This window comes from Dermacentor silvarum, chromosome 9 (genome assembly GCF_013339745.2).
Source record: "Dermacentor silvarum isolate Dsil-2018 chromosome 9, BIME_Dsil_1.4, whole genome shotgun sequence".
In the NCBI taxonomy this organism is placed as follows: domain Eukaryota; kingdom Metazoa; phylum Arthropoda; class Arachnida; order Ixodida; family Ixodidae; genus Dermacentor; species Dermacentor silvarum.
The window spans coordinates 87,686,483-87,758,571 of NC_051162.1; the positions used below are offsets into that span (position 1 = coordinate 87,686,483).

The 72,089-nt window shown below is 48.1% G+C and overlaps 2 protein-coding genes and 1 long non-coding RNA gene across 3 annotated transcripts; 2 read left to right on the top strand and 1 right to left on the bottom strand.

Moving 5' to 3' along the window:
• Positions 1-16,123: 16,123 nt before the first annotated feature.
• On the bottom strand, positions 16,124-20,017 carry LOC125940007 (uncharacterized). Its single transcript, XR_007463235.1, has 3 exons — positions 19,256-20,017; positions 18,519-18,617; positions 16,124-17,752 (listed from the first exon to the last, which is right to left on the bottom strand). It is a non-coding gene; the product is annotated as an uncharacterized LOC125940007 (long non-coding RNA).
• Positions 20,018-25,881: 5,864 nt separating this feature from the next.
• Positions 25,882-51,846, top strand: LOC119463721 (uncharacterized). Its single transcript, XM_037724546.1, has 2 exons — positions 25,882-26,280; positions 51,157-51,846. The coding sequence occupies exons 1-2, from the start codon at positions 25,882-25,884 to the stop codon at positions 51,844-51,846; spliced, it is 1,089 nt and encodes a 362-aa protein (XP_037580474.1).
• Positions 51,847-52,721: 875 nt separating this feature from the next.
• Positions 52,722-53,723, top strand: LOC119463722 (endothelin-converting enzyme homolog). Its single transcript, XM_037724547.1, has one exon. It carries the CDS (start codon positions 52,722-52,724, stop codon positions 53,721-53,723), a length of 1,002 nt encoding a protein of 333 aa, XP_037580475.1.
• The last annotated feature ends 18,366 nt before the right edge of the window (positions 53,724-72,089 follow it).

Consider the following 72,089-nt stretch of genomic DNA (forward strand, 5'->3'; position numbering starts at 1 on the left):
CCTCCTGTTAGTCTGGAGATACAGACCTAGGATCCTAATCGCTTGGGCCTCAGCGACCGGCATATCCCCCACCTTCACCTCTAGCGGGGGTTGCGGAACATAGTGCCTTGCATATAGTCAGCTTGGTTTGTCCCTAACTACAAAAAGCTCGGACTTGGGCTGAGAGCACGTGAGTCCCGCCTCCCCCGCTAGCTCTTCCACAATATCCACTGCTCGTTGCAGTGTATCCTCCAGTTGTCTGTCACTACCCATGGTAACCCATAGAGTAATATCGTCCGCATAGAATGTGTGTTTCAGTCCCGATATCTCTTCCAGCCTCGGCGGTATCTTAATTAAGGCGAGGTTAAAGAGGAACGGCGAAAGAACTGACCCCTGCGGTGTCCCTCTGGCCCCCAACGTGAAGGAATCCGATTTCACTTCTCCAACCACAATCTCTGCAGTCCTGCCCTCCAAAAATGATCTGATGTAGCGGCAGGTTCTGTCACCTGGTCCTATGTCCGATAGGTTCCTCAATATTGCCTCATGGGCAACATTGTCAAAAGCCTTTTTAGGTCGAGCCCCAAGGTAGCCTTGGTGCCCGTACCGTACCCAGGATCAATCACGTCCGTTTTCAGCTGTATCATGAGGTCCTGCGTAGACAAATTAGCCCTCAAGCCAAACATCGTTGCAGGCAGAAACTCCTTGTCCTCCGCATACCCCTGAAGCCTGTTGAGGACACGGGCGCCATCAATTTGCCCACGCAGGATGTGAGCGAGATGGGGCGCAGATTCTCAATACAGAGCTTCTTCCCTGGCTTAGGAATAAATATAATCCTAGCATGCTTCCACTGTGCCGGGATCTCCCCGGCCGCCCAATACTTGTTCATCATAGGGTGCCTCGATACCAGCGCCGCTGTTCAGGGTGGTGCCGTCCTTTGACCGCCCCCGCGCCGCCGCTTTCTCGCTGCGACGCCATCTTGAATCACAGCGAGCGGTTGCGATTGCTTGGTGCCAGTGCTTAGTTCGAGCCACAGTGCACGCGGATGCTTCACTGACGCTTCTACTTGCTGGACAGTGTTCAGCCGCTTGACTGATGAGCTTGTCAAGCGCATCGAGTCGACATGAGGGGTTGTTGTGTTCCGAAGTGCGCCAGATCGACGCATAAATGCTTCGTTGTTTTCGCTTCCCCCGGGACCCAGAGCGGAGAGATGGGAAGCCGAAGTAAAGCGGGATCACTGGAAGGCAACGGATTGCTCCTACATTTGCAAGGTAAGTGTCAAGACTACCGCACCGTGTTTTTCATTTAAATAAGAAAGTATTCTCTGATCCTCGCTCACGTGCCTACGTTCGCTCACGAACTAAGCACTGCACCGATGCTGTCTGAGTAGCGTGTGGTTTGCGTGCGCGCGTCGCATAGGCTTGTTTTGTTTTGATCGGCGTAGTCTATGCGAGTAGTACCTTGATTTTAAGGACTGACGAAGATGCTTAGCCGCGAAATAGTCTTACATTAGCTACGAATCGTCACGTAAACCACCTATTTTTACTTTTTCACGGGAAGTACACACCGTGCGTGTCTCTTGCTTTTTTTTCCTTTCTTTTTTAGGTACTGGTAATTTGGGACTAAAGAACGCAGTGCCTCGTCTGGGAAGAGCGGCTGTTGTGTACGTCGCAAGCGAAGCATTGTGATTTTCTGATTTTTCAGCAGATATCTTGCAGATCTCAGGGTGTTACGTTACATAGCTGATTTTTTAGACTTGTATACATTTGTAACGTGATGCTCGTAAGCCGATGGTCATTCGTGCTCATTCCCGATCGTAGTGGGTACTGTGACAGTCTTTAAATGTCCGTGCGCGGTATGCCCAGGCGTAGTAGAGGGTCATCATGGAACAAAAATGTTTCGGTGCTTTCTGACATGGTGTCTGTTGTAGCTTATGTATTTATTCGAAACGTGTGAAGCGAGGTAAAAAAGCATTACTTCTGCGAAAATTTATTTTTAAGCACTCTATTGGGTTCTCTTTATTTACAAGGCAACTTGTCATACCAATTTGAAGGTCAATAATCACTTTTGTTGTTTTACTTGTACTTAGAAACACTTTGAAGAGGACCAGTACGAGGGAAATCGACAGGATGGGCGCTGTCTGTTAAAGTCAACAGCCCTACACCATCATGGACTATTTTCGAAGTGAAAAACATTGCTAATCTGTATTTGACTGTCTTAGTTTCATTTACGGTTTTTGTACGCGATATGTATGCAGTGTTGTTTATTTGTTCAATGTAGTTATCAGTGTTCTAATGGTTATTTATAAAATGTTCTGTACTCGCCATCGATGTGTTTGGCTGATGCGACGTATTCGATGGTAGCTGATGTATTCTGGCTGGATATCTTGATTAATATTACCCGCGGTTGCGTTTTCTTGTTTGCATTCTTGTTTTCGATTTATATTGTGTGTAATAATTTTGATGTACTCACTTGACCCCCCCCCCCTATGTAATGAATAAATTTAAAAAAAAAACTCTCCCTATCCTGAATTGTGTGTCGAGCCTACCTTGCGAACTTTTTTTATCTCGTCTTTCAACATAACCTTCTGGCGCCACACAGTACATATAATTTTTCATGTACATATCTCTTTCATGATTGATTGTACTAGACATTATAAGTAAATGTATTTTGTGCATCGTTTGGTTTCTTGTGTGTACTATGCAAGATTGACACAGACAAGTTACGTTACATGTTTCTCTACAGCACTAACTAAACCTTATTTTCACATAGCAGTTATTTTTACACCAGCTTAATCCTGTCAGCACACAGTTTTGTGGGCAAAAAAAGCAAAATTGCGCGCAGATATCGTCAAATAAGTGCCACGAACGCGAAGAGCACGCGCAACGCAAGGGAAACTAACCGCCGTGCGCGAGTGGCTGCCTACGGTAAAGGAGGCGTGACGTGTAAACCAAAATACAACAGCGAAAAAGAATAACTTTCACACACAGGGGGTCGCAAACCTTATATACCAAGCATGGAAGTGCAAAAAAATAGTGCGTATTTTAAACATACACACGGCATATTAAATGTGATTGAATTAGGCAACTTGGGGCATGTTCCCGGCGCCATACATTTACGTCTTGGACCTTCGACGAGTTAACGGCTATTGGTTATAAAGATGTGCAGATGCGATACCGATAAAAAAATCCTCATCCAGGTAAAGCACTTGGAAGTGCGCCGCGAGTAACACTATTTCTGAACGCAAGCGTAGCTGTCTCTCAGCTCGTGTGATTCAATATGGCGGCGCCAGCGGGGTTGTCTCCACCCTGAACGGCGGCGCTGGGCATCGAGGCACCCTAGTTCATCAAGTCGGTGAGCGCCCCCACCGACTTGAAATCAAGGTTTCTTGGCATTTTATTAGTAACCCCGTCCGGACCCGCGGCCGACGTAGTACGGAGCTGCCCCAGGGCAAACTCCACCTCGGCGACCGTAAAGTCCTCATCTAGTGCCGAATTTTCCTCTCCCGAGTACTGCGGCAAGCAACCGCCTGACCCACCGTTTATGTAACGATCCCGGAGTTCCGGCATAAATTCTCCAATCGTGCCTTGATATTGATGCACTAATCTAACTATTTGTCCCCTTTGCGCCGACTTAGTTAACGCCGGATCTAAAAGGTGCCTCAACAACTGCCATGTCTTTTTGCATCCGAAGTGACCATTCATTCGATCACAAATCTGTTCCCACTGCTTGCACTGCAAGTCCAATGTGCAAGTTTCGATTTCTCGTTCTAGCTTGGCCATCCTCCTACGGAGGACCCCAATTATGTTTTTGTTTCCTCCACCTCCTCAAGAGACTCGCGTGAGCTTCCCACATGTGTAACAATCTAGAGTCCGCCGTAAAGCCCTCCTCCCCCATCGGAACCTCTGCCGTGGTACCCTTTACATCCTCCTTGAGCGCCTCAACCCAGGCTTCCAGGTTTTCGGTTTCCGTATTCGCGGTGTCTGCCCTGGTTTCCGAAATCTGTCCCAATCCGTCACTCTAAGCCCATTTACCTTGTCTTTATGCTTCGCAGCACTAAACACCGTGGACAGGATATAGTGATCACTCCCCAGCGCCTGTCCCGTGTTTACCCACTTTGCAGCCGGGATACCCTTCAGAAATGTGAGGTCTGGAGAGGTATCAATGCTCACGTTGTTGCCTATTCTCGTATTATCTTGCGGGTTGGTCATGAGCGACCACCGCAGGTCCTGAGGCCAGGTGAAGAGGTTTTGCGCGCTATGAGAGCGAGAGAGAGACGCGTTCACGGAGCGGGTTTCCTGAGACGTGGTGTCGGCACTGGAACGCAGTGTCGGTGTTGCAAGCTGCGCTATGCAACGCGCAGTGACGGCCGTAAGTCCGAGACGCGCGAAAAGAAACTATCATCATCATGATTCATAAGATGAAAAGTTTGCGCGCGAACTTCCGGAAAATGCTGGGCTATGATCGCCCAGCTTCACTGTGTGTAGCATTGCGCGGCCGAGTGAAAGGTTAAGCGGTTTTTTTAATGGTTGGATACCCTGTTGGAATGACCATTGTTGAAGGACGAATCTAAGAACGACTAAACTGGCCTGTTAGCTCCTGACGTGACAATGGTTTTTGTTGTTATTCGAATAAACATAGTCGAAACTACCTGCTTCTTGGCCAGTCGACGTAGGGCGTATCGACCGGTATCTGGAGACAAGACAAGAGAAGAAAATGATAACGGAGAAAAATTAAGCTTCAGTTTTGCCTACTCAGTGGGAAACGTACCGAAACAAATTTTTTGGAGGTAGCTGGACTTGTCAGGTTTATTTACGCCACAAAAACTGATAATCCATTGCGCGCGTGAAAAGAAGAAAATATCTAGGTGCTGTGGTAACCAAATTAAGCATGCAGTTGAAAAATGCAAGCAGCCGTCCAGGCTGCATAAAGAAGCCAGAAAATTGGAATTCTGCCAAACAGAAGTGCGGGTGAGATGCAACCATTACTGGAAAAAATGTGGGTGCCGAGTGAAGTACTGCATGTCGAAAAAAAATTTGCTCGCTAGCTTTGGGTGTATGACTTTTGCAAAAGACAGAAAGGGGTGATGAAAAAATTCTACTAACACGGGGGCACAGGCAGTAACCACTGAAGATGTGCAAACTATCATTCGGAATGACGACCGCAGTAGATTTGACACCAGCAACATGATGCTGTATACGTGGAAAAAGTCATTAGCAATAAATTAAAAAAATTTTTGCTCTTGTCCTGACAGTTGAACCATAGTTCACCATAGAATCCAAAACTTTATGAAAAGTTTGTTTTATTATTGCGTTTGGTTATCACGTTGATGTGTAGGAACGCTGAGAATTAGCCGACGCAAAACCTTTACACTGCTTCTTCTCTCCTATAGAAAATTGGGGCCTTGGGGGAATAGCTTTTTTATTAAAACAAAAAATATTTTACATGCTCAGCTCACAAAATAAAAAGTATGGAATAGTTAACTAGGACAAAATGCAGTACACAACGCTCTTAATAAAATGTGCACCAAAATAAATATCCACACTAGCCGGTTAAATTCAGTAATGAGTTTAGCAGTAGCTATGTCCTTTATCTCTACAGTTTTTCACGCATTGCTTTTAGGAAGCACAAATACGCACTGCAAAATGGTATACTAGATTTCGATATGTTTAGCATATGTAACCATCAGCATTACGGATTCTCTGCTCAGGGGCTCCTATTTAAGTGCACAAAAACAAAAATCCTTTTTCCCGGCAACCAAAGCACCAAATTTGATTAGGTTTCTTGCATATAAAAGAGAGTTAGAAAACAGTGACTTTGCTGCAAACATGGTAACAAACTGACTTAAACTACAAATAAATATAATGAATTCGTCAACCTTGAATCTGGTATCAGCTGTTACGTCTCATGACAACAATGGGCATTTCTTGGGTGCTCCGGCACCGGGAAGACGACGGAGCCCCGGTCCCCGGTTGACATAGAAGCTCCCTTCAAGGTGGTAACGACAGCTTGATTCTGTAGACCCGGTAACAACCATTAAGGCCAGGCTTCCCGGATCGCTGCAAGCTGACCGTCACGGAGGTCCCACTATTTGATGCAAGGGGCCAACATCGAGGACTTCCGTGGGAAATGCGTCAGCTTCAGGTTCCCAAATTGTCACGTGCTTTGGTCGTACGTGGTGCTTACCGTGAAACATTGGAGGCGGATTCCGGCGAACGGTTCGACATCGTGGGCGGGTTTTAGCGAACGGTTCGACGATTATGTTTGGCCGAGAAACAGTCGTCAAATTCCCTAGTCTAGTCACCTAGGGAAGACGAGTGTTTTAAAGGCGGGGATCTTTGGTGCAGTTAGGATGTCCTGATGTGCACTCGGACATGCAGCTACTTGACATAGTGCGCTCCGAGAATCATGGTGCCCTTCTTGCAAGCCATCGTGTAAATGTGTGCATAAATCTTCATTTTCTCAGCTCTTGGACGTCGCTCTGGACCTCTCTTTCTCACGACACCTAGCTCGGTACGAGCCGTGGAACATTCGTGGTCGCTTGGACCCACGACTTCACAAGACAGCTGCGATTGACATAACTGGTATATAAGCTCTTGTTCCCGAGTCTACCTATTCTAGAATGTACGTAATCTATACTTTTGAGCTATTGATACACGTGGCAGTGCGTGATACAGACGGGGAATTTACCCTGTGTAAGTGTGCTCCTCCAGCTTGATGAAAACCTCTGCAATGGCTGTACGTGAAAGTAATTACTTCATCGTCGCGTCATTGTCGTCATATAGCTTTTATGCATTCCCATCGAACCACGGAATGAAACATTCATGAATATTCATTTTCAAATAGAAACATCTGCTGTAATGTTTGTTACGCAGAAGTTACATTTGTGACAATTTACATGCATTTCATTTATAAATGAGGTCTGCAATTGTGGAGCATGAAGGAGTGGGAGCATACAATAGCAAAAGGCAGGTTAACTTCAAGGGCGTGGTGTTTTGTAAACGAAGGTCCAGCTGCAGCTATGTGCACGGAAGTGGAAGTGTATGGTATAGTTTACACGTGGAAACAATACATACTTTGTGAAACACCTCGCGAAGAATCAGTCGATTTCAGCCCACATAGCTTACGCGATGCACCATTGTTTTCATCGGCCGCGTTTAGACGGCCACATGTCCACACTCACTAACGCATTACCCTACTGAGGCATCTCCCACGCAAATGGTCGATGAACTTGTACCGCGTTTTTTCGAAACCACAATGAGTGGCACCCTAAATTTCCAGTGGACGTGGAATCAGCACAATTTAATGAATTGTGACTATATATCCACACTTCTACACGTCATTTTACGCGAGAATTACCTCGCAAGCATGTTATGTGAATACGGGCATTCAAATGTGTGAGGCGTGTAACAGGCATAACCTCCAGTTCACTCGAAAGCTAATTTCAAGCCCCTCTCTGCTAGTAAAGTGAGATCATCGAACACGTTAACTCTGCTGTAGACGCCGGTCTCTTAATCAGGGGACAAATACTCAAAGATTTTCTTTCGCAAGTGTTCTCCGTCATCGGTCTGACGCGTTCCCTAACAATGCGTTGAGTGCCAGGAATCGCGGGAATTTAACATGACGAATATTTCTACCGCGACAGATGATTGTGCATACAAGCCAAGTACCTTTACGCGCCTCAGAAAACTAACTACCCACTTGCGCCTTCAGTTTTTTTCTTCGCTTGATCTTGTTCATTGCACCACTCTTAGGGAACACAATTAGCTATGGGCGTTAGGATAGAGCCCTAGACAAGAGCGAATCAGGTTTATTGTCATATTCTGCTTTTATAAATACATATTCTTAAATGTATACTTCCTTATTGCATGTCTTCACACACATCATAATTATGCGGTGCTTCCTGACGTTCGTGCGTTTTCAAGTGGCCCGCATTCCGACTGCATGTAATAAAGTAGCTGTGGCCTCAACACATAGATCAAAAGAATGGATATATTTTTGTCCGTCCGGAGCAGAAAAGACGGAGCACCGCTCGCAGACCATATAGACTAACGAAAACGGCTTTTAGACATTCCTCCTGTTATTTTAGAATGAGTTTATGCACTAGTGTCGTCCTCTTACTTAGATCACGAATGCTAAACTACAGCCATTGAAACGTTTTCGGAATCATCTGTGTCATGTGTGTGTGTTTTGTCACTAGATATATTTTTATTGAAACAAAGTAAACACAGGGAAGGCGGTATTTTTAGAAAAAAAAAGGTGCAGAGCAAAACTGACATGTTTTCAACTAATAACCTGAGCTTCAAAGGGCATAATACCCAAGTTTGATAATTACTTTTTTCCTTATTCCTTGGGGCAGTTCGCGAAATGCCTCATTTGCAAGCTGTCGCAATTTATGGCATCTTATTTTATTGCGATAGCAATTACATGGACACTCAAAAGCAGATTTCTGCCGTCGGCGTCGCCGTCGCCGTGAGGTTCCGTATGACGTCATTTGGAGAAGAAATCGTCGCCACGCGCCGAACGCTGTATGTGCGAGTGAAAGGGCGCGAGGGGCGCGTCTTTCACGGGGAGTGAACGCACGGCGGAGAACAAACGCGCGTTCTGCGCCGTGCTCGCTTAAGGGCTGCAGAAGTAGGCGTCTCTGTTCTCCTTCACAATCACCATGTATGTAGAGCAAACGCGCCTTCTTCCGACGAGCGAGAGGCCGTGGGGGAGGGGGAGGGAAGGGAGGCGACGTTTAGCTGCAGCACGCAGTGCCTATTTATATCAGAGGCTCCGGCAACAGTCACCAACGCCGCACGCATTTTGAGCGAACGCGGGCAAAACGCCGATGGCGTCGACAACAGTTCTGCATGTTGCCGATGCTGCTGCATGTCCAAGTTTATACAGCTGATAAAGATAATATCATTACTCCGTATAGCTCTCTACAAGTTTGCTATCGCAATTGATGCTTCGCCTTTCAGGTGAAACTGCGACAACTTTTTAAGAACACTGAACATCGCACCTAATTCAGCATGTATACCACATCAAATTTCAAAGATCAAGCAGTCAATACTAAAACCGAGCGCGTCCCCATGCTACGTCAGATGGAAGCGCCTTGCGCGGGCAGCAGCCTTTTCATGACGGCATGTCGCTAAAAAATCACCGTATATCCACGAAGGGAATGATGATGAGTGGGCGAAGCACCGGGGGATCACTCGGGCACGGCCGCTAGATAAAAAAAATGACAGCAGATCCACGAGGTGAATGATGATGAGTGGGCGAAGCTCCGGAGGGAATCATCGGATCTCCCGCTTAAGGGGACGCTAGCACAAACGCGTTAGAAACGTGCAGTACTCTCTAGTAAGGGGGAGCGGCCACAGCGTCTTACGCAGCCATTTACACATGCCGGAACGTGCACCGCGTTTGCCGACGCCATCACATGACTGCTGAGAGAGTATACCCCCCGTATTCATAAACGCTCCTCGACTTGAACTTGACTTGCCACCGCTTTGGGCAGCGCGTTCGAAACGCGTTCAAGGTAAGGTGGAGAGGCCACAGCGTCTTACACCAGCTTCTTACACGGGCCGTAACGCGCTAGCACAAACGCGTTAGAAACGCGCTAGAAACGCGGCCTTTCGTTAATGTTGGGTATTTATAGCCATCGTGGTGCGTTTGTCCATGTGCGCTTCGTGGCGTAGTGGGCTAACGCCGCGCGCTCGGAAGCGAGGGGTCCCTAGTTCGATTCCGCGCTACAGACACAACTTCGGAATTTTTTTCTCATTTTTCTCAGACTGGTTACACACTACTACTACTACTACGACGGGGACGGAACGGGTGCCACTATAAGGAGCTTCGCCCCTAAAAGGTGCGGCCGGCCGCGTCGGGCGCGTTGCAATGGGAGCGAATGTGACAGCCGTAGTTGCATTGTCGGCCGCTTGGCTGGGCCGAACGGCGCTATATAATCATCGGCGATGGAACGCGCCGTCGGCTGGCACGCGCGACGGCGTTCCGAGCGCGTTCCTGACGCATTTGCTATGACAGCCCCCGACGTGTAGCGCCGCGGCGGATCACACCGTTTTCGATGCAGGCGGCACGACGCACTTTTTTTTGATCCAGCGACCGTGATTCGGGTAACCGTGAATCACCCGTACATGCGAGAGCGCGGGAAGCGGCGGCTAAACGCCGGAAGCGTTCTCTACCTGAGGTTGGTGGCGCCGATGCTCGGTTCAAGCGCGACGCCGGTAAGCGTAAAACCCCTATATATAAAAAGTAGCGACACTCTCCTCCTCCGCCTTCCCTACTCCTGGTTTCTGCTCTCTTTCGCACTCCTTTTTCGACCGTTGCGCCGCCTACACCGCTTGAAACACGTGCACTTGTTCATCTTTCGCCGCTGATCAGATTCGACGATCGCCGACTGTGTTCGTCGCTATCGTCGTGCTCCTCGCCAGTCGGTAGACGCTTCTCGGGCGAAAATGGCGATGGAGCGTGATCGTAAACAAACGCAGCCAGCGCCCGGGAGCTCGACGGTCCACGTGATGCCATTAGGCCAATACCGACGCGGCGTCGGCCTCGGACAGGGTGTGCGAGGAGGCGGCGGCATTCTTCAAAGCGTGACGCTACTTTTTATATATAGGGGTTTTAGGTAAGCGGACCCAGAGGCGGCGAGAGCGGGGGAAGCGGCAGCAAAACGCCGGAAGCGTTCTGTACCTGAAGTTGGAGGCGCCGATGCTCGGTTCAAGCGCGAGCTTCGCGAGCACTCAGCTCCGGGTCCGCTTGCCTACGTTGCCGTTTTGCTGCAGCTTCCCGCGCCCTAGACTCCGGGTCCGCTTGTTGTCTGCGTCGCCGTGCTGTAGCAGCTTTGCGAGCCCTCGACTCCACTTGCAGTTGAGCCGCCACTCTCGCCTTTTCATCCATAGCAGGCGCGCCGTTATCAGAAGCGACCGTTATCATCCATGGCTGAAGAGAGAAAGAGAGCTATAGAATAAAGACCAACTTTAGGGAAGGGAAACTGTAGCTTCCACAGTGGTACGAAAAACCGGCAACGCGCCGAACTGTTGTCGACGCCGTCGGCATTTTGCCCGCGTTCGCTCAAAATGCGTGCGGCGTTGGTGACTGTTGCCGGAGCCTCTGATATAAATAGGCACTTGGTGCCGCAGCTAAACGTCGCCTCCCTTCCCTCCCCCTTCCCCCCCTCCCCCACGGCCTCTCGCGCATCGGAAGAAGGCGCGTTTGCTCTACATATATGGTGATTGTAAAGGAGGAAAGAGACGCCTACTTCTGCAGCCCTTAAGGAAGCACGGCGCAGAACGCGCGTTTGTTCTCCGCCGTGCGTTCACTCCCCGTGAAAGAGCGCGTCCCTCGCGCCCTTTCACTCGCACATACAGCGTTCGGCGGCGCGCGGCCGCGATTTCATCTCCATTGACGTCATACGGAACCTCACGGCGACGGCGACGGCGACGGCGACGCCGACGGCAGAAATCTGCTTTTGAGTGTCCATATAATTGCTATCGCAATAATAAAAAGCGGCAGCGCACGGAACTCACTGGGGTACCCGACAGATGGCGCTGCTCAAAGAGGAAGCGGAAATCTATTTTTTTTTTGCAAAATCCAATATAGCCGGCGCTCTTTGGCCATACTTGGCCCTTGCGCCACTAAACACTATACATCATCATCATCCAATATAGCCGATTTTTACCGATCGCGTACGCTGGTACGCGCCGCGCTCGCCCGGCTGGCGTTGCGGCATGCCTCAGTGCCTTGGCTGCCGCTTTGCTGGTACGTTCTAATTGCTAGGAGACCAAAGAACCTCTACTGACGCCCATACAAACAAGTCACAAGTGAGTGAACAGGACGTACGACTTTATTAGTCGAAGACAAGCAGTGCACCTTCTCGTCCAAGAGCATCGCTGGAATTATTAACGCGGGCTCGTAAACCTTCGTCCTCGCATGTGGCGGTCTGGTAACGAGCGACAACCAGCAGTGCAAGCAGATTAGACAGTGGAAGAGAAGTTTTGACTGCCTCAGAAATTGAAAAAAAAAAACAATTTCGCAATATGAAATGCAAAAAGCTGTGATATATATTGTAATGGTTCGTGACTGCACAACACATGCAAATGTACACTGTTTGTTCTAGGGAGCTTAAGCAGCATGTCAATAAGCAAATATTGCTACTGTCCATAAAACTGATGTCTGCCTAACTACAAAGCGTTTCAACACCTGAAGTATTATTAGGATCACAAATGAGAAGATTATTGCGCTCGTTTATACACTAGAAGATATCACACTGCTGGTTCCACAAGCAAATGCATGAAAGACATGAATGTCATGTGTTAGAACTGATGCACTCTTTTTGTGCACGAAAACGATGCACCGCTTCACTACTGCAAAAATAAATACCGTAAGGTAAACCAAACTAAACAGCAAGAACACCTGGAACCAACAAGTACTGAAATATGGGTTAATTATTATGCGTGCAATTGTTTCATACATTAAATTCAACACTTTCACTTCAGTTTACCAAAGGGCTATTCGGTTTTGTGGACGAAAGAAGTTGCCGGCAAACTCGAAGAAAAAAAAAACATCGATAAGGCTACTCAGTCGCTAAAGACCACGGCTACAACGAGATGAAAAATGTGACGCGCGTTCCGATACCGTTCTCTCTCTTTCGTGATTGTGTGTATAACGACGGCCTCGCAACAAAAGTTTATTTCAGAAACGGCAACGGAGGGTCCTGACTACCCATATGTAATGCAGGATCTAGTTTGTTAACTTGTCTCCGCCTGTGAATTAACGAGACAAATATTAAATAACGATTCAAGCAGCAATGTTAAACAACACACCGGTATTGCCATCCTCAGTGGCAGCAGAATCCGGCTCCCGCTTCGATGCATACTTGCTCCGCATGGCTCACGACCAAAACCTAGCTTTCGGGCTTACATCTCCGTTCGCAAACCCGTCACTTCACCCCAAGTTAAATAACGCGAGGTGTTGAAGCGCAATAAACTGGTTTTAGCACAAATAAGCAAACAGGATAAGTGTACCGACCAATTAATCCGTGCTTGCCGTGTACCCGAAAATGCAGGTAAAATTTTTAAAACCAGGCGAGAGGTCACGTGGTAAGTCGATGATGATGAACGTTATTTTGTGTTTATAATGGCTAAAGAAATGGTGTTACTACTCAAGAGTAGGATCTACAATTAGGAATAATAATTTTGTACTCTTTGTCATAGAATAAACACTTCGATAAGTGTGGGAGTAAGTTTGTAGGTTGAAATTGCGCTTACTACGGCGCCTCTAGCGGGAGACTTCGGCACCCGCCGGGGCAACCTTTTGGTGACGTACTACGCTTGGTGTATTAGCCGCGCCCGGTGCGGTCGATTTTTTCGCCCTCTGTGGTCATTTGTTGAACTTGAGAGTGTGCGGGCCCTGAGAGAGCGCGCGTCGGGAACGAACGCCCTTGTGCATCGCAGCGCCCCTAGCGGACTACATGCAAACCAGAGGTACGGACGAGAGAGAAAGAGCGCGCGTCGGGAACCATGGAGGTAAAAAATACTAGGAGGGAGCGTCACGTGATTCCGCTAGCCTCGGCAAGCCAACCTCCTCTGAAGCCACCCCTCCCTCTCTCAAGGGCCCCGTGCGCGGTGCCTTATGGGGCGGAAAAGGCCCACAAGGTTGCCGGAACATTCGTGATTGTTTGGTACGTGGTAACTTTTAGTGGCGCCTGCCGTCACTGGCTTGGAGGCCCGTATGCGGGTGGTGGTGTTCTGCTACTGCGCGCGTCGTTCTTCGCTTCAAATGCGATGCCTTGAAACGTGGAGCAAGACTGGGGCGTCTGACTCATGAAGACATACAATTTTCAATGCGTCACTTGCGCTTACCACCGCGGTTAGTGGAGTTGCCAGCGCTCGCGGCTCGAAACCCGTCCAGACGCCCGAGTGTGGTCTATTTTTCCTACGTACTCAAGTTTCGTCAAATCAGCCGTTGTGCACCTTAAACTGTGGTGCGTATTATCTTGCTAATTTTTCGTCCCGCTGTCTTGCACCTAGAAAGAAACGAGATGTTTTGAGGGTCACTTTTTTTTGTCGCATTTTCGCTTAATAAAAGGCTGCAGGTGTGCGTGTTTTATTTTGAGAGAAATAATTTTTGTCACGCTGTCTTGCACCTAGGAAGAAACGAGATGTTTTGAAGGACACTTTTTTGTCGCATTTTCGCTTAATAAAAGGCTCTCGTGGGCGTGTTTCATTTTGAGAGAAATAAATAGCATTAGCCTGCATTCTAAACGCCGAAGTGATCGCCGTTTATTCAGATTTACGTGTACTATTTTGCAAGATTGTGTGGTGCGACGACGCTGTTGAGACGCGCCTCGGGGATCCATTTTCGTTATATAATAAAGCAAATGGACGGGATTTGTGCATTATCTAGAGTTTATTCAGCTGTTTCCGAATGCGAGTATAGCCAATTATGTCCTAGAATTAAACACTGCCAGGGGGACCCTTCTTCCTCTGCTAGTGTGAAACGGCATGAAAAGTGAATACATAGCGGCAAGGGACAAAATGGCAGCATTCATTTGCACTTGTGGATTCATTGTGTTGCTGGTGTACTTGTACTATGGAAAGCACATTTTTATGACAACAGTAATTGTTTCATTCTTTATTCAGTGTTTATTGCACCTATAGAAGCCAGAAGATTTCACACAAATACAGAAGGAAGCCACATTTACAATTTAAATGAAGTACATTGCAAAGATAATACACAAAAGAAAATTATAAACAGCAAGTAGGAAAACTTATTGTGCCCCTGCTCTTCGGTATCAGTATTAGCATACTTGTATGCCACAGGGCATTTGTATAATAATGTTATAAAAAGTAAACTATATCACACGTAGTATTGATACCTTTAATAAAACTGGTCAATGGGATCAGCTGTCCTTGAATGTAGCTGCAGTTTTGCTTACAATGCCTTGTATGCAACGCCTTCAATACAGGGCTATAATTGTATAATATTTACATCTGCGCTGTCCTCACAAATATTGAAAGGCTTCGGTGATTGTGCTTGTCAGAAAAGTAAGCAATACATATGCAGAAATTAAAAAAGAGTGGTAGTTCACAAAGTCAAAGTTGAAACAATTGATGTGAGGTCAGACCCACAAAGTAAGTATGTCAACATTAAAATACAATGCATTTTGCTGCAAGTAGAATTTACAACAAAGCTTATGTTGTATCACATACCTATAAAAAAGTTAGCACCGTCGAAGCTGAGCCAACACACCACAATTAGGACGCGACGGCTCTATTACGTTGTGAACCTCAAATGAATGAATATTTCACGGTATTTAAAACACTCATTGAGTGGTATACACCAAATTTTTGTGGTTACAGTGAATCTGGCATCATAAAAGGCTATTTTAAAGCAAGTGAACAGAGTGAGCACATTAAATTATTTAAATAGTAACACCAACAGTATTCCAGGTGGCAGTGGCAAATTTCCACAAAGGTCAGGTAAAAGACATACAGGATAAACATTAAAAAAACATTGTCATCCTCAAGCGTATACCTAGCTCACACATAATCCATTGAGAGCATTCACAGCATGTCCATGTCATCACACAGTTCGCTCTAGTGAAAGGTAGGCCAACTAACCTACCGTCATTGTCCACACTGTTTAGCTTGGGCTGAACAGAACAATTGTTTAAGCATAATTTGCATGCAGGCGATTCAAGCTACAGCATTCAGCAAGACAACAAACATGCACTTGCAGAATTTACAATAAGGTATCACATTTTCTCTCTATAAAAGTTTGATATCTGCATACAACGCTCTTGAACAATATATGCACTTTACAAAGTCACTCAAAAAACAAATAAATGCCTTAACATAAAACCTGGTGGGACAGCTCAAGTTGATGGATGAAGGAATTAATTGTGTGGGCCATCCATGAACATAATTCACCCACGAGAAAACTTGTGTAGCAAGTCTTCCAGTACTGCGAGCCGCAGGCACCCAAGCTCAGACACATTGCCTGGGTCAGCAGAGTAACCATGATCCTGTAAAATTGCTTCTGTGAGTGGTTCACTGGCTGCAGGGCTTCTCTGAGCTGCAGTGAGGTTAATTACATCGATGGAGTATGGTTTTATTCAAAGGAGCGTACAAAGAGAATTTCGATGTGTTCCAATAGAAAGCAATTTCCGCCATCAATGTCCTTGACCTCATTACGAACTATCAGACGCTTCAATGCTGCTGCAAACTGCTTTGCTGTTGGGTTGTCATTGCAGCCCCCAAATGATTTTATTGCAGCAAAAAAGTAACTCAAGGTGGTCCTGACTGAGCTTGGAAGTCGAAAGATATGCCAATAGGTCATTTTCTGTAACCAAGTGGTTGTATAGACGGTTGTCTAAGCACACCACAAAGCGAATGAAGCCTGTCTTTTGGGTGGTCCCTGTCATTAGTTTACCAGCTGCAGACTCCCTAAGCGAGCAAAAGTAGGCCATAAGTTCTTTGACATACGCAGTGACAGGAGTCACATTTTCAGGACACAGCGGTCCTTTCTATTCTTCTTGCCTTGAATGTCTTGAATTTAAAATGTCAAATGCGTTGTTGACATGTCTGATAAACTCTTCTGTTGGCAAGGAATTTGAAAACTTTGAATTTTTTGAGCTCTGCAGTCACTAAGAGCATCTGCTACCGATTGACTAAACGTTTGAGCCAACAATGAGACTTTCATGGGCTGGTTTTTCCAGGTAATATGTGCTTGTCTAAGTTTGTTTGCCAAATGTAGGCCCTCTGTGTACTGGATTTCATGCAGCTCATCAATGTGTTTCAACAATATGAACTGTTTGTTCGTATCACAATAGCCTTTTTATCAAACAGGGTGTGCCGCAGTAGCTTCAACATGTGACAGGGATCCGACATGGCAAAGAAAAGTTTTTTTTTTGTCACTGGATGTGGAAAAGAAGCATCCAGCTCAGTCAGGTCCATCTTGCAGCCAAGGCTGTGCAGCAATGACAAATTCGCTGCAGCGCCATCGCAGGTCAAACTCAAAATGTGTGCACCTTTTTCGTGAGTGAAGCTAGCAGCTTGCAGCACCAAATTGCGCCTCTGCTCACCACCAAGGCCATGCACTAGAAAGTAGCCAATCGGCAGCTTCCATCTGCCATTGATTGCAACAAGCATTAAAACAAATGCATCTTAGGCAACTGGAAAGCTGTCATCATTGACATCAATGCCCATGTCAACATATCCATGGAAGCTTATCCCATCCCACACTACTTCTTTGAATGGCCATCTCATCCACAACCAGATTGCATAATGTGGAGAGCCGTGCTTTACCTTGATAGCCAATGCAGTCATTGCCTCTTTTGAAAAGTCAGCAGCCCTATCAATGGATTGATATCATTTACACAGTGTCTTTGGATGCAGGAGGCATGTGTTGAAAACAGCTCGTACATATCTGTATGCTCTAGGGGAATAAAAATGCAAAGTCAGTGCAAATGGCCTGAGCTCTGGCGAGTAAGCGGGTGACATTGCTGGCACCAGACTTATGTGGCAGTTGACGCATGAGCAAGTCTTTTTTTGCCCCACCAAGACTCTGCAATATGGCGACATCCTCATTTCCTAGAATGCGATTGTCAGATAAATCTTCTATGACATTTTCGAGATGAGCAACCTTTTGAAAAAGGTGTTGATGGGATTGCCGTAGAGTCTTCATCTTCTTCTTGGTCGCAGTTTGTAATTGTGTAACGCCATACTTCATGCCTCAGAAAGGCCTTTTCAGGTGCGTCTTCTGCTGGCTGTGGCTGCAAAATATCACGCGCTGTAATAGGTGCATGAGCGACCAACATGACACAAAGCACGTACGCAGAACAAAGTACTTCATTATTGTGGCATACACTCTTGTGCAAGTTATGACGAATATGCTAAATTTTAGGTCATTACATTGCTCACGACGGTTTCCGTTTACACTTTTGTGAAGTTAAAAACTGTGGGGGAATAAAACTGCCATCCACACGAGCTTGGTAGTGCCACTTAATTTTGTTTGTTTATTTATTTGCTAAATACTGCGGCCCATCTGGGCCCAGGCAGGAAATGTAGAAGTACAAAACAACTAACACAGAAGAGGCCAATGTAGCATAGTTCAATGAGAGATGTTTTAAAGAAGCCTTTTAGTTTGAGTGGGCAAAATATACTGAGCTCATATATCACGGCTCATTGTGACCGATCGAACATATAAAGAGCATAGAACATTGTGAAAAACCTGTTGGTCTTCTAGTTATTGTGTCATTTGAATGGAAAAGAAAAATTGAAAAAGGATTATTGGCCGATAATTGGTGTTTAATGCAAACCCTGAGGAAACTCATACCGCTGCGAACAAATATGAATATTTCAGTATTTAATTAGATGGTGGCCATGATCATAAATGTTAGTGTCCAAGTGCAGTTCACTGAGTGACATTTATTATGCTTGAGCTATTAAACAGTTGCCACGAAAATATATGCCACTTCACTTGCAGCTACCTAAGGAAACAAGTATGTAAAAATTGTAGTGGTCGAGTATTATACTCACCATAGTATGCCTTGCTGTTCGAGGTGTCGCTGGGTTGTGTGCAGGCAGTGCTGCAGAAGCTTCACCCTTGAGCGTCCTGGAGGGCCTTGGACTGGGAGACTGGACAAAATAGACCAAGTGCAATGAGGAGGGACTGCTTACTGCAACATAACTTCAAATTGCTGACCGTGCAAATGAAACACCAGATGCACAGTTGAAGCTAGAACCCGGGACTAATAGCAACACCATTGGCTTAATTTAAAATTTAGTTTAAATTAGTTTAAATTTAAAGATTAAATTAGTAAAATTTAGTTAAATTAGTTTAAAACGAGCAGAATATTCTCTACAAAATTATTGTTCTTGGCAACTATTGCAAAACTTGGTATGTTATGTGAAGACTAATCGTTCATGGTTTCTTCAATTAATTAGTTTTATTGCAATTTTGATTGTTTTCAGCCACAAGAAATACATACAAAATTCGGTCAATAATAATTTTTATAGCAGGAAATGTAATTCTTCGACAATAAATAGTTTCACATCGTACCTTTTTAGGAGTGTACGCTAGCTGATTTAAGTACTTTAAAGAGAAATAAATGTTTAACACTTAGTGGGAATTATGACAAAGTTGAAAAAAAATAGCTTGAATAGTATTGCACCACTATTTCGTCAGTTATAATTCACACGAGCACGTAGTCACTAACGATCGCGAATATTGCAGTTCCATTTTCATAAATAAAAGAAACGTTCATTGTGCTTACCTATGGAAGGACAGGCCATCGCGCCGATTTTCTGTTCGATTAGGGCATCCTGGCACAAAACACTTCATCACGCAGGTGCGCCTACTGCTGACGGGAGTTCTCGCCGGTCTGCTAAGAGGCCGAAGACTTTGAGCAGATCTCGAGCAACAGTGTCGACTGCGCTACGGGCCGGCACGGCCCTAAATATGTTCGGAGTCTCCGGCTCGCCAGTCCATCCTTGGGCACATGACGGGACGCATTTTTTCCCCGTAGGGACAGTCGCTTCGGATCCTGTACGCTCGCTTAATCGCGTGCACATTTTGCGGGGGCGAAAGGCATCATTGTTTCCCAGAAGACGTCGTCAAACGCAACGAATCGTCGTCGGAAGGGCGGCTTGGTTGCCTTCACACATTTGCAGGGCGAAAGGTTCCCTCGTTTCCCTGAAACCACACCGAAACGCAACCAGTCGTCCTTGAGGTGGTCCTCCCGGCTTGTTCGGCGCAATGCCGGTTAACCGACGCCTTCGTTCGCAACAGCCTTGGCGCCTGTCTGCTAATTAGGCGGCGAGACTCAACTGCTTCACACACTCGAATTCCTTCACTAACCTCGGCGCGCGTTTGCCACGCTGAGTATGTGCGCATATTCCGAAACCCCCGCAGCAGACGAAACCGAAGCCACCGAAGCGAGCCGAGTAAAATCCACCGCTTGCCTATCACGTGAGGGCCTATTTCCCATCATTCCATTCCTCTAAATTTTTTATGACTAGGCTTCAAGATTGTCACGTGACGCTCCCTCCTAGTTTTTTTCCTTCCTCCATGTCGGGAACGAACGCCCTTGTGCACCGCAGCGCCCCTAGCAGACTACATGCAAACCAGAGCTACGGACGAGAGAGAAAGAGAGCGCGCGTCGGGAAAGAACGCCCTTGTGCACCGCAGCGCCCCTAGCGGTCACCATGCAAACCAGAGCTACGGACGACGAGGGACAAGGTTTGACCCTAAAGTGCTTCGCCATTAAAATGTAGCACGCAGTCAAACATGCTCGCCAGGCAAAGCTTGCCATGTCAGTACCTGCGGTAACTGGCCGAGACGTTCAGTTTCAAACTTCCTCGCACTTTTGGCATGTGGTGTTTCCGTCTAATATCATGGCGAGACCGCCTTTCCTGCGCTCACGGCATGCTCAGTTCAAATATCCCTTGGATTTACGGTTGAAAATTGATTATAAATATCTCGATATTGCGTGGTTTAAAAGATTTAATAAAGTGAGATCGCCTTACAATCTGACTGCCTCCAAATTTGCCATTTAAAGAGCGGCTCTTAAGGCATTACTAATAAAGGTAAATATACACGTTTTGTTCATTACTTTTCTGAAGCTCACGAATTTAGCGGAAAAGATAGTTCACCTCAAATAGGAACTTCTCTGCAAGAAAGCCAGGTTCGCTGCGGTTCTTTTTTGTTTTGTTTTTTCAGTTATTAACATTTAGAGAAGGCTATTCTGCATTAGTGCATTTCAGTTATGGTCGGTGTCCGCTGCAGCTTCCTACCCATTTTTCTTTTTATAAGGGCATTTGTTTATCAGCTTGTCCTCAAGAGTGACATTGTGCCTTAGTTAAAAGTATCATTGGGTCTTCATAACTAGGTGTGCACTATACCAGAAGCCTGGGAACCTCATTCTTTGAATAAGCACCAACCCTTAGCTGCTATGACCACCGTATTACATGATAAATTTCACTCAAATGCTGAACTCCATCGTTATATATATGTAAGCAACCTGCTACAAGGTTATATATATATATATACATATAACGCAATGAGGGATCAGGAACGGAATCACAACCGATTTTGTACTTTGTGTGAAGAGAAAGCGTGCACCAAAATTTTCATTGAGCCTCTGTCCGGCTGATACCGATTAGGTATTGCCTACTTTACTGCCATATTACAGCCCGCAGGAAACAATCTATATATTCTTTGACAACTGTTATTACTAGTGATTTTCAGTCTGTGTACGCAGTGCTCGCCTCATACACTGATTATACAATTCTAAGTCCACTAGAATGAAGAAACCTTTTGAACTTGTGTCTTGTGCGCTTGGAGTGGGTAAAATAAAATGGCCGACCAGTATGGTCGTATATCGCTTGATTCACGAGTTATACCACTACAACAAAATATAACAGGTTTTTGTTTCGAAATTCTGAAAAAAACTGAGAATAATAAAAATCAATAATAACCACTTTGTTTTGGGATGGAACAGTCAACGGTATCACTAATGAAAATTCGAATCGGACTCAGTCGTGGTCACTGACTCCCGGGAGACATGTTGCATGTTTCTTAAGGGGCACGTGACTGCGGCTAGCCTCGCGATAATCCCCAAATCGTTCAACCACCGCCATCGCCTACTCTGGTGCCCGGGACATTCGGGGGTACAGGGGAACGAACAGGCTAACGCTTTAGCTCGAGCGTCTACTTACCGAGCGATGGCGTCCTCTTCGAACCCCAACCCCTCACACTATCCCTCACAAAATCCCATCAATTTAAATGCAAAAGACATCCTTGCTCATCAGCGCGGAGTCCGCAGAAAATACCCGCCGCCTCACCCACAACTTAGCGGGGAAGAGGCCGCCGATTGGCGCAAAATACAGACCGGGGTATTCCCCCATCTAAAACTGCTAAATGCCATGTATCCCACCCGCTATAGGGCCACATGCCCTTGGTGCGGTGGCATACCTACACTAATACATGTGACCTGGGAGTGTAGTAAGCACCCTCATAGGCCCACTAATAATATCTCAATGGAGCAGTGGGAGGCACAGCTCGCCCGTTCCGACTTGGCAGGACAAAAGTCCTTAATTAGCCAGGTCAGGCAGGCGGCAGAGGCCAGTGGGGCCCTGGACTGAGGGGCTCCGACCACCGCTATACTTCAAATATTTTCCAGCCAAATAAAGTTTCCCGCGAAAATTGCACTGCCATATGTCAGTGTTAGCCTTCTGACCACAGGCTTCTGTTGCGCCGTTCCCTGTCTGCCATGTCTTAAAGATCATGAAACTGATATTTTGATTACCCTGAAAAAAACGAACGTTTCACTCCTACAATTACAAGCTTTTACAAATGCTCACAATAATGTCTGAGGTCTCTGCATTGTGCTTTAGGCACAGGAATGTAGGAAGAAAAAACGCCATTTTCTGTTTCGGAAGAACGCCTTGGGAATTTATAAGATGAATACATGCATGTCACAGCAGTGCCATGCGAATTTTAATTTATTCTATTACTTCGAAATATGCCATCTATATGTAAATCAGATATTTATTATTACGAAAAGACTACCTAAATACCGCATATTGTGCATTATTATGTAAAGCCACGCAACACATTGTTATACAAAGCATGACAAACAATATTTACCTGAGTGCACTGTGACCAACTGGCCAGCCCAGCTGAGTCTTGCAGTTGCTGTGCACAACAAGGCATGCTAAGGTGAGCCATGAGTCAAAACTGCAGAACTAGCACTTAAATGACCTGTCAGAGCGCGACGACACCGAAAACACCTCTATTATTATCGGGTATTTGTCGCCGCTTCCCCGCCAATCGTTAGTAATAACTCTTTCCATCTATTGTCACTTGTGGCTGCACCCAAGCTTTTATGTTTATACCACTACATCACGGCTGTCGAATAATTTCCTGATTACGTCACCGGCTATGACGGCTGTCTTAGTTTGTACGGAAAGACGCATTTGCGGTTCCATACCATTATCCTCTAGCATTTACGACATCACTGGTTCTGATAGCGGCGGATATCTTCACATTGGGAATTTTACGAACGTTTTTAAATGTAGCAATACGCTTCTTTATATTTTTTACGCACGAACTTCAAAAACTTGGAGTATGCTTAAGCTTCGCCTTCAAGAGTGGAACGCGATAGCGTTATTGGACGCCGTTGACACCGACACCGTATTTTGGGCAACATGGGGCCCGATCAAAATTTGGAAAGGCTCGGTTTTCAACCTTCCCCTCAATGTTGCCTAGAACTAAAGTACAGGGAAACACCATCAGAATTGGAGGACGCTTAAATAAAAAATATAAAAAGGTGCCAGGGCCTAGGCCCTAGCATCTTTTTATATTTTTTTTAAAGCTTCCTCTTTAAGAGTGGAACGCGATAGCATTCAAAGATCCTTGGCTGCTTATCAGTCTTTTTTCTCGTACATTCAAATTACAATCCGATGCTACACGTCTGTAGAATGGGTTTAAGTCGTAGTTCAAGATTTTCCCGACGAATTTTGCTTTGAGAAATTCAATTTTTTCACTAACGCCTTGCGCCACGCGAAGGGCCTGCCCTGTCGGGGTTGTTTGGGATGATGTGGTTCAGCATGATTATTTCCGCCAGACGCCGATATTTACGCCGACGCCGAGACCGACGCCGATACCGGATTTTCTGCGACACGTGGCCCTCAACGCTGTCGCGTTAAAAGTTCTCTTTGTGCATTCTGCCGAAAATCCGCAGCAGTATTGCCTCACATTCGTTCAAGAACACACAGTAAAGCTACCGCTGCGAACATCACCTGTGGCTAAGCAAGCACATTCCCAATATACCGTATTCAATCTCGCTACAGCTGTAAGGCCCTATTTCCACGCCATCGTATTATTGCTTCTAAATTTATACAATACAGGTAATCCTCAGAGGCATCGTTCAAGTTTTTATGTTTAAAGGCCGACCACATGGAAGCGAAACTTAATGACGAATTTCAGTCGGCGGCACGGCAGCGTTCCTTCGTCGTGCTGCACCCACATGCAACGAAAAACAGACGGTCGCCGCCAGGCCGCCGCCGCCATGATTTCAGTGTTGCTAGAAGCGCTGGTAGCGCCATCTAGTTAAGTCGCCTGCAAACGCACACTTTTAGATACCATAAATTTACATCAAAATTTTCTATATAGCCATCCGATCTTTCTGAAGAATATACGGAAAGAACTTCAAACGTTGTCCGTGCCTACGTGCCACGTGTAAGTGCTTGCTTTTTGCATAATACTTTGAATGTAGCAACATGGCGGCGCCTTTGCGGTTCCCGCTTTTTCACCCACCTTTTCCTCTATAATTAGTATACTAACTCTATGCACGATGTATGATGCACCGAAATTCAGGTTGTTGTAGAATACAACGTGAAACATTCGACGTCTAACAATGACGTCTCAAAACAACGCTAAATAACGTTTACATAGCTGTGTAAATTATTCACATTCGCCAAGTGGCTGATATTTGAGCACTGCAAGTATACAGGGAAAACTATATAGCTCTAGTCTGGTAGGTAACACGCGTAATTTTGATCTTGAGACCCCCTGATATATAAATCTTAGGTGAGTTGGATATTTATTAGCCAAGACCACGATGCCGAGGCCTACCTTCAATTATACTCATAAAGCCGTGAAATTTTCTGGCTATACATCTGGAAATACAGGCATACGTAAGTCAATAGAGTTTCACTATATAAATATATAATGTATATAGATATAGGTAGTTTGACGCGGCTGAATCCTGTGCTTGTATGCCGAACTTCAAACTTGCACAAATATCTACCATAGAGAAGGCGAGTTGCGTGCGTCACAGACAAGAATAAATTGCAAATGATTTGTTTGATCAACAGCTTTCTTGAGATACCATCACAGAACCATAAATATATGTAAGCTCAACATTTTTTTTTTACAATATTGCATTCGTTAAAGGTGTAGTCTCTTATCTTGCCCCGCTTCTAAACCCAAACAACGTAACTAACATTGTCCGCTTTTTGGCCGTAATCCTCTTCTTCTTTTCTGGGGTTTTACGTGCCAAAACCACTTCTGATTATAAGGCATGCCCTAGTGGAGAGCTCCGGATTAATTTTGACCACCTGGGTTTCTTTAACGTGCACTACAACGCAAGCACACGGGCGTTTTTGCATTTCGCCTCCATCGAAATGCGGCCGCCGCGGCCGGGATTCCACCCTTCGACCTCGTGCTGAGCAGCGGAACGCCTGAGATACTGAGCCACCGCTGCCTGAAGAAGGCACGTAAGATTTTAATGAAAAAGCAGGCAAGAAAAAACAAGTTTCTGATCTTTAGTGTGGGAAGATGCTGATTTCGTAGTTGAGAATTTGTATCCACGGTAATCACGTACGTTTGCACTCCTTTTTTTATTGTTTGATAAGTAAAAAGATAAAAACAAGTCCGCCAGTTGCGATACTCCTTAATGCGAAATTTGAGCGCAGCTGTACACGTGTTTTCATTTCGTAATATATTAAGGCAAAGAGTTTGAAACCGAAATCACCGCACCGACTGGCAGTGGGCCACTGCCATCAACACCTTCACCAAGGGTGGGGCTTTATGGGAACGCTGGAATGATAAGCAGCATTGGAGCCAACTGTTGACGAAGACTACGAAGAACGCGCGAGCAGTGGCACGCGCGCGTTAGCACGGTTACATCTACATCTACGCCTAGTACGGCTACAGTCAACCTCCGATCGGGTGCCTAATAGCTGCGCTCTAAAAGTCTCGCTATCACGCGTCACGCTTTGCCTCGAGCAGAAGAAGAAGAAGCCTGCCAGGGGTGTTCTCTCCTTGGAACATCTGGGCTCTACATCGATATCTAACTGTGTTGAATCCCACCGACGCGAACACACGCTTCCCATCATGGGTGTCCTGAGCCTGAAGATAGTCCTTGCTTTCGGGATCATGTACGGCATCAGCTGGTACCTGGTCGATCAGCTGTCCCTGCTGGCGTACCCCTACTGTGACCACCCGACGAAGTGCTTCGACTACGAGAAGGAGCTGGCCGCCAGCGTGGACCCCAGTGTGGACCCATGTGACAACCTCTACGATCACGTCTGCGGCAAGTGGGACAGGCTCCATCCGGATCGCGGGGATGAAGGAGGGGGTCAGCTCGGTGTGCTCCAACACCGAATGGAGGTGTTCGTGCTGAACGAGCTCGAGCGGTCGCCTCCCGAGCACCCCGTGAAGGCGGTTCGCAGGAGCGTTTCCGCCTACCAGAGATGTCTCAACGTTTTTGTGGAGAAAACAGACCACACCAAGGTGAGTTATCGCTTTAGCAATCCGATTGCCTGAGCAGATGGCAAGCGAGAAAAGAATAGCAGCAACCAACTGCGGCCCCTCTTCAGGGACAAAATTCGGGGAAGTTTTTTATTGCATGTGTGCGGACGGATGAGCCTGCGTGTGAGCGATTGTCGGTTACGATAGCTAGACTAATGATAAAGAGCTGCATATGATGCATGACGTTCAGCCGCGCGTAGCACATGGGTAAGGACGCTATTTTTTATGCAGTTTAAGTCCCAGGCGCATTTTCGAAAATAATGAAAAACAAACGAAAATTCGTGATGTAAATGGGCTGCATGTCCTCCTCTCTGCGATAACGCTTGTTCACAGATAACTATCCCTCCTAAAATAGTTTGCAAAAGGGCCATTTTAGAATTTTTTCAAATATAATTTCGAAGAAAAGGTAATTTCTGCTTCAGAATGGTAACAAGAAATTCTGGGGTTTTACGTGCATAATCCAAAATTTAATTCTGAGTAATGCCGTAGTGATGGACTTCGGATCAATATAGATGACCTGCGATCCTTTACCGTGAACACAATGCATGGTACACGTGTTTTTTTTTTTTTTTTGCATTTCGCCGCCATCGAAATGCAGCCGCCACAGCCGGGATTTAATCCCGTCTCAACCGGGATTAGCAACGCCACAGCATAGCCACTGCTCCACCATGGCAGATTAGAAAGATAAACATAAAATCAGTCAACAGAATAGATAACGCGAAACATGCCATTCATATTATTAGATAGACGTAACGCCATCCAGTTGAAGTTTCGTTCTGTCGCAAACCTTACACAGAATAAAACAACAACAACAACAACAACACCGAGAGCTTGCCAGTACTTTGTGTATGATTAGATATGCGGATTCAAGGCAACTGGGTGACCACGCGCTCATGGTTTTACGTTCTTTTTTTGTTTGATTGCTGGAAGTTGTGCGAACTCGATGAATTATTTTATTTCTAAAATTTGATTTGAATGATATATTGACAATCACTTTCTTCATATCAAGAAGTGCATTCTGTCGACAAGAGCTTAAGAAATCTTTTTGGAATTTGAATTATTCCTTTGTTTCTTGCCATTTACATTAAGCGTGTGGCACGCACTTCCATAGGCTGAAAGGCAGGATGGTGAACTAGAGTAGAGAGCCTTATTTTTCTTTGATTTGATAACATTAATAAATGGGACTGGGCGAGGGGACATAGAATGTGGGGGACATAAAAGGGGACATAAAAAACGCTTAACCTTGCACTCGGCCGCGCAACGCTTGAAACTGCGAAGCTGGGCGATCGTAGCCCAGCATTTTCCGGAAGTGCGCGCGAACTTTTCATCTTATCACTCATGATGATGATAAATTCTTTTCGCGCATCTCAGACTTACGGCCGTCACTGCGCGTTGCACAGCGCAGCTTGCAACACCGACACCGCGTTCCAATGCCGACACCGCGTTCCAGCAGACCCGCTCGGTGAATGCGTCTCTCTTTTTCTCTCTTAAAGCGCGCAAAACCTCATCACCTCGCAGGGAACGAGCGTACGAACGCGCCAGCTGTGGACGAAGACGAAGACGCTCGAACGCAATCATACGGTTCGCATAAAAGCATGTTCTGCCAGCGTGGCTGTGTAGCGAGTGGTTACGGCGCTCGCTTTGGGACCGGGCGTACGCGGGTTCGAATCCTCCCTCGGCAAAAAAATTTATTTTCCTTCTTGATAGTATCTTTTTACGCACCGACTGGCTTAAACAGCTTCGGTGTTGTAATGCCGAATATTAATTTTCAGAAATAAACATTTCAGAGCATCACACTCAGTCTTTATTGAACAAAAACGCTTAACCATGCACTCGGCCGCAGAAGGCTTGAAACAGCGAAGTTCGGCGATCGTATACCCCAGCATTTTCCGGAAATGCGCGCCTACTTTTCATCTTATTAGTCATGATGATGATAATATGTTCTCGTGCGTCTCGGACTTACGGCCATCACTGCGTGTTCATCGCGTTCCACCGCATTGCAATGCCGACAACGCGTTCCAGCAGACCCACTCCGTGAATGCGTGTCTCTCTATCTCGATCTTACGGCCGTCACTGCGCGTTGCATAGCGCAGCTTGCAACACCGACAGTGCGTTCCACCGGGCTGCAGTGCCGACAACGCATTCTAGCAGCCCCGCTCCGTGAATGAATCTCTCTCTCGCTCTCATTTTCTTTATCTCTCTCCAGAACATAGCGCGCAAAACATCTTCCCCTCGCAGAGCATTGGCACGAGCGCTTGCTAACGCGCCAGCTGTCGACGAAGACTACGACGCTCGAACGCAATCATGTGGTTCGCACAAATGCATGTTATGCAAGCGTGGCTGTCTAACGCAGCGGTTACGACGCTCGCCTGGGGACCATGGGTACACGGGTTTGAATCCCGCCTCGGCAAGAAAGGCTGATGATGATAGTTTCTTGATACGAACCACAAATTACGGCTGGCTCAAGCAGCTTCGCTGTTAAAATAGTTCTCAAATACACAAGTGGTCAGCTACCGCAGTCAAAAACGATGTTGGGCAGGTGATGGCAGTAATGTGCAGAAGGTCATTCCAGACAGTGGCTGCTCAAAAAAAAAAAAGTTGTCGCAGTTTCACCTGAAAGGCGAAGCATCAATTGCGATAGCAAACTTGTAGAGAGCTATACGGAGTAATGATATTAGCTTTATCAGCTGTATAAACTTGGACATGCAGCAGCATCGGCAACACGCAGAACTGTTGTCGACGCCATCGGCGTTTTGCCCGCGTTCGCTCAAAATGCGTGCGGCGTTGGTGACTGTTGCCGGAGCCTCTGATATAAACAGCACTGCGTGCCACAGCTAAACGTCGCCTCCCTTCCCTCCCCCTCCCCCACGGCCTCTCGCTCGTCGGAAGAAGGCGCGTTTGCTCTACATACATGGTGATTGTGAAGGAGAACAGAGACGCCTACTTCTGCAGCCCTTAAGCGAGCACGGCGCAGAACGCGCGTTTGTTCTCCGCCGTGCGTTCACTCCCCGTGAAAGACGCGCCCCTCGCGCCCTTTCACTCGCACATACAGCGTTCGGCGCGCAGCCTTTCCCTTTCCCTCAAGAACCACTTACCACCACCACCAGCGACGATTTCTTCTCCAAATGACGTCATACGGAACCTCACGGCGACGGCGACGGCGACGCCGACGGCAGAAATCTGCTTTTGAGTGTCCATATAATTGCTATCGCAATAAAAGAATCCCGAAGAAGACGCCATTGAACGTGAATGGCAAGGGTGACCAGTACGGTCAGATACGCTTACAGGGGATGAAACATAGGGTGTTCAGTTAAGTATACTTTACTTGTGGAAGCACACCAGGGAACTTGGAGTGGCGATGGCGTAGAGAAAGAGCAAGTCAATTAGATTGGTCTTTCAGAACCATATCAACCGCGCAGGGCCTCCACGTGGTGCATGGTTTTGGTGAACAAAAATTCAATTTGTCACAGTGAAATCCGTCAGAAAAGTGCAAAGTACGACTTTAACATTCGGCGTCGGATTCGCCGTCGGATTGTTTACCAAGCGGCGTCGGATTGTAATTTGAATGTACGAGAAAACCTAATTCTGCTACGAAGAAACTCAAACACAAAGCCATTTTCCAGCATTTCTACCAGACCTGCGTGCGTCGGGGAAATAGCAAAGAATTAATAAAAAATTGCCCGCGAATCCACCCTGTGAAGGTGGTTGGAAAGCGAAGCATTTTACGCCACCCTCACAGTGACTGCGGCGCACTTGATATTTCACACACTACAACGTAACTTTAACCACAGCCTTTATTATTATTTACTTCACAACAATGTTCACTGCTGCTTTATGATCGGTGTGATATAAACTCAAATTTTCAGTTTTCACTGTAGTTACATTCTTTGCCAAGGTTAAATCAATGCACGTTCCGCGAATGCACGTTCTGCCGTCTTTACTTTCCGTGGTCTACCCATAGTGGGGTAGTCTGGAAAATGAACCGAAGCAGTTACTAGGCTGGAAGGGTTTCGAATGACGTCAACCCTCTTTCAAGCAGCTGCATAAGCTTTGCAACAGCTGCAATCTAATCTTACGGACCGCGCCGAGCCTGTTTCCGTTGTTTGCCCGCAGCCCTTATCATCCATCATGTTGGCTCATCACTTTGAAGCTTGTTTTTGTGGTTTTTCTGCGAAAACGAGTGCTTAGTTGTACGCTGAATGCCTGAATTCAAGTAAGCTATACTGCTATACCTATAATTGTTAGCGGTTCGTCGGGATCGTTTTTTCATTACAACGACGGACACGACAGAACCCTTGGCTGGTAGAGGTACAAAGCTTCGCTTTAATAATAAGAAAAGGTACTAGGGTCTTCACGTGTTATTATAAGAACTCTTATATTGGCTCTGGAAAAACGCCTTTCCAGCAATTCACTTCAGTTTAAAAGTGAAGCCGACTTTAAGGGGATCGGTGTAAGCTTGGCGCTTGTAAGCTGGCTTTCCCACGTTCAGTGATGCAGTAAATGAAGCCTACTTGCCGTATGCGGACGATGCGATGTGAACGGGTCCCGATAATGCTATCACGTTCTACTCTTAAAGGTGAAGCTTAAGCGTGCTCCAAATTTTTTGCTAACTGTTGAGAGATCAATGTTGATCTTCAACCATTGGTATGCCTTCTCATGGCGCAATGTTGCGATCATGTCAAAAAGCATGAAAATGGGGCAAGTATGCTGAAACTATTATTGGTTGACCATACTTCACATGCTGTCAATAGATTACTGCCAGATGACAAAACAAGGTTGTACATGTGTTCTTGCATTGAAAGCGAACTGCGTATGTCAGAAAATAACCTATTCTGGGGGGTAGCTGGGGAGCTGTGGTAAGATTCCCGTTGTCCCACGTTTGCTATATCTATAATATTGAACGTGATCGCTCGTCGTTTACGTAGCGTCTATTGTCGAGGAAAAGTGTTGAGCAGCGCAAAGAGCAGTGATGCTGCCTTGGCGAAGGCAAGAAGTTCCTTGCGAGTGGCACTGACTGATTTAGAAAAGTCCTCAACCACGCTGTAATTTATTTTCCTGAGCTTGCGTCGTTGCGAAAGAATCAGCGATTAACAGCGGTGCTGTTCTTAGTCGAGCGTGCGCCGTCGATGACGGCCGCCGTCACGCAGGAGCCGAGCCGGAGAGGTCACGTGACCAGGAAAGGATGAGAGCCGTGATGGGGGAAGGCAGGTAACGTGACCAGCAGATGAGGGGATGCGCGCTGGGGGAGGAGGTGACCAAGTAGAAGGCGCGCTGGGGAGAGGAGGCGACCACAGCGAAGCTGTGCATTCCCCGCCGCTTCGGTGGCCCCAACGGCACTACTTGCGGGGGATGGGACGCGTCGGCTTCCACGGGTGACGGTGTTCCTAGCGCGTTGCGGGGAAGGGGCGTGATCTGTCGAAACAGCGATGCGGTCGTTCCTTGAGTCTAAAACGGAGCGTATCACAGCTAAAAAAGAAACATACGTGACTATTGCAAAAACAGAACAACCACAGCTTGGCTGTTTCAACAGATTTCACTTCGTGGAACTGGCTGCAGTTTTTTTTTTCTTGTTTTACAAAACGCCAGTTTACCAATGATGGGATGATGACATTCGTATGAATGAAAATCGAGGTGATGAGCTCGCTTAACTTCTTTCAGGTACACACTAATGTTAAGGTACTATACAAAGTGATCTGTTATTATTCTGATTCAGCAGGAGCTTAGCTTTTAGCAGAATCAAGGAGGCGATATAAAAATAAAATATTTCGGCGTGCTTATTTTTTGCGTCGTCCAGACGGTGCGCTAAGGAACGTATGAGGTGAGCCATCTGGGTGGTATTCCTTGGAACAGAAGCAGTTCGAATTTTCACAGAAGTAAGGTTTCCACAGTGGCTTTCGAGATTTGACATCTGCTTGTTTAGTTATGCTAAATTGCTGTCGGTTGTCAGCAGTTTACTTTCGGTTCCCTTATTTCTTCACATCGCCAACCTCCAGAGAACTTGTTTTTAATTTGGATGGCATTTTTCACATACCTAGAATGGTGTTCGTATAAAATATATCATACTGCCAATGTGAATTCAGCTTCAGATATGCATTGCATGTGTGTCTAAAACGCGGCGATCCCTACTATATCTAGATGGACAGCTTACCCGCTCCCATTGCATCATTCCTATCCGAGCGGCCTCTATGAAAGTTAGCAAGAACAACCTGTTTAGAAAGCAGAGCAACACTTGAAGTTCTGTTTTTCGTTTTCAAGTACAATGAAATAACAGGCTTTTAACGCGATAGCGTTTAGAGCCCCGTGTCGCAGAAAATTCGGCATCGGCAACCGGTGTGTGATCGCGTGTGGCGGAGAAAATCATCCAACCACATCGACCGCGCAGGCCCTCCACGTGGTGCAAAGTTTTGGTGAACAAAAATTGAATTTCTCCCAGTGAAATTCGTCAGAAAAATGGTAAAGTACGTCTTTACCATTCGGTGTCGGATTCGCCGTCGGATTGTAATTTTAATGTACGAGAAAACCTAATTCTGGTACGAGGAAACTCAAACACAAACCCCTTTTCCAGCATTTCTACCTGACCTGCGCGCGTAGGGGCAATAGCAAACAAATATTAAAATATGAAAAAAAATTGCAGGAGGCTTAAGCTTCGCCGTTAAGAGTAGAACGCCATAGCGTTATCGGGACCCATTCGCATCGCCTCGTTTGCATACGGCAAGTAGGCTTCAGTCACTGCAACCCTGAACGTGGGAAAGCCCGCTTACAAAGACCAAGCTTACACCGATCCCCTTAAAGTCGGCTTCAATTTTAAACTGACATGCATTGCTGGAAAGATGTTTTTCCAGGGGCAATATAAGTGGTCTTATAATAAAATGTGAAGGCCCTAGCACCTTTTTTTATTATTTTATTAATTGTTTGCTATTGCCCCGACGCGCCAGGTCTGGTAGAAATGTTTGAGTTTCTTCGTAGCAGAATTTGGTTTTCTCGTACATTCAAATTACAATCCGACGCCGATTGGTAAACAATCCGACGGCGAATCCGATGCCGACTGGTAAAGTTGTACTTTACCATTTTCTGACGGATTTCACTGTGAACAATTCACTTTTTTTGTTTAGCAGAACCTTGCATCATGTGGAGGGCCTGCGCTGTCGATGTGGTTGGATGATTTTCTCCGCCACCCGCGATCACACGCCAGTTGCCGACGCCGGATTTTCTGCGACACGGGGCCGTAAGCCATATCGCGTTAAACAGGTGCTAGGGCCTTCACATTTTAATATGGTCTTTGTAAGCTGGCTTTCACACGTTCATGGTTGCAGTGAATGAAGCCTACTTGTCGTATGCGAACGATGCGATGCGACCTGGTCCCGAGAACGCTATCGCGTTCTACTCTTAAAGGCGAAGCTTAAGCGTCCTTCAATTTCATGTCTTTTCGTCAATCTTCAGTTTTGCGACAGTTTTCGTGAACGACTTCCATTTTTAGTGAGTAATCTGGTGTCTCTTTCGAGGTTCACAAGACTGACAAATATATTCATGGCATATCAGCTGCCCGAGGCTTTCCACTATCATATATATGTAACCTCCGGGATCTCACAACGGATTTGGCTTTAGGCTGCTGTAAAAGAGGAAGCGAGCTTTATTCGCGGTCGCGTTCAGATTGTTGTGCAATGCAAGACGCTGCACTGCGTCGCATCTCATGGCGCATGCTCTGCTCCAGGCATTGAAAACCACATAGGTCACAGCGCATAGTTTTTTCTGCTTTATTGTTTCACCATTTAACACCGGTAAGGAATATAATACCCACCTCCTTCAAAGACATTCGACTCTTTTACGAGACTACCATCGCTAACTGTATTGTGGTGTCGTGTACTATTATATTTTTCAAACACACTTGCAATACATATTACAGTGAAGCTGTTATAGGCTAGGTTCCAGGAGATTGCGACCGCAGAGAACCGGAAGTGTATAGTGTACAACAACTTCAGACACGTCGTGCCACCTCATGGAGTCGTATGAAAATGCCGGGTTGGCGGCGTTTTCAAAAAAGTTGTCGCAGTTTCACCCGAAAGGCGAAGCATCAATTGCGATAGCAAATTTGTAGAGAGCTATACGGAATAAGGATAGTAGTTTTATCAGCTGTTCAAACTTGGACATGCAGTAGCACCGGCAACACACAGAACTGTTGTCGACGCCGTCGGCGTTTTGCCCGCGTTCGCACAAAACGCGCGCGGCGTTGGTGACTGTTGCAGGAGCCTCTGGGGGTGGCTATATATATGGTGACTGTAAAGGAGGAAAGAGACGCTTACTTCTGCAGCCTTTAAGGGAGCACGGCGCAGAACGCGCGTTTGTTCTCCGCCGTGCGTTCATTCCCCGTGAAAGCGCGTGTCCCTCGCGCCCTCTCACTCGCACATACAGCGTTCGGCGGCGCATTCGCCGTGCTCCCTCAAGGGTTGCAGAAGATAGCGCCAACCTTTCCCTTTCCCTCAAGAACCACTTACCGCGTGGCGACGATTTCATCTCCATTGACGTCATACGGAACCTCACCGCGACGGCGACGGCAGAAATCTGCTTTGGAGTGTCCATATAATTGCTATCGCAATAAAAAGTGTCTCGTTCTACCGCGCCTTTCGCCAGATCTTACGTTTGCTTCTTCATTACATGACGTAGGTTACTCTCACGAACACTTGAGTGCGTGAGGGCTTGTGTGCGTGCCGGGATTGGCCTAGCCGTTTTTAATAAAACTCTTTGGAGGTATGGTGAACGCGACTGTGCACGTTCTCCCTGCAACGCCTACGAAGACATCGAAATATTCATGATAGACATATTCGGTTGGGATCATCATGCACAGCGACGATACGCCCATTCTCATCGTGGGGGCAATATTCACTACAGCAGACCCACCATAGTCACAGCTTCGCTGGATTCCATCTTCGCAGTAGCGGAAGGGCTCTGAATTTTATTGCGATAGCAATTATATGGACACTCCAAAGCAGATTTCTGCCGTCGCCGTCGTCGTCGCCGTTGCCGTGAGGTTCCGTATGACGTCAATGGAGATGAAATCGTCACCGCGCGCCGCCGAACGCTGTATGTACGAGTGAAAGGGTGCGAGGGACGCGCTCTTTCACGGAGAGTGAACCCACGGCGGAGAACAAACGCGCGTTCTGCGCCGTGCTTCTTTAAGGGCTGCAGAAGTAGGCGTCTCTTTCCTCCTTTACAATCACCATATATGTAGAGCAAACACGCCTTCTTCCGACGCGCGAAAGGCGGTGGGGGGGGGGGAGGGGGAGGGAAGGGAGGTGACGTTTAGCTGTGGCACCAAGTGCCTATTTATATCAGAGGCTCCTGCAACAGTCGGCAACGCCGCACGCATTTTGTGCGAACGCGGGCAAAACGCCGACGGCGTCGACATTAGTTTTGCGTGTTGCCGGTGCTGCTGCATGTCCAACTTTATACAGCTGATAAAGCTACTATCAGTACTCCGTATAGCTCTCTACAAATTTGCTATCACAATTGATGCTTCGTCTTTCAGGTGAAACTGCGACCACTTTTTTTATTCATGTTGTTCTGTCCCAATAAATTGCTGGGTACATCACTGTGGCGTCGGAGCGTGGCTAACGTGAGCTCTTCAAGAAGCGCGTTCAATTCAAATAAACGATCATTCTTCCTGGCACCACGTGCCTGTTGAGGCTCCTCTGTCTCTGTTGCATTCGACACAAACTCCGGCTCGGACGCATGTCTCGGCCGATAGAACAACTGTCCGGCGACCGGGATGGGGTTCCTCAGACTCTTCGTCTGAATTTTCGTCACAGTTTACCGAGATCCTTTTAACGCGATTCGGTCATTCCAGCGACGCAGGCGGCGCCACGCGGCTCTCCTCCGAAGCAGTCAGCCGGTGATAGAAATCTGCGACGCAGTTCGGCGTTTCGGTCTCGCGATAGTCATGGACGCGCCGAAGATGATAAAAGCCAATAGTAATCGCATTTGCAGCCAATGATGCAGCGTCTGCTCGAGATGCACACGCTTGCGAGGTCACCTTATCATCGTCTCGGCAGCCATTTTGACCTACCGTTGCGCCGCCTATAGTCGCTGGAATGACCGAATAGCGTTTAGGCCCCGTGTCGAAGAAAATCCGGCGTCGGCGTCGGCATTGCCGCCCGCAGCCGAGAAAATCATCCCCAACCACGCAGGCCCTCCAAATATATTTTACCACTAAAGTTGCTCACACTTTGTCTTGCATTCTTTACAAAGGTATTCATTGAAATTTTGAGACTGACAGCCCATAAACAATTATCATCAAACAAAACACCGACAGCGCAAGCCTTTTATGCTAAATCTTCTCAGGCTAAAATATTAAAGGTGCAAACAAAAAAAATTGTCGCAGTTTCACCCGAAAGGCGAAGCATCGATTGCGATAGCAACTTAGTAGAGAGCTATACGGACCAAGGATAGTAGTTTTATCAGCTGTATAAATTTGGACATGCCGCAGCACCAGCAATCCGCAAAACTGTTGTCGACACCGTCGCGGTTTTGTCCGCGTTCGCACCGAACGCGCGCGGCGTTGGTGACTGTTGCCAGGGCCTCTGGGGGCGGCTCGGAGGTTTTCAACGAGATCAGAACGGGAAACTCGTCGAGCAGCGTCGGAAGTCTTTACCACCTTCTCACCTCGCAACGTTTTATTGCGATAGCAATTATATGGACACTCAAAAGCAGATTTCTGCCGTCGGCGTCGCCGTCGCCGTGAGGTTCCGTATGACGTCATTTGGAGAAGAAATCGTCGCCGCGCGCCGAACGCTGTATGTGCGAGTGAAAGGGCGCGTGGGGCGCGTCTTTCACGGGGAGTGAACGCACGGCGGAGAACAAACGCGCGTTCTGCGCCGTGCTCGCTTAAGGGCTGCAGAAGTAGGCGTCTCTGTTCTCCTTCACAATCACCATGTATGTAGAGCAAACGCGCCTTCTTCCAACGAGCGAGAGGCCGTGGGGGAGGGAAGGGAGGCGACGTTTAGCTGCGGCACGCAGTGCCTATTTATATCAGAGGCTCCGGCAACAGTCACCAACGCCGCACGCATTTTGAGCGAACGCGGGCAAAACGCCGATGGCGTCGACAACAGTTCTGCGTGTTGTTGCTACCAAAGCCGCTCCCCTTACTTCGTATGACATTGCTGTGTTGCTATCGCATTCATTGCTTCGCCGTTAGGGCGAAACTGTGACATTTTTTTATATAAATACGCATTTGGTGCCGCAGCTAAACGTCGCCTCCACTCCCTCCCTACGCACTAGACGTTCTTCAGTTATAATTTGCGAGAACCAGACTCGTTCTGGTGATCTTTTATCTTTCCGTTTGACAGTGAAGAATACCGACATGTGATCACTCAAGCTTATGAAATAGTGCCACATTTAACACTATTTGATCCGTAGTTTGTAATAAACAAGTCAAGGCATGTGGACGTATCGCAGGTAATTCTGGTAGGAGTATTGATAGCATTGGAACACACATAGATTTTCAAGAGCAATTCGAAGTCGCGTGTGGTATTGCAGTGAACCAGCATGTTTATATTGAAATAGCCGCCACAAATGAATTTATACTGTAATTCAACAATGTATTTGAAGAGTTTCTCTAAAAAGAGAAAAAAGCCTTGGAGATTGCCTCGCGGCGGTCTGTAGACAACAGAATAAACGGTGCACGCATGTAGCACAGACAACACCTCATAGTCATCGTTAACACAAGAGAATTCTTGAACACAGTTGACTTTAAATGAATCGCACACAATTAAGGCCACCCAAAATTAATACACCGCTAATTGCCGGCAAACTTTCCGGAAAGGAGCAGTGGGAGACTTGGCTCGCCAGCGAGGATCGGGAGATGCAACTAGCGCTCCTCGACCAGACACTGCGGACCGCTCAAGCCAGTGGAGCCCTGGACGAGGGGCTCCACCCACCCGCTCCCTGCACCTGTTATTTTTAATAAACGTTTTGATATATATAAACTAACCCCTAGAACATGATGATCGTAGAGGAGGAAAGAGATGCTTAATTCTGCAGCCTATCAGGGAGCACGGCGCAGAATGCGCGTTTGTTCTCCGCCGTACGTGCCGTGCGTTCGCTCCCCGTAAAAGCTCGCGTCCCTGGCGCCCTATCACTGGCACATATAGCGTCCGGCGCGCTGCGATGATTTCATCGCTATTGATCTCATACGGAATCTCACCGCTACGGCGACGGCGGAAATACTCTTTGACTGTCCATATAATTGCTGTCGCAATTAGAGCACTGCACGGGCTCGGTCTTACCCGAAAGCCCGTGCCCTACCCGGCCCGGCCCGGCCCATGGAGTTAAGCTCGCTGGCTAGTTTTTCGTTTTGAGCTCGCAAGAGGGCGACCCCGCGCCTGAGTTCCTGCATCTCGGCGGTGCTGGTGGGGGAGGAGGGGTGAGGAAGAGGAGAGGGGGCGACCCTCGCACAGCTGCCTTACCTTGGGTTGGTTGTGGGCGGCGCCGCCAGATGAAGTGCTGACAGCTGGGAACTCCGCTTCTCCAGGTAGTGGCGTTGCTGCTGCTGTCTTATCAGGGGGTGACGTCACGCCACGGCTTGGGGTCTCCCGGTTGACTTGCTGCCGTCCGATGGCATGACTCTCCCGAGTCGCGCCGGGATTGGCTCCCTTGGGTGGCGTGATTGGCGCCTTGCCAGCTGTCTAGCACCTCGATGTTGCGGGGGGCCCCGATGTCCTGGGCCCTGGCTGCTGAAGCCTGATGAATTTCCCGGTGCATTCGCGGGAGCCGGTGAGGTGCGGGCCCCCGCAGACTATGCACGTTGTATTGCACTCGTGGGGGGCCATCCCTTCAGTACCAGCCCCCACGTTTTGGCCACAGAGGCCGCATCTTTCTTTGGCAGGGTTGTGACAGTTGTCTGCCCGGTGCCCCAGTGTGCCGCAACGGTAGCATGCTGGCACTGTCTTCTTGTACTCCCTGATGGAAGTCAGTTCTGCGTGGTAGTGGACGTAACGCGGTACGTTTCGTCCCTCGAAAGTCAGCACAGCCAGATTGGAGTTCTCCAGCTTGCGCACGTGGATTCGTTCACCACCGCGCCACTGCACACTATGTTTCAGGGATTCATTGGTTTCGGGGTTATGCACAGAAATCACTCCGCAAAATACGTCACTGGTGAGCTTGAGGTGTCCGTGAAGCGGGAGCGGTCCTCTGCCGGTGTTACGTTGAAAGTCATTAAGCAGCTTCTGAACTACCGCGGGGTTCTGCGTGCCACAGACGATGATGTTTTGTTCCCAATTGGGAGAAATGGTGATGGCGTTCTTGTGCTGCCTATCGATACGTTAGGAAATGGCAGCGCCGAGCTCACCTTGCCGAAAGGTTATCTTGAGGGCGACCGTAGTGCACGGCTTGAGCACGATCACGTAGTCGCCGGGATTCACCCTGACCGTTGGCTTTGGCGTCCACATGGAGACTGGTGAAGAAGTCTTCTGTGGAGCTTTAGAAGACGAAGACGGAGCGCGAGCGTCTCCCTTGATTGAATTGTTGAGAGGAGTCTTGGACGTCGCCGCTCCTCGTGCGTTTTGCCGGTGGCGACGCCGGCTCTCGACGACTTGAAAAATGACAGCTTGCTCCGCCGAAATGTTGGGTGGGCCATCCTCTGGTTGGTTTGCAGGGACGACCAAGACAGAGTCGTGGGGTCGTAGCCGCGTTGCTCAATCAGCGCCACGTTGAGAGGTTGGCCGGCGGGCGTCTACGCAGACCGCGGCGGGGGAGTCGGAGCCGTTAGGTCTAGCTCGGCCGCTGCGTGGTGATGCGAAAAGTGGCTCTAAATGGCCGAGAATTTGGCGCACCTGGGTGAGATCGGTGTCTCCAGGATCCTGTTAACTTCCCCGATGCAGTCGTGCAGGTTTTGTATGGGTTACGCATAGATTTCCGTGGTTCCAGCTGAAAATCGACGGAGCCGTTTCCCCTCGCGTCCGATCACTCCGCGTTCCCCGCGCGTCTCCGGAGCAAAGGGAGGAACATCTAGCAAAGCGGCGTCGCCAGAAGGCTGAGCAAGGTGCCCGACCCATAGAGTTTCTCACTATAACACTTTTATAGTGTGAAACTCTATGGCCCGACCATCTCAGCAGCAGCAACAACAAGACGCTGTTGATGACGTCAAGGCTCGCCGATTGACTGACTATAGACCCTTTTGCTGTTTACAAACATGCGCACTGGGCGGCTTCCGGTTTGGCTCAATGACGTAGTCCGCTAAATATAGCGAGCAAGAAAGGCAATGGTGGTGATATAGATTAGCAGGAGTGTGCTTTGTGATCCGGCACAGTAGACTGATAAGGCCCGTGACCGGAAGTTTCTTGGGAGCGCACTATCGTTGCTGTTATCGCGTGAGCGATATGCACGGTGAAACTTAGCGAAAGCGCCAGTGCGACTCGGACCTTCGAGACACGGACTTTGTAAACAATCCGTTTGGATATGTGTGCGACGTTTGTGAAAGACTGTGGCACATGAAAGACTTAACGCCGGTAAGTAGTGCCATGGAAACGTTGAATTTAGTGGCGCCTCCTGAGTGGAGTGAAACCGTGGCTTGGGTTTGTACAACGTGCAAGAACTTTCTCGTTAAGCAGAAGAGTCCACTCTTTAGCGTTACCAATGGGTATCGTTACGCGCCCTTGCCACCATGGTCTACCGGTTCTGAACGATGTGGCCGACTTAGCTCACGCTACGTATACCTGGCATAGCCGAGCAAAGCCACTGCTAATTTTTTTCACGAACTGTCCGACGGAAGCGAGATGGCAATAGCATTTGCCTCTGGGTCGCTTACAAAGAGCGAACGCAATTACGCGCAAGGAGAAAATCTTTCGCAATCATGTTTGGCTTGCAACGTTTTCATCGCTACTTGTATGGTCGTCGCTTCAACATTAACACGCATCACCAGCAATTTCTAGGGTTTGTCAGACAAGATAGCCCGGTGCCGCCGCTTGCAGCAGTAAGAACTCACTGATGGACGATGACGCTTGCCACATATCAATACAATCTCAAGTTTAGAAGCGGAAAGAACCTGCAAGTGGCTGATGAGTTATCGAGATTGGCGCTAGCCGCTGAAACGCATGAATGTGAACCTGAATGCTTGGCTGTTTTAGATGCAATGCCATTCACTGCGACACAGGTTGCAAAAGAAACTAGGCGCGACCTTCTTCTGAGTTCGGTTGTTAAATATACGCTCACAGGATTGCCAGCCAGGTACCCTTGTGAAATAAAAGCACTTATTATGCGCAGAGACGAGCTTTTCATTGAATAGGACTTCGTGACGTGGGGTCATCGAGTCATTGTGCCCAAGAGTTTGCAACCGGATGTTCTGGCGCTACTACACGATGGACACCCTGGTAGAGCACTGCACGGGCCGATTTTTTCAGCCCGGGCCCGGCCCGGGCGCGTTATTACGTTGGCCTGCCCGACCCGAGCCCGACCAAAAGTTTGATGGCGAGACCCAGGCCCGGCCAGGGCCCGGAAATAATCTACGTTACCCGCCCGGCCCACCACCCCTTTACCTTATTCCTGAGCCCGACCCAAGCCCGGCCAGAGCCCGGCCCGAACCCCGCCCGAGACCGAAAAACACGTGTTTTTCGGAGTCGAGAGGCGCGAGGATAAATCGCTGCACGTTACATGGACACCACCAGAAAGTCCGAGCCCTGCCCGGGCCCGCGTCCTAATACCCGAGCCCGGCCGAGCCCGGGAAAAAACTGCCCTACCCCGCCCGGCCCGACCCATGGGTAGGGTCGGGCCCGGGCTTTCGGGTAAGCCCGAGCCCGTGCAGTGCTCTACAGCCCGGTAGGACACGGATCAAGATGCTAGATCGATCTTATATTTGGTGGCCTTCCCTTGACAAGGACGTCAAAAGTACAGTACGTAAGTGTCACATTTGTCAAAGTGTCCTCCTAGTCAAAGCTGCCGGCTCATTACTATCCTGGTCCTACCCTACTAGAGTTTGGCAACGCATTCATGTTGACTACGCTACGAAAGATGGCTCCACCTGCTAGTGCTGGTCTTCGCCTACTCAAAGGGAATCGAGCTTTTTTGCATGCCTGCAACAACTAGTGCAAAAACGATGCAGTGCTTGAACGGTCTCTTTGCAGCCTATGGTTACCCCGAGGAATTGGTGACAGGTAACGATCCGCAGTTCACGCACAACAACGTTACGTCGAGCAGACGACAGCTACTTAGCCGTGAGCTCACCTCAGCCAATGGGCACTGTTGAAACAGCCGGAGCGAAAGTTTATTGGCGGGAGCTTCAGAATATCGCGAAGGCAGCGTCGCCGCAATTTTAACGTTTTTTGCATCACCCTCGGTGCTTGCCAAGGCGTCCACTGGACCCACTCTCCCATTCTAGTACACTCTAGCTAGATTGAGAATAGCTCCGCTGTTAAAAATAGTCGGCCCTTCCCCTACCGGAAAGTGGGGGTAAGCTAAGCTTGTACTGGGTACTCCTTGTGTTTAACGGTTATGTTTCTTGTGAGAAACTTGACCGTGACCAAGGGAAGGTCGCGTGATCTGCTCGACGTTGGCGGAGTGCCGCAGCTGCAGCAGTTCGCATCGTAGGATCGTCGCGTGGACGACGCGCCCTTTCACGAGCGATCTCCCGTCGGCACTCGACGAGAGCTGCCTCTTGTTCTGGTATACGCACAATGTGCGGCCGTCCGATCGGTTTTCTAAGACTGAACTAAACGGGAACGAAGCGGGTGCAGCGCGCGTGAAACCCTTTCCTGTCCTTTCCCTCCCCGCCGGAAGAGAAACGGCTCCGATTGGCTGCGCACGTAGCGTGCGCGAGCGCCTGCGCAGCTGACGCCTGCGCAGCAGTGAGCGCCTACGCAGCTACGCAGCTGGTACACGCTCCAGGGCTCTCACACTCTCAAGTTCAACAAATGGCCACAGAGGGTGAAAAAATCGACCGCGCGGGCGCGGCTAATAAACCAAGCGTAGTACATCGTCAAAAAAATTGCCCCAGTGAGTTCCGTCGTCTCCCGCTAGAGGCGCCGTAGTAAGCGCAATTTCAACCTACAAACTTACTCCTACACTTATCGAAGTGTTTTATTTTATGACAAAGAGCACGAAATTATTAGTCCTAATTATACACTGTACTGTTGAGTATTAACACTATTGTTTTTGTCATTAAAAACACAAATTAACGTTCATCATCATCGACCTCCCACGTGACCTCTCGCCTGGATATAAAATTTTACCGGTATTTTCGGGTACACGGCAAGCACGGATTCATTAGTTGGTACACTTATGCTGGTTGCTTATTTGAGCTAAAACCACTTTATTGCGCTTCGACACCTCGCGTTATTTAACTTGTGGTGAAGTGACGTGTTTGCGAGCTGAGATGTAAGCCCGAAAGCTAGGTTTTGGTCGTGAGCCATGCGGAACAAGTATGCATCGAAACGGGAGCCGGATTATGCTGCGACTGAGGATAGCAATACCGGTGAGTCGTTTAACATTGCTGCTTAAATCCTTATTTAATATTCGTCTCTTTAATTCACAGGCGGAGACAAGTTAACGAACTAGATCCTGCATTACATATGGGTAGTCAAGACCCTCCGTTGCCGTTTCTGAAATAAACATTTAGTGGCGAGGCCGTCGTTATCCACACAATCACGAAAGAGAGCGATATCGGAACGCAGCGTCACATGTTTATCTCGTTGTAGCCGTGGCTATAGGCGACTGAGTAGCCTGGTCAATACATATTTTTCTCTTTTTTTTTCGAGTCCGCCAGAAGCTTATTTCGACCACAAAACCAAATAACCCTGTGGCAAATTGAACTGAAAGTACTGAATTGAATGTGTTAAATAATTGCACGCATGATAATTCACCCATATTTCGTACTTGTTGGTTCCGATGTTCTTGCTGTTCAGTTTGGTTTACCTTAGGGCATTTTTTTGCAGTAGTGAAGCGGTGCATCAAGTTCGTGCAGAAAAAGAATTCATCAGTTCTAATAGCTTTATGTCTTTCATAGCTTCCTGGCCTTGTCAAATTCAATTTGTGCCAAGTATAAATTTTTTCTACGAATTCAAGCTTTTTCATTCCCAATTCTTGCTAGATATCATTCTTCTTCCATATCCAAACGTAAAGGTGAACTGATTCTTTGCTCATAGTTAAGGCCCGTCATTGTCTCTTAGCATAACACCTTTGTAGCAGTATTCTCTACTGTACGTTGCCATGTTAAATTCCTCTCCTGAAATAGCAGATGCGGCATCGGCATGTGTCTTGCATTAACCTTTGCACCATGCGCTATGTAGCATTTCACTGTTCTTAATGTTATTGGCCTTCACTGCTTGCAGAGCAGAGTGGCTTTCTTGAATGCAAGCTTTCTCATTCCCATATTTAATTCCTTGTCTCGTTCAGGACTGTTGTTCTTGCTCAATAGCCTGGGTTTTTGCGCAAGATACACTGAAGTGGTTGATTGCAGAATCTGGTTGCAGAAACTTAGTCGTGGTCGCTGTGTTACGTTTTTCGGATTTGGGGGGCCTGGTAAGTTGCATTGGGAAGCAGTCTCTCGAGGTAAGCACCTGCTCCTGCAGTCCGTACAGCGACATACACTTCCAATTTACACGCAACGTGATTGGTGCTCCCCATTCCGTCCTTTCCTGCTGCAGCCGTTTGCAAATTTTGCTTGTGGCCTTCGTTGGTCGTGATTTGGCGTCAAGAGAGAGCAGCATACATGCTTACATGGTCCGAAGTGTATGAAGTTGATAGCCACATGGGTGGAAAGGCCCACAGAAGTGGCTGCTGAAGGTGATGCCCAAGAAACCGACTTGTCCATATTGAGACAAAGTGGGGCACCAAGTGTGAGCCACATATTAGTGGCCACTGAAAGGAAAGAAACGTGCAGGCTGGAAAGGAGGTAACGCTAAAATGCCGGTAGTCCACGTCGCTGGGTTGGGAGCGGCAGCAGATGCCTGTGTCACCCGATTGCTTCGCAATGCAAGTTTATCGTCGTCAACGGCGACTATCGGTGCAAACAGGTGGGACACATTGCCCAATCTGCTTGCACTGCTGGTTGTCGCTCGTTACCAGACTGCCACGTGCGACGACGAAGGTTTACGAGCTCGGGTTAATAATTCCAGCGTATCTCGACATGCAAATTTTATTTATGCTCTTGTACTAGAAGGTGCACCGCTTGTCTTCGACCAATAAAGTCGTACGTCCTGTTCACTCACTTGTGGCTTGTTTGTATGGGCGTCAGTAGAGGCTCTTTAGTCTCCTGGCAATTAGAACGCACAAGCTAAGCGGCAAGGCACTGAGGCATGCCGCAACGCCAGCCGGGCGAGCGCGGCGCGTACCAGAGTACGCGACCGGTAAAAAGCGGCCATATTGTATTTTGCACTAAAAAAATAAGATTTCCGCTTCCTATTTGAGCAGCGCCATCTGTCGGGTACCCCAGTGAGTTGCATGCGCTGCCGCTTCTTATTTTCGTACCACTGTGGAAGGTACAGTTTCCCTTCTATAAAGTTGGTCTTTATTCTATGCACGCTCCCGCGCCGACGAGCCGCCGCTGAAGCCGGAGGCTTAGTGTTACATCGCCGGCGCAAGCTAGCGTATAAAAGCTTCGCTTTAAAAATATAAGTAGACTAACAAACCTTTGTTTTGTTAAGGAATACGGACACGAAATCTGAAAATTTTACGAAAATGCTGAAAATGAGTCCTCCGTGTGTGATTATATCATAAAGAAGTAGTCAGTTAGCTCATCTTTGAGCCGATGGCTTTATTTTTAGGCGTTTTTGTGAGCGCGCGCCTCGCCGCCCGACTCGCGGGAGTTAGAAGGCGTGACGTCACGACACACTCGTCGGATAGCCAGCCGGCCGGCCGCGGTCATTCGAAGTGCGCGGACGCCGCCATCGCGAGCATGGATTCGAGTTCTGGTGCCTCTACCAGCGATGAGAACACATCTGAAGACGAGGACCATTCCAACTTGACAATAAATATTACCGCTTACATTTACGAGCCTTCCGCGTCAAGCGACGAAGAGCAGGCGGCCTTGTAACTGCCGGTCACTGTTTAGCGAACCGTAGCGCGAAGTTTTCGCTTTGCACCAGACCCTTGTGCAAGAATTGTTTGTCATTTCCTCTGTAAACTTACTTTTTTCAAGAGCACACGCAGGCGAGACAGCTGCGGGGTACTTCAGCACAACGTTACGGTGGCTAACTGCGTGCCACAGCGGCCGCATTTCGATGGGGGAGAAATGTGAAAACACCCGTCTACTTAGATTTAGGTGCACGTTAAAGAACCCCAGGTGGTCCACATTTCCGGAGTCCCCCACTACGGCGTGCCTCATAATCAGATCGTGGTTTTGGCACGTAACACCCCATAATTTAATTTTTTCAGCCCTGCGTGGATGACTGAATAGTAGTTTATGGCGACAGATGGCAGCACCTGTCTGTCGTTCTGCCCAGTTTTTTTCTGTGGAGAAGCAGAGCTGTCTGTGTGTCTTGATCTCTTGGGTCGCGCTCCCTAGCCTTGTATTGTTTTATTATGCTTTGCCAACATTTTTAAAGACATTACTGCCTTCGTGCCCAGCCTCGGGCAACTCGCCCCAGCCTCGCCCTCACACTGCTCAAGAAGGCTCTTTTCGCCTCCTCTTTTCCAACGCGCCGCTGATCATTTCTGCATTGCGTTTTCGTGAGAAGACCGATGGCACAGCGTCAGGCTTTAAGCATTGCCTTCTGAGCGGCATGCCAGGGCTTTTCAGCAGAGCCGGGCTGAAAAGGCCTGGCTGGTTGTCAGCCTGGCTGGCTTTCTCAGCCGGGCTGGTCACATAATCATCGTCGACGAAGTGGTCCGCGCAAATGAAGTCATTTTTAGAAGTCTCCAGGCTGTGCGTGATGACTAACAGGCAGGTATCCAAAGTTTACGCACCTTCTCGTTTCTGGGAAACGTGTGCGACGGCGTGTCACGACCGACGATGCTGGTATAACAGCAATGTCTGGGCATTTCCTTCCTCCGCGACGAACGCGTCAATACCGAGCGACGCATGTAAGGCGCATGTAAGACGCCCCACCTGCGTGGAGCGCCGACGGGGATAATGTTTCGGACGGGCCACGTGCGAAGATCGCCGAAAGGGTTTAAACAAACGCTGCAAGGGACCGACACTCCCGGAAACACTGCGACGGCTGTGGCCGACCTTGGCCGCGCGCGCGCGCCGGTGGGTGTCGTGACGTGAAATTTCAGATTCTGCCGGCGGCCGCTTGGAGGCAAGGTGCAACAGAAGATCGCTAAAAAGAAAAAGATGTTTCTCGTTCTTTTTTTCGAAGCAGCTTGTTGTATTCGTCATTTTCAACAGTTCAACTACTGTTCCCGACGCAAAAAACCACCCGCCAACTTTTGTGTCCGTATCGCTTTAAGGTGGGAAATGTGTTCTGTGCCAATAAAGTGCTGGGTGCGTCGTTGCGGCATCGGTGCGTTCAATGCGAATAAACGATCATTCTTCCTGGCACCATGCGCCTGTTGAGACTAGGGAGCCTACATGCAACGCCGTATTAGGGTGGTGACAACACCAAGATTTTGACCGCTATTTGCCGCCAAATTTGGTGGGTAGCCATTTTGGTCCCCAGTCTTTCTGCCTTTTTTTGTCATGCTCTGATGTACTCATGTTGGCACGCGATCTATTCAATTTCTTTAACTTAGTTTTGCGCCAATGCGCTCAAGAAACCTGCATACATCTTTAATATACTAGTTGCATTTCCTTTTATTTTAACACATCAAATTTACTTTTCTAATGCATGTCGTGCGCAACATGTGAAGCAACAAGCTATAAGGCACGATGGCGTGCTCATGGTAGTATTATCTCACGCCAAGAATGTGAACTGCATTAAGCACTCTCGTTGCCTTCCAGTTGTACATAATATATAAAGGGCGCTTTTCGAAATGTGCTGTAATTAAGACTGTACGTACTAGTCTAACTAAAAAGTAGACTCTTCCCGTGTACGGCGCTCAGACGCGCCATTTGTCTCTGGCTGCTGAGGTCACAGTTTATTAAAAGAAGTGAATTAAGTTCACGTCACCAAGGGTTGCGGGAAATGTGGTCTGTCGGCTGGTCTTTCGCCATTTTGTGCCCCATATTTAACCCGCCAATTTAGCTGGCGGTACCAAGTGCCCTTACAAAGGCTGTCACCACCCTAAAACGGCGTTGCATGTAGGCTCCGTAGTTGAGACTCCTCAGTCTCTGTTGCGTTCGACACGAACGGCTTCTCGGACGCCTCAGTCTCGGCGGCGCTCGCACCGTGCGCCGGCTCCGACGCATGTCTCGGCCTCCATGGAACACATGTCAAGCCAATTATGTCACGAAGCTATGTGGGTTCGAGTCCAGGTTATTATTGCGATAGCAATTATATGGACACTCAAAAGCAGATTTCTGCCGTCGGCGTCGCCGTCGCCGTCGCCGTGAGGTTCCGTATGACGTCATTTGGAGAAGAAATCGTCGCCGCGCGCCGAACGCTGTATGTGCGAGTGAAAAGGCGCGAGGGGCGCGTCTTTCACGGGGAGTGAACGCACGGCGGAGAACAAACGCGCGTTCTGCGCCGTGCTCGCTTAAGGGCTGCAGAAGTAGGCGTCTCTGTTCTCCTTCACAATCACCATGTATGTAGAGCAAACGCGCCTTCTTCCGACGAGCGAGAGTCCATGGGGGAGGGGGTGGGAAGGGAGGCGACGTTTAGCTGCGGCACGCAGTGCCTATTTATATCAGAGGCTCCGGCAACAGTCACCAACGCCGCACGCATTTTGAGCGAACGCGGGCAAAACGCCGATGGCGTCGACAACAGTTCTGCGTGTTGCCGATGCTGCTCCATCTCCAAGTTTCTACAGCTGATAAAGCTAATATCATTACTCCGTATAGCTCTCTACAAGTTTGCTATCGCAATTGATGCTTCGCCTTTCAGGTGAAACTGCGACAACTTTTTTAAATGAATACAAGCTCGATGATAGAAATCATCCGAAATGACGAAGCCGCGTGTAAATGTGCACAGCAAGCAAACTATATTTAAAGCACACAGGACAAGAACACGGAATACGCACACAAGGGAAAGATCTGAAGTTCATGCAAGCGTTAAAAGTACATGAAGAGCGTTCACCAGTGAAGTGGGCACGATGTACAATCAGGGCGATGAGCGCGCAAAAAGCAGATTGGAGCACATCCTGTGGGTGGAGCTCGGCACAGCCGAGCTCCAGCCACAGGATGTGCTCCAATCTGCTTTTTGCACCACCATCGAGAAACTGGCCAAGAAACTAGCTTGAGTATTTCGAAAACGGCCGGACGGGCCCTGTGGGCGTTCACCGGCCGGATGTTTACTGATGTATTGGAGACGCCGGACAGTCCTGCGCTGGATGCCCTTGCGGCGTTCGCCAGCCGCAGGCTTCTGGAGGGACTAGATGAGGCGCCTACGTCCGGGTGGGAGGGAGCCTGCTGTGACCACAGGTTGGAGTGGCCGCTACCCCCGCGCCCCGGACGCCATCTTCCATCTCCAATCGCGTCTTCCACGATCACAAGCTTCTCCCCGAATGTTCTTCGCTTCTTTTTTTTTCTACTCCTCGTGAGTGCTGCTCATTGGATCAGCTTCTCCTATCCGCGGCTGCGCCTCTTCTCCGTCTTGACGAATCTTGTTGGGAGCGCTCGTGTCCCCACCATTCAATGTCATCGCTATCTTCGTCTAGTCACCAACCACTGTGCCCGCACACATCATGACAGACTACCGGTCACTGCGGGTTTTCTCGCCCTCTCGGCTATTTTATCGTTTCGAGTGCTTCCGGTCACGGCGGTTTCCGAGTGCGCCAAAATACATCTCTAAAGTGAACGTCGGCTGCTATACATTAGGTAAATCGTATTCAACAGTCTTCGACGTCTCGCTGAAAATATTATGATGGCTTGAGACGCCCGTTCATCAGAAACTCTCATGAGGAATAAGTCTCTGGTAAAGGCTCACAGGGAAGAATATTCTCATAGCTATGTTTACGCCTGTGTACAAATTTATGCAGTCGTTACTTTAGAAATGCTTTCATGACTTATTAAGGAGTGTTTTTAGCAAGCTTCGCTCATTTATGTGAGAATTGCTATGCGCTTTTGACGGTTAATTCTGCGTCACAAGATGTCGCTACGAGAGCTCCTACCACATACATGGTACCTGATTAGCTCAGGCAAGCTAGGTGACTATTTGTCACCGTCCCGTTTGAAAGGGGATGCCAATAAGGTATCATCATTATCATCATCATCCCTATCTTCATCATATACCACTCCCGTAACCAAGAATTCAGCAAACAGTGTTAGGTTTAGAGACAGGGTACACCACTCTGCTAACACGGCCTGATTTGAAAGTAATATTCATAACCTATGTTTCCTTCGCCAGCGAATTTTTAAGGGAGATATATATTTATTGTACGTCTTTTAGCCAATTGAAGACGTAACTTAAGGGGCTCTCAGAATTCATTCTCATATCCTCACTGTCTCTGCATATTAAAAGAAATAGCCTTTTATTCCTGTATCAGTGATTGCAACCCATTTTCATTAACAACAAAGCTTGTTTAGAGAGTCCAATGTATCTAACTAGCAAGGGGACACTGGAAGCTATTATATTAGTATAGAACACATCTATTACATTAGAATACAGCTATTATAATAATATAGAATACTTCAACAATAATGACCACCGCGTCCGAATCAATCTAAGGCGCAGGATTTTGATGGTTTAATTTACCAACGTCACATTGCTTAGCCTTGTTTCATTTTAAGGTTGTTTACTATCAGCAGAAGTCGGCCGTTGATCTTGGTTGAGTTTCATGAACCGCGGGAAGAGAGACACGGGGAGGACACTGGTCGATTCACTAATATGCTTCACGCAGGTCGTGTTCGACATCTTCAAGAAGTACAACTTCGAGTGGCCTCCTCTCACACTTCCCAGAAAATTTGACCTGATGGAGTACCTGCTGGGCATGTCGCTAGATTACAACTTGGCGACGCCCGCTCAGCTAGGCCTCGCGCCATACCTAAAGACCGACAAGCGCTACAGCCTCAGTTTCGGGATCAGTACGGGTTTCCAAGACAATGGGGGCCTAGAAGGCATCGCCAAATGCATCACAGTGGTGGCGCCGTCGGCAAGAGGTCCTTCGGCCGAGGCGCTCGCCCAGCGAATCTTCAAAGTTCTCATCGAAGTGACAATTGCCATAGTGGTACTCATTACAGACCTACGGATGGTACCTGTCTATTCCACCATCGAGAAACTGGCCAACGACACTGGCGGATCCGGTATGATAGACACCTGGCTGAAAGTCATCAACAGACGCTTGCCCCACGACCGGGCTGTCGGCAAGAGCGACAACGTGCTGACGGTCAACAAAAGCGGCTTGATTCTCAAAGCGATCTTGGACAAAGGCAAGAGGTCCCATTATGCCGATATCGTGCTGTACGCGGGCTGGCAGATTCCTCGTTGGTCTGCGGGCAGCGGTGTCACCTTCGCTCGTGGAATGTCTGGCGGGCAACGATTTGCAGGCAAAGGTGGACTCCGGGATGGAGTGCCTGAAATCCGTGAATGAGGTTTGTGTCCGTAGGGCAAATTATCGCGATAGTTTTTACGAGTATAGAGGCGGCGCCAAACGTTTACGGCTCACTGGGTCTGAAACAAGAAGGCTCAACGTGCCCGAAGAAATAAAAAAGCCCTCTCTCTAAATTCTTTCTAAGCTGAGAATGCTGGAGATGATAGTTCGTGTGTAAAAGTAAAAGCTGATAATAATATATCCAGCTTTTACATTCACAACCAAACTACACAATGCAGTACTGTTTTAATTGCTACTGTCACGAACGGATAGGAAGTTCGGCGTGTCTCTAAGATCCTCAATTATGGAAACTTTATACTTCAACTGTCCGCTGCAAACAATGATTTATTGGCAGTCGAACAGACGAAATTTTAGAATTGGGAAAGCGCGCGAGACGCAAGGTTACAGCCAAAATAAAATTTACAAGTGAAGCATGTTCACAACCCTATCAGGTACGAGCACCCATAGGAAAGATCACTGTGGCGCTAAACCTACTGAAGGTCACCTGGTCACGAACGGGTCTGTATTTTCTACTTAAAGCATACAGAACCAGTCGACTTTTAAACAAATGGCATAGGCACATTGGCGCCCCTGCGTATGAAGATCAGTAGAAGTCACATTGCTGTCACCATGATTAGGCTCATGGAATAAAACTTGTCGTGAGTGCATAAGAAGTGCAAATGATTACTACGTTATACCAAGTGGTCAATGCGCTCACCAAAAGGGTTTCGGAGAAGAAACCAAAAATGTTTTTGGCTTGCCGCATGACTATTATATCATCTAGAGCAGATATCTCCTGCTCTCGAACGCATTTTTATTCGCGGACAGAGTTGAAATGATCGCTTTAAACGCTTGGACTCATCAGCGAACGCAAAATGTTTATTAAAACGCAGGTTGCTCAATTCGCCTTTGTCCGATGGTTCGTCGACAGCCTGGACCTGCAGCCAAGCGTCAATGCCACGAAGAACACTTGGAACGCAGTGAAGTTGGCCACTCGAGAGAACTTCGCCAAGCTCCCGTGGATGGACCAATCAACAGCCAAAGGCGCCCTCGAGCATGTTGACAGCATCCTAAGCGTCTTGCCCTTGCCGGAACACCTACAAACTCACGAAGCCCTCGAGGTCTTCTACGGCTACCTCGAACCGGACGAATCGCAGCCGTTTATTAGCTGGCTGATCAAAACACAGCATCGGCGCCTTGAAGAGCAGAAGCGCCTTCTTATGGAAGACCCCACGGTGGTCATTCACCGCGATGACATTCTGTTCGATTCATTCACTTTGAACGCGTTCTACTACCCGCTCTACCACATCATGGTCGTTCTGCCGGCGTTCATGGCACCGCCAGCGGTTTCTCAGACGGTGCCAGTGGCGGTGAACTACGGTGCCATCGGAAAGACCTTGGGACATGAACTGACGCACGCTTTCGACCCTTTATTTACCACTTTGTCTAGAACCGGCGAAGCCACCACGTGGTGGTCAGTTCAGTCGTTCACCAACTTTCGCAGTCGGCTAGACTGCGTCAGGCGCCAACTGAAGAATTACACTGCGGACGAAGTGTACAGCAAGAACGCGCTCTCGGAAACATTCGCCGACACGGCCGGAATCGAGAAGGCCCGGCTCGCCTTCGCATCTCTAACGGCGCAGACGGGCATTCTGGGATACACACAGGAACAGTTGTTCTTTATCGCCGGCTGCTTCCAGTTCTGCTCGGAGGGTGCGTATGTTTGGGGCATCCAGAAGCAGTACCCGCCGTGGGTGCTACGGTGCAACTTACCAGCCCAAAATGAGAAGCGGTTCGCGGCAGCGTTCAACTGCCCCATCGAAGCCGCGCTGAACCCTAAAAAACGGTGCACGTTCCACTCAACGGAACGCGACTAACCACCTGGCAACAGCAATCTTGTGGCAACGGAAAAAAATGCCTAGCTATCCATGCCTTTATACTTATTTCTTCTTCTTTAGTTCTAAAATGTTTCTTATGTATATAAAAACGTCCACATATCGCATACTTTCGGCCGTCATGCATTTCTTGTATGAAGTAAATATAAAATGTGAGCGCGGGCACTTCGTTTTTCAACGACCCTATTTCACAAGCAAAAGTTGAAAATTATTGCTTAGCGCAAGACGCACCTTTCTCTATTAGATGTTTCTGAAAAATTATCGCGGTTCCTATCCGTTGTCTCTCTGACCAAACCTTGTGTAATCAGATTGTATGCGCGACACGAATTGCTTAGTTCTCTCAAAGGCACGCTGGCACCAACGATTACGCTGGAACCTACGATAAGACATGTACAAAGCAGAATTTCTTGTGCCTGTAGCGGCCGCCATGCATTTGTTATGATGATAACGGTTGTAAAAGGACGACAAGAATGGCGCGCGCCGCAGCACCTTTGCGGTTGTCAGTTTCTTGCGTAGGCTGGTTCAGAAAGTGCTGCAGCAGTCTCGTTGTCGCTGTATGCTGGTCTATAGACCAGATGTTTATAGCCTCGTAGCGTCGTGCCGCCACCCTTTACAACAGGTGTTGCCTCTGGTGAGGGCTGCGGTGACTGCGGGAGACGGGAGCAAATGGCCGCATTGGCGGTCAGTGTTCGCATGGTGTGTTTTAGACTTGTTCTTACCGCATCTGTTGAGTAGGATGTATGTACAACGGTTATTTGCCCGGGTGGCACTGCGCAGTCATCGGCTGCACCAACAACAAGCGAAAGAGGACGCTGCTAATGCAAAAGCCATACTATCGACGTTCAGGGAAACACAAGGAGCTTGTGTTTGTGTGAAGTGTATTAGGTGCACAAGTCTCCTCCTGCGCCAGAGAAATGCTTCCATAGGACAATGGCTTTAAATTGAAAAGGCTTCATGCCCAGCAAGCTTGCTTGGGTTGGTATAGCATGCGTCTTGCATTTCTTTACAGCGGTCCTGCGATAACAGAATTAGAGTGGCGTTTACGACTAGTCGGCTTCTTTATTTTGGGCCTGCTTGCTTCACTTTCCGGACGGTAAGCAACCCGTGCCCAAAACGCAACGAAAGAGAGATTAGCAGAAAATTTTCAAGTGCGCGTGTTGACTTCGTAACCTCCGCAGCGATTTTTCCGTTACGGAGAATAAGCAAGACTGCGCGGAACTTGGCGGATTTTGTGTCCTGTGTTATGAATGCACAGCAACATGCCGCATTCGAGTGCCCCTGATAAAAAAAAATGTGGTTGATCCCTCTTATATAGGAATCGGTATAGAACACGAAAGTGAAACGTGTCTTCACAGAAGTAGTGTAATGTTTATTGCACATTGATATATAATGTCTATTGGTGTTTTGTGGCTAAAGCGCCCTTAGGCGTTGATGCACCCACGCTGACGCCTGGTGGCACGTCTCCTCCATCACGACTACCAACGTCGATGACCATGAGCAACCGTCGTGCATATGGAAGCTGCACTACGCTGCACACGCTAGCACAACGCGAAAGACGAAGCACTTAACTGACACACTAATACAACGCGCAAGACAAAGCACGTAACTGAATCGTCACCGAGTCAAATCAGCGCGTACAGCGCGTCGTAATTGCAGCCTCCGCGATCAACTTCAGAAACATTTTCAGAGCTAATTGCGGAGGCCACGCTCCGCTGTGCTGAGTACGGTGAACGCCACCTAGTTGGCGTTGGTAGTGCTTCTTGATGCCAGCGTCCCTTCGAATGCTGGCATCGAGGCGTCGTAGTGCTGAGACCACCGAAGCGTTCACTGTCGGTGCGCGTTAGTGTCATAATGCAGTACTTCTCTTTTCTGCTCGTAGGCGGCGGCACCGCCCCGAGCAAGAGCGCGGGTACACGGAGGAGTGTTAGATATATAAGGCGCGTCTGTGTAGCTCTCTGCAAATGCGTTTGTGGCGCAATGGGTTAAACGCTCGGCGATCTATCGTCGCGGACCAAGAGGTCGTGGGTTCGATTTCCAAATTTTGCATTGTTTGTGGAACTTTTCTTCTGGTTTCTTTCTTGTATTATGTTCGTGTACATTGTAAGAACGTCATTCCGTATTTCCGTATGACGTATTTCCGTGACGGAAATACGTCAGTGAAGTTTTGGTGGACCCCGGCATAAAACACTTTCGTGTTAAAAACAAAAAAAAAACGAACGAGAAGGCAGAGTATGTGTCACACACCCCGTGAACGAGGCGCGAATGCCAGGCCAAATTCCAACGCCGACGTATCAGCTTCCGAAAATAACCCCACGAATGAAGGACAATTAATCAGGGGCACTCTGGTGCGCCAGCGAACGCCGGTTGTGGTCCAAAAACCGAGTCAGAGCCCAGAGTTGTCAAAACACAAGAAAATAAATTCTTCAAATAAGGCAGTTACATACACACATGTACACTTCGGCTAGAAATATCAATGCATTTCAGATGGGTGTTAACAAAACTATTAAAAACAGTTAACGACAAGAACTAAGAGTTCAACACGTACAGTACAGAATGAATAGGAACGCAATCGCATGTAGCCGTGCTGGCCTTGAGCAGGACGACCTCAGCGTAGCTCGACGCAAATCTCGAAGAAGGAACTTCTTCCGGAAATGCAGACTCTCGAGGAACTCGTCGACTAGGTTGCCGGGCAATCCCTTTCTTCCGCCGACGGTCAGTCTCCACGTCACATCTCTTCACTGGTGCGGTCTGATCCTTCTACTGATTCCCGCACGGCACTTTTATCGTCTTCGCCGGCGTTTCTCGAATCTTCTGACGGAGTCATTCTCCCATAGCATGAACAAAGCCTGGGAATCTAGACATTTCTGGCGTATTTGGCCGCGGCCGCCGAAGTCCTTGAGGAGGGTGGCGACTCATCCGTTGGTGCACGTTCGGGCTGTTGCCCTCCTCCTGTCTCTCTGCTCGCCGAGCATCGGGGTCTGAGAGGGTGCTTAAGCACGTGCTCTTTTCTCTTTCCTCTCTCTCAATACCCTAGCATTCGCGTATTTTGTGGAAGCTTCTATTTTCCGTTGATCGCGTCGGCTGTCTGTGGCGTATGCGCTCTCTCCCTCTATTAAAGATGTCGCGGGGCCGACTTGCTCTATTGTTGGCTTGTGTATACGCGTCGCGCGGTTAGATTTAGCGCATTTTTGTGACACTGCTCCTTCCCCGCACTTTTAGAATATTATGCAATAATATTTCAAGCAAACGCAAAAGTAGCGCGCACAAATGTCCACTGCGCACCCGTCCTTAGGTTCATAGATCACGCCACCGGAAATCACACGTCACCTCGCGATACCTCGTGCAAAAACACGTTAAAGAAGTACACTTGTACAACACAATAACACACCTCTCACGTAACAAGGCAGGAATATGAAACAGCATGCATATACAACAAGTATACAAAACTGAGGCCGGGTTGTTTACATAACACAAACAAACCAACACTCTGTTCATGATGTATGAATAAACACTCGGTTCACCCATCAAAACACTTTGCACCGCACATAATCGCCAACTGAATTAGATTCGACTATGGGAATTCTATTTGCCGACTTGCGAGAAACATATAGTTATGAGGCCCAGTCGTGTACTCCTCGGAATCGGGCGTGGAAAGAAGCTGAAAGAAGAAGTTGCTCATGATATTGCTAGCCCTAGAATTCCAAGTAAAAGTGTAACAACGCGTAGAAAAACTGTCGATTAAATTTATTCATTTCTATAGGCACGGTAACGAAAGAGATATGAGTGGCCATACTGCACCTTACATTAACCTTTTTGCTCTCAGTTACTTCGCACCCGGTGCAAAGGCAGACGGAGAGAAAGAGAAAAAATATCACCGACGATTACAATACTCCCTAATGCGAAAATTGAGCGCAGATCAATACTTGCTTTCATTTTGCGTGTCAATATTTTGCATTGTGGTTAGATAGGTACATGGTTTACATTAGGAAGAGAACGCTGTGAGTAGCGTGGCGGGCGCGGACAATGTCTCCGCCGCAGACAGACCTCTGCTCATGCAGCGCTTTGTTTCCACATATGGCATCGGTGGACGCACTCGCGGCATACCTTATCGATGGTGTCTTCGGTGAACTGATGAAGGCGCGCTACTCTGGTGCCTTCTCGTGGTGGTCGTTGCCGCAAAAAGCCCATCTTGCGTGGCAGTACGCTTTTCCTCTCACGCTTTCACCATAACCTCCTCCTCGCTTTTCGCCTCATGGTTCCGCTGCACCCTCCTCCTCCGCTTTCCTCCTCGCGCTATCTTCGCTATCACCGTCTTTCATCCCCCGCTGCGCTCCGCGTTCGTTCCTTCATCCTTCGCTGTGCTCGTTCGCTCGGTTAAGCCGAATGACGCCGCCGACGCCAGTGAGGGAGGGCTGCGAGCGCGCGACGAGAGCGGACGCGCCTCACATCGGCTCCCGTGATTTTTGTCAGGACTGGTGGAACCCTGCATGACACGCCACGAAAACTGACCCTATCATCTTCCTAACATCATTCTGCACCAGAAGACACCACTGTCATTCAGGTAGCTCATTTTTTGGCATTTTACGCGCACTTGTTGACCTCACCTCGTGGGAGCCGCGCTCGCCCTAACGAGGGTTAGGCCTAACACCGACTGCGCCAGGGCTTCTACGCGCATGCCGCCCTGTATGGCGGCCACAGCTCTCTGTGGATATCATCTCATGCATTACCTTGGCGTGGAACGACACCAACCTTCCTCAACGCCTGAAGACCCCGTTGCACCCACGAATATCGTGGACGAGGGACTATTCACAATAATGGTATGCAATACCTTCGTGCAGTGAAGATTTATGCGAAAAGATAAATTGGTGGGCGCAATGAAGCAAGGCATAAGAGTAGCTGGTAATGTAGGGTGCTGTTCCATTGTGAGACCATGCGGCAGGATTCAAAACAAGCAATAAGCGTAATAACTTCACCAGCAATAACTACTTTCAGGTTACAAACATGCTGGGCCATTGCAGTTGCACAGAAATCCTAAGGGTACGGTGCAGAATTATGTGATTTTGTGCCGTCGCTTTCGCTGGCGCTCCTTCGAAAACGCGAAGCCAACTAGCTGCGAGTGCAGAAGGCCGCTGATCGTGCGCCTTTGCATCCTGTGGTATATGTTCAGAGAGCCTGCTGCTTAATTGAGTGCCTGTTGCTAGCGTTGCAGTGCATCCGCGAATATATCAAACGTTTCATCACAAGGTAGTCTGCAAACAACATTAGAATTTAGTTTTCTTTTTACTTATCCAAGGTCGGAAGTATTTGCACATTCCACTCAGTAGCAATACAAAACCTTGCTGGACATACAGCCAGTTGGAAGCTAGAAGTCTTCAATGTCAACGAAGTGAGTGCTCAGGCCAGAGAATGAGGATAAACCTTTCAGTTAAGAAATGCTTACAAATCAATTATCAACCAATACTTCTCATCATCATAACATTTGTTTAGTCCTCACTTACTTACACAAACAGTCGTTCGAGAGCATAGTTCAGTAAAAAAAAAAATGTGGTTGATCCATCTTATATAGCAATCGTATAGAACACAAAGTGAAACGTGTCCTTCACAGAAGTATGTAATGTTTATTGCACATTGATATATAATGTCTATTGGTGTTTTGTGGCTAAAGCGCCCTTAGCGTTGATGCACCCACGCTGACGCCTGGTGGCACGTCTCCTCCATCACGACTACCAACGTCGATGACCATGAGCAACCGTCGTGCATATGGAAGCTGCACTACGCTGCACACGCTAGCACAACGCGAAAGACGAAGCACTTAACTGACACACTAATACAACGCGCAAGACAAAGCACGTAACTGAATCGTCACCGAGTCAAATCAGCGCGTACAGCGCGTCGTAATTGCAGCCTCCGCGATCAACTTCAGAAACATTTTCAGAGCTAATTGCGGAGGCCACGCTCCGCTGTGCTGAGTACGGTGAACGCCACCTAGTTGGCGTTGGTAGTGCTTCTTGATGCCAGCGTCCCTTCGAATGCTGGCATCGAGGCGTCGTAGTGCTGAGACCACCGAAGCGTTCACTGTCGGTGCGCGTTAGTGTCATAATGCAGTACTTCTCTTTTCTGCTCGTAGGCGGCGGCACCGCCCCGAGCAAGAGCGCGGGTACACGGAGGAGTGTTAGATATATAAGGCGCGTCTGTGTAGCTCTCTGCAAATGCGTTTGTGGCGCAATGGGTTAAACGCTCGGCGATCTATCGTCGCGGACCAAGAGGTCGTGGGTTCGATTTCCAAATTTTGCATGTTTGTGGAACTTTTTCTTCTGGTTTCTTTCTTTGTATTATGTTCGTGTACATTGTAAGAACGTCATTCCGTATTTCCGTATGACGTATTTCCGTGACGGAAATACGTCAGTGAAGTCTTGGTGGACCCCGGCATAAAACACTTTCGTGTTAAAAACAAAAAAAAACGAACGAGAAGGCAGAGTATGTGTCACACACCCCGTGAACGAGGCGCGAATGCCAGGCCAAATTCCAACGCCGACGTATCAGCTTCCGAAAATAACCCCACGAATGAAGGACAATTAATCAGGGGCACTCTGGTGCGCCAGCGAACGCCGGTTGTGGTCCAAAAACCGAGTCAGAGCCCAGAGTTGTCAAAACACAAGAAAATAAATTCTTCAAATAAGGCAGTTACATACACACATGTACACTTCGGCTAGAAATATCAATGCATTTCAGATGGGTGTTAACAAAACTATTAAAAACAGTTAACGACAAGAACTAAGAGTTCAACACGTACAGTACAGAATGAATAGGAACGCAATCGCATGTAGCCGTGCTGGCCTTGAGCAGGACGACCTCAGCGTAGCTCGACGCAAATCTCGAAGAAGGAACTTCTTCCGGAAATGCAGACTCTCGAGGAACTCGTCGACTAGGTTGCCGGGCAATCCCTTTCTTCCGCCGACGGTCAGTCTCCACGTCACATCTCTTCACTGGTGCGGTCTGATCCTTCTACTGATTCCCGCACGGCACTTTTATCGTCTTCGCCGGCGTTTCTCGAATCTTCTGACGGAGTCATTCTCCCATAGCATGAACAAAGCCTGGGAATCTAGACATTTCTGGCGTATTTGGCCGCGGCCGCCGAAGTCCTTGAGGAGGGTGGCGACTCATCCGTTGGTGCACGTTCGGGCTGTTGCCCTCCTCCTGTCTCTCTGCTCGCCGAGCATCGGGGTCTGAGAGGGTGCTTAAGCACGTGCTCTTTTTCTCTTTCCTCTCTCTCAATACCCTAGCATTCGCGTATTTTGTGGAAGCTTCTATTTTCCGTTGATCGCGTCGGCTGTCTGTGGCGTATGCGCTCTCTCCCTCTATTAAAGATGTCGCGGGGCCGACTTGCTCTATTGTTGGCTTGTGTATACGCGTCGCGCGGTTAGATTTAGCGCATTTTTGTGACACTGCTCCTTCCCCGCACTTTTAGAATATTATGCAATAATATTTCAAGCAAACGCAAAAGTAGCGCGCACAAATGTCCACTGCGCACCCGTCCTTAGGTTCATAGATCACGCCACCGGAAATCACACGTCACCTCGCGATACCTCGTGCAAAAACACGTTACAGAAGTACACTTGTACAACACAATAACACACCTCTCACGTAACAAGGCAGGAATATGAAACAGCATGCATATACAACAAGTATACAAAACTGAGGCCGGGTTGTTTACATAACACCAACAAACCAACACTCTGTTCATGATGTATGAATAAACACTCGGTTCACCCATCAAAACACTTTGCACCGCACATAATCGCCAACTGAATTAGATTCGACTATGGGAATTCTATTTGCCGACTTGCGAGAAACATATAGTTATGAGGCCCAGTCGTGTACTCCTCGGAATCGGGCGTGGAAAGAAGCTGAAAGAAGAAGTTGCTCATGATATTGCTAGCCCTAGAATTCCAAGTAAAAGTGTAACAACGCGTAGAAAACTGTCGATTAAATTTATTCATTTCTATAGGCACGGTAACGAAAGAGATATGAGTGGCCATACTGCACCTTACATTAACCTTTTTGCTCTCAGTTACTTCGCACCCGGTGCAAAGGCAGACGGAGAGAAAGAGAAAAAATATCCGACGATTACAATACTCCCTAATGCGAAAATTGAGCGCAGATCAATACTTGCTTTCATTTTGCGTGTCAATATTTTGCATTGTGGTTAGATAGGTACATGGTTTACATTAGGAAGAGAACGCTGTGAGTAGCGTGGCGGGCGCGGACAATGTCTCCGCCGCAGACAGACCTCTGCTCATGCAGCGCTTTGTTTCCACATATGGCATCGGTGGACGCACTCGCGGCATACCTTATCGATGGTGTCTTCGGTGAACTGATGAAGGCGCGCTACTCTGGTGCCTTCTCGTGGTGGTCGTTGCCGCAAAAAGCCCATCTTGCGTGGCAGTACGCTTTTCCTCTCACGCTTTCACCATAACCTCCTCCTCGCTTTTCGCCTCATGGTTCCGCTGCACCCTCCTCCTCCGCTTTCCTCCTCGCGCTATCTTCGCTATCACCGTCTTTCATCCCCCGCTGCGCTCCGCGTTCGTTCCTTCATCCTTCGCTGTGCTCGTTCGCTCGGTTAAGCCGAATGACGCCGCCGACGCCAGTGAGGGAGGGCTGCGAGCGCGCGACGAGAGCGGACGCGCCTCACATCGGCTCCCGTGATTTTTTGTCAGGACTGGTGGAACCCTGCATGACACGCCACGAAAACTGACCCTATCATCTTCCTAACATCATTCTGCACCAGAAGACACCACTGTCATTCAGGTAGCCCATTTTTTGGCATTTTACGCGCACTTGTTGACCTCACCTCGTGGGAGCCGCGCTCGCCCTAACGAGGGTTAGGCCTAACACCGACTGCGCCAGGGCTTCTACGCGCATGCCGCCCTGTATGGCGGCCACAGCTCTCGGTGGATATCATCTCATGCATTACCTTGGCGTGGAACGACACCAACCTTCCTCAACGCCTGAAGACCCCGTTGCACCCACGAATATCGTGGACGAGGGACTATTCACAATAATGGTATGCAATACCTTCGTGCAGTGAAGATTTATGCGAAAAGATAAATTGGTGGGCGCAATGAAGCAAGGCATAAGAGTAGCTGGTAATGTAGGGTGGGGTTCCATTGTGAGACCATGCGGCAGGATTCAAAACAAGCAATAAGCGTAATAACTTCACCAGCAATAACTACTTTCAGGTTACAAACATGCTGGGCCATTGCAGTTGCACAGAAATCCTAAGGGTACGGTGCAGAATTATGTGATTTTTGTGCCGTCGCTTTCGCTGGCGCTCCTTCGAAAACGCGAAGCCAACTAGCTGCGAGTGCAGAAGGCCGCTGATCGTGCGCCTTTGCATCCTGTGGTATATGTTCAGAGAGCCTGCTGCTTAATTGAGTGCCTGTTGCTAGCGTTGCAGTGCATCCGCGAATATATCAAACGTTTCATCACAAGGTAGTCTGCAAACAACATTAGAATTTAGTTTTCTTTTTACTTATCCAAGGTCGGAAGTATTTGCACATTCCACTCAGTAGCATACAAAACCTTGCTGGACATACAGCCAGTTGGAAGCTAGAAGTCTTCAATGTCAACGAAGTGAGTGCTCAGGCCAGAGAATGAGGATAAACCTTTCAGTTAAGAAATGCTTACAAATCAATTATCAACCAATACTTCTCATCATCATAAACATTTGTTTTAGTCTCACTTACGTTACACAAACAGTGTTCGGGCATCAGTTTCAGTAAAGACGAAGCACGTAACTGACACACTAATACAACGCGCAAGACAAAGCACGTAACTGAATCGTCACCGAGTCAAATCAGCGCGTACAGCGCGTCGTAATTGCAGCCTCCGCGATCAACTTCAGAAACATTTTCAGATCTAATTGCGGAGGCCACGCTCCGCTGTGCTGAGTACGGTGAACGCCACCTAGGTGGCGTTGGTAGTGCTTCTTGATGCCAGCGTCCCTTCGAATGCTGGCATCGAGGCGTCGTAGTGCTGAGACCACCGAAGCGTTCACTGTCGGTGCGCGTTAGTGTCATAATGCAGTACTTCTCTTTTCTGCTCCTAGGCGGCGGCACCGCCCCGAGCAAGAGCGCGGGTACACGGAGGAGTGTTAAGCCCAGACCACACGTACGCTTGCGGACGCGCGTAAGCTCGCGTCTACGCGCCTTGCGGTTGCCGCGTCTAGTGAGGAATGGCGGTTTGCATCCACAATACGCGCGACAGCGCGCGCCACTGGCTTCACTTGTTTACACCTTGGCAGACGCCACTTCGTATCAAAATGCTTCAAAATGCTTCAAAGTGCTTCAAAATGCTTCGATATCTATAAACGTAATTGTTATCTTTTTGGAGCTGTTAGATCAGCACGAAAAGTGAAGAAGAAGCACTTTCTTGCATGATATATTTCTGCTTAACTGAGAGTTGAATGTACCGCGCCGTCGCTGCGTAGCCAGGCGCGCCGACGCGAGGCAGCGAGGCAGCCCAGGAGCGCGATAACTGAGAGGAGCTGATCACCGAGATCGCGCCGCGTTTCGACGCGTACGAGCCGTGACGCACCGTCTGCGCATGCGTGGGCGTGCGGACGCGAGCTTGCGCGCGTTTGCAAGCGTACGTGTGGTCTGGGCTTTAGATATATAAGGCGCGTCTGTGTAGCTCTCTGCAAATGCGTTTGTGGCGCAATGGGTTAAACGCTCGGTGATCTATCGTCGCGGACCGAGAGGTCGTGGGTTCGATTTCCAAATTTTGCATGTTTGTGGAACTTTAAAATTCCGCTTCGGATAAGGTTTTCGCTACTCTCTAGGATTCGGTTTGCACCATGGGCTTCCTATACAAGTTCCTAGTATAAGTAGACATAAAACACAGCTCACCTTCAGTAACAAGGCGCAATCAGAAATCAGCACAACAACGAAAGAAGCGACGAGACAGTGGATGTCATGTCGAATATTTCTGTCTTGTCTTCGTCTATATTTACGCAGTATATCTATATATTTTCAGTAGCTTATATATCTTATATTTTATATTTTAAGTAGCTTTCTAAAGAATGGTATAATGCAGTATACTCCTTACTTCAGCTTTTTATTATAAAGCACTTCCTTATCTCACATTCGCAGGCTTTCATCCTTTTATAACAGAACGCCAAGAGTACCGTTCTTGAAGATTTCCTCTTGGTGACTCGTCTCTCTTGGAAAATGGGTTGAACTTTTATTCAAATGAAGCTAACACATTCGCCTTGACATTGCATAAACACCTACTTACGTGGAAAGCGCATTCCGGGCAGTAGAGTTTTGGAAATCTCATCACTGCAGCAACGCAGTCGCCGTTCAGGAAGTCTGCGCTTTCACCTGCAAGCAACTGTCGGGGCGATAGCGTGTGCTGGTGAATAAGACTAGTTCTGCGGATTGCTGGATGTACTAAAAGAAAACCATGATCAAGAGGGTTTGCGTGGTAACGGGTAAAACAGTGTAACCGCCATATTTCAGTGATCTTATTTTTTGTGCGTCATCAGTTGTTCGGAAGGCGCTGCGTCCATATGGTGGCCGTGATCGGCCAGGCGTGAGCCGCGGTTGACAAGGATGTGATAGATACAAACTTATTCAATTTTCACTCTGTAACAGCCCAGTCCTTTGTTAAATGTCAGGTTGTTACAGTGTCACTTTCAGCTGCTACAGCACTAAAGTACTCGCAAAACATTTTTAGAAATTAGGGCCTTTTGTCAGATACGGATCCACATTAGTGAGATGCTACCTTTATAGGAAGCAATTCGACGTTTGCTACACTTGCGGAAGGGTAGGAAACCGCTCTGATGTGTGCCCACCACCTGACTTTGTTCACTACAGAGAATGTGGAACTCCCAACCCAGGAGATGAACATGTGCTTGCACCTAAGTGTAAATTTTGTGAAGGCGACCACCCTACTGGTGACAAACTTTGCCAGCTAAGATTCCAAATCCCTTACGTCGTACGACTCCGTCGAAGAGAGCGCAACAGGACTCGGGCGTCAACAAGAGCGCTTTCGGAGGCGCAACAGCTGGCGCCCAACCATCACCCCGACGATGGGGAACGCTCACGCTCCAGGAGTCGTACCAGATCCAGGCGCCGTTCACTATCCAGGGAGAGAAGCCGCTCCAAGTCAAGGGAAGCGCAGGTGCGCTTCGTGGAAAGGGGCTCTACACCTGGCGAGAGGCAAACGTCAGGGACAACCTGGTCTGACAAGGTGAAAGGTACGGTGAGGGTTGCTGGGGGCATCTCGGCGGCTGTGGCTGGTGACAATGATGCCAGGATAGAGCAATTAATCAAAGAAGTAACTTCTTTAAGAAAAGCAAATGAGGAATTGACCAGGCAGGTAACAGAACTCCGTAAAAAAGAGCAGTCGAGCCCAGTTACAATAGAGATAGATAGACCGGTAAGCAAAAGCAATGATCCTGAAAAATACAGCTCCCCTGCCCTTAAAAAAAGGGCGGTGAACTCCGAGGATGACTTAGTTTTCTTAGCTATCAGTGAAATGAAAGAGGCAATTAAAGCAATAAGCGTGACAGTGGAAACGACCAACTTTAACGTGGACAAATTGTGGAAATGGAGGTTAACGGCGGAGAAAAGACTGAAACGCGAGGGGAAGACGACGATGAGTATCTGCCATCGGAGGTAGATAGTGTTAAATCGCTTCCTGGACTGTCAGGGGGCAACACAAAGAGGAAACTAGCGGGTAAGAGGCAGGTGTACTCACCCAATAACAATGGACAGTAATAATGAATTTAATGTGCGGCAATGGAATTGTCGCGGGTTTCAACACAAGAAAGCAGCTCTGTGACAGGTAATCAGGTCATCTGGGGCCAGGCCAAAAGTAATTGTGCTGCAGGAAACCTTGGCGGACGAAATGACGCTTACTGGGTACAAAGCGATATGTAGAGACAAAGAAATAGGGAAGGGGTTGGCGACTCTGATCGACAAAAAGTTGCCATACGTCGAGGACGATATTCATCTTAGATATTCCAGGCTCGAATTCATTCTAGTTGAGATGATACTTAAAAGGAACAGAGGCAAAGCGCAAAGCATTTTCTGTTTAAATATTTACAGCAGGCCTATAGATATGAGACAGAGCTTTAGAGCACTCTCCAAGAAAGTGTCTTCGATTGCCAAAAACTCCCCGCTCATTATTGGAGGGGACTTTAATGCTCCCTATCACACATGGGGATATACATGGAACACAAAGAAGGGAGAGGATCTATTGAATCTCGCTATGGATCGGGGTTATGCATGATTACCGATCCGGCGTACCCCACCCGTTGTGGCACGTCCACATACAGGGATTCCACACCAGATCTCACTTTTGTTAATAACTTAGGAGGAGCTAATTGGGAAAACTCGAACATTGGTCTCGGTAGTGATCATTGTATCATTCACATAACCATAGACCTACCGAGACAGGAAACTAGAATCTTCAAGTTCACGGACTGGGGCCAGTTTAGGAAAGTCAGGGCGAAAAGAGGGAAAGGGCGACTTTAGGTACAAGGGAGTCGTTTCAAACATGGATTAACCAGCTCAGAGAGGACGTCAAAGAGGCCTCTAAGGAAATCAAGACAGAGGAAAATATTGAGGCTATGGACAGCAGGCTGGCGCATTTGATTGAGGCCAAACAGGCTATAGTTCAGAGATGGCAAACGCAAAGACTTAACAGAAGGCTAAGGAAAAAAATGTGGTTGATCCCTCTTATATAGGAATCGGTATAGAACACGAAAGTGAAACGTGTCTTCACAGAAGTAGTGTAATGTTTATTGCACATTGATATATAATGTCTATTGGTGTTTTGTGGCTAAAGCGCCCTTAGGCGTTGATGCACCCACGCTGACGCCTGGTGGCACGTCTCCTCCATCACGACTACCAACGTCGATGACCATGAGCAACCGTCGTGCATATGGAAGCTGCACTACGCTGCACACGCTAGCACAACGCGAAAGACGAAGCACGTAACTGACACACTAATACAACGCGCAAGACAAAGCACGTAACTGAATCGTCACCGAGTCAAATCAGCGCGTACAGCGCGTCGTAATTGCAGCCTCCGCGATCAACTTCAGAAACATTTTCAGAGCTAATTGCGGAGGCCACGCTCCGCTGTGCTGAGTACGGTGAACGCCACCTAGTAGTGCTTCTGCGAGAACGCGTTGGTAGTGCTTCTTGATGCCAGCGTCCCTTCGAATGCTGGCATCGAGGCGTCGTAGTGCTGAGACCACCGAAGCGTTCACTGTCGGTGCGCGTTAGTGTCATAATGCAGTACTTCTCTTTTCTGCTCGTAGGCGGCGGCACCGCCCCGAGCAAGAGCGCGGGTACACGGAGTGTTAGATATATAAGGCGCGTCTGTGTAGCTCTCTGCAAATGCGTTTGTGGCGCAATGGGTTAAACGCTCGGCGATCTATCGTCGCGGACCGAGAGGTCGTGGGTTCGATTTCCAAATTTTGCATGTTTGTGGAACTTTTTCTTCTGGTTTCTTTCTTTGTATTATGTTCGTGTATGTTCGTGTGACGTATTTCCGTGACGGAAATACGTCAGTGAAGTCTTGGTGGACCCCGGCATAAAACACTTTCGTGTTAAAAATTGCGCAATTAAACAGAGAAATTGATGAGCACTCGAAGAGAGAGAGAGAGAGAGAGAAAGCGAAGAGAGGAAAGGCAGGGAGGTCAACCAGAAGAACGTCCGGTTTGCTACCCTACACAAGGGGTAAGGGAAAGGGGGAATAAAAGAGGAAAAGAGGAAGAGAGTGAGCATTGTGTGCAGCGAGGCACCATGACACCAAAGTCAAGTCCCATAGCTGGTGATGTGCGTTGAAGACATCTGACATGAACCAAGGGCCAGTGGTCGTTGCGTGAATAGGAGGCGGTGGGTGAGCCACGGGGCTTACTCGAGACTTGCAAGCACTGGATTAAGAGTATCCAGTACTTGCACTGCACTTCGTGCTGACGGAGTATGCAGCTTGCTTAACAGTATACGAAGGGTATTTACAAGGGACCGAAGCATCACAACCACTTGCCGGTCTACTTCGGGCAATTTATCGGGAGTCGGCATTCTCGACTCTACCGCGGTGCACTGTACACTTTGATCTGACTGTGGTGCCGGCTGTGGCATCGGTTGTGGCGCCGCCTGTGGCCTCGGCTGTGGCGTCGGCTGTGGCTTCAACTGTGGTGTTGGCTGTGACGTCGGCTGTGGCATCGGCTGTGGCGGCGGCTGTGGCGTCGGCTGTGGCCATGACTGTGGCTTCGACTGTGGCTTCAGCTGGGGTATTCGCTGTGGTTTCGGTTGTGGCTTCTGCTGTGGTGGCGGCTGTAGCTTTGGTAGCGCGGGCCAGGCTTCAGTATTGTTCTCCGGCACGACCTTGTCAGTATTAGATTCGACTCCGCCAGGCCTAGGGGGCAGAGGAGGGGGAGTTGTCGGATGTGCCGCGCTCTTCATAGAGGAACCTTCGTTCTTTGAAGTCCGACGGCGTCGACGGCGTCGGGAGCGTCGCTTTCTAATGGCCGCAACAGCTTCCCGACGAGACGAATGGTCTCTTGCCATCTGCTTAAAGACCGCCCTTTCTTTCCTCATTTTAGGGCAGTCCTTTGAGGTAGCATCATGGGACCCAATGCAATTTGGGCATTTGAGCACCGTGGCTACACAGGAGTCTGCAGCGTGGGGTTGTGCGCAGCGCGAGCAAACTCTCGTATTCTCGCACACAGCGCTCACGTGACCCAGCCTCAGGCAGTTGCGGCATTGGAGTGGTCTTTGGATAAATGGACGCACGGGGTGTCTAAAGTGACCCACCTTGACGTGTGAGGGAAGAGATTCGCCCTTGAAACCCACCTTCACACAGCGGGATGTACCGAGTCGAGACACGTGAGTGATAGCGCAGCCATCAACGGCTGGCTTAATTAAAATCGGCAAGTCGGCGCTGGAGATGGAGACGTCCACGTCGCTGATGACACCAGTAGTGGTATCACTGTCCAGAGGAATGCACGAGCGGACCTTCATGCCGCCAAGTTCCGTAAGTTTGCTCAAAGTGATCCATGCCGTCTCATGTATGACGTCAATAGCCAAGACATTTTTGCGGGCGTTGACTCTGACATCCGTGACTTGATTTGGCACCACCGCTTCGAGAAACACCGAGACAGACTGTCGGTTGAGTCGCCTCGGGTTGTCGGTAGCGAGTTCTGGTATAAATAAAATTGTACTGACTGCGCTATTCCGAGTTGGTCCTGCAGTCGACGTGCTTGAAGACAAATAAGCCCTGGTGTTTCTTCGTTTCGCCTTGCGGCTCCTCACAAGCTGAAAGTCGTCATCGGAGAAGTGCGCACTGCTGAGCGAGTAGACACTGGTATCGTCGCTGTCGGTGTCGCTCTGGAGGCCGGTCCGCTTCCTAGACGCAGCCACCGCTGAAGTCGCCATCCCCAGCAGAGGCGCGGGGACGTCAACTTGCATCCGTGCAACAATCCATGACGGCTACCCGGAGATTTACCGAGAAATCAGGCGAAAACAGCAGAGCTACAGAAGTAGCGTTCTGGCTCGCAGAAACTTCGTCTTCGTCTCCTCACCACTCGAAGACACTCGTGAAACAACAGTGGGATGAGATCTGTAACTCCGTGGATGGCAGAATCAAACATGAAGGTAGCTGGAACCTACTTAAGCACTTGCGCAACGCGAATGAAACAAGGACACACAAGAGAACAGCTATAGCCAAGTTGGTTCATCAGGAGAGCCAGGATAAAACACCGGAAGAAATCATGGATAGACTCGCCGCCAGATATCTCCCACTTAAGCAACCAAACGAAGGAGAAGATAACGTCGAATATTCGGGTGACATATGTGAAGAAATTGATCTGGATTTCACTGAGTGAAGTCAGGGCGCCTCTTCACAGTGTTAATGGTAGATCAGCAGCTGGACCTGTTGGAATAACTAACATGATTTTATGAAATCTGGATGATGAATCAATTTCATACCTAACTGAACATTTTAATGAATGTTAGAGGAAAGCGATATACCCAGAGGAATGGAGGGTGGCAAATGCTATCCTCATACCTAAGCCGGGCAAACAATTAACTCTGGAAAACCTCCGTTCTTTTCCTTTGATGTCATGTCTAGGCAAAGCCATGGAACATGTAATCCTCAATCGGGTCACGAAATATGTTGAGCAGAACGACATCCTCCCGTACAACCTCATTGTCTTTCGACCCGGGTTGTCAACTCAGGATGCTATGCTCTTAATCAAACACCAACTCGTATAGGCCAGCCCCCGGCACACGAAAGCTATTCTAGGTATGGATGTGGAAAAATCTTTTGATCGTTTAAAACATAAGGCAATACTTGACGTTCTCTCGGAGGTGGGGTTAGGTAAGAGGCTTTTTAACATGATTAAGGACTTTCTTAGAGACAGCACAGCCAACCTCATCATGGGAGAACTTAAGTCAGAAGCTAAGAATTTGGGAAACAGGGGCACTCCACAAGGAGCTGCGCTCTCGCCCATGCTATTCAATTTAGTAATGTCTAAAGTTGCAAGAAATTTAGAGAAAATCGAGGGTATACACTATGACGTATATGCGGACGACATAAGCATTTGGAGTGCCAAGGGTAATGTAGGAGAGACAGAGACCAGACTACAAGAAAGTGTATATGTTGTGGAGAACACACTGAAAGACATGGGGCTGAAATGCTCGGCAGCCAAGTCGGAACCCTTGGTCATTAAACATCGCAGAAAAGGTCGTAAACCAAGAGGCTACATTCCGGAAGAGGAGCCAAGAGTGTGCCTATACACTCATGAAGGAACCGCTATCAGGCTAGTTGGAAAAATCAAGGTTCTTGGTTATCACATAGAGGAAAACAATGCCAATTATAGTACAATACAGCATATCTCGAACGAAACAGATGAAGTCATTAGGTTACTAAGGAGAATTACCAACAGACACAGAGGCTTGGGGGAAGGCAGTGCTTTTAGGCTAATACATTCTTTTGCTTTCTGCCACTTCACTTACGTGGCCTGATTATGCAAATGGAAACAGGCAGAACTTAACAAACTCAATGTCATGATCAGGAAACTTGTTAAAATAGCCCTAGGGATGCCGAGTACCGCTGCAACTGACAAGCTCATGAGTGTAGGAGTCCACAAGACAATGGAAGAAATCGCGGAGGCGCAACAGCTAGCGCAACACGAAAGATGAAAAAAAAACACGAGCAGGCAGAAAGATATTACAGATAATAGGTGTAGAACCTAATAGATCAAGGAGCCCAATAGAGGCTGACGTGGAATGAAATACTGAAGTTAGGGATAGGATCAGAACCAACCCT

Coding starts and splice junctions, on each gene's coding strand:
- LOC119463721 (XM_037724546.1), top strand. CDS start 25,882: ATGGGTGTCCTGAGCCTGAAGATAGTCCTTGCTTTCGGGATCATGTAC. Junction 26,281..51,156: donor AGAAAACAGACCACACCAAG/GTGAGTTATCGC, acceptor TGCTTCACGCAG/GTCGTGTTCGACATCTTCAA.
- LOC119463722 (XM_037724547.1), top strand. CDS start 52,722: ATGTTTATTAAAACGCAGGTTGCTCAATTCGCCTTTGTCCGATGGTTC.